The sequence below is a fragment of the Tamandua tetradactyla genome, chromosome 5 (assembly GCF_023851605.1).
Source record: "Tamandua tetradactyla isolate mTamTet1 chromosome 5, mTamTet1.pri, whole genome shotgun sequence".
Taxonomy (NCBI): Eukaryota; Metazoa; Chordata; class Mammalia; order Pilosa; family Myrmecophagidae; genus Tamandua; species Tamandua tetradactyla.
In genome coordinates, this window is record NC_135331.1 from 123,972,448 (window position 1) to 124,044,536 (window position 72,089).

Here is a 72,089-nt window from a genome sequence, read left to right on the forward strand (position 1 = left end):
GATTTGAGAGTTAGGCCGAAAGAAGACTGCCTTTTTTGTTTGCTGAGTGGTGGGGATCACATTTCATTCTTTTTCCACGTGGCTGAGCAGGGAAGTAAAGACTGGAAGCAGAGTATAAATGTCTGGTCTGGCAGAACTGAACAGAAAGAAAGCGGAGTATACAGCAGCAGAAGAAATGGTACATTCAAGACAGGGAACAGAAGGAAGTGCACTGAATGTTTGTATGGTGACTCCCTGTAGGTCCTAGGCTGAAAACTTAGCTGCATATGCGCAGGGGGACTCTAGCTGTTCAGATGCTGCTGCAGGGTTAAAAGCAAACTGTAACTAGCAAGTTCATGAAAGTCTGGGAGGAGTCGGAGTTACGTCTCAGCCATTATGAAGGCTGTCTATGAGTGACTCAGGAATGAAGTTGAGACAAAAAAGCCACATATTAGAAGAAAGGACTTCTGGAGTGAAGGCCATACCCTAAGATTAAGGAAAAGACAAACAGAACTTCCTTATCAAAGAATAAAATTAATGAGAGTGGTTTAAAAGGTACTTGGTAATTTTTTGCCTGCCAGAACAAAACAGAATAACCTTTAAAGGAAGGGAACATAATCCAAACCCTATTCAATATATCATTCAGAAAATGCAGTATATAATAAAAACTAAACATATGACAAAGCAAGAAAATGTGAACCGCTAATACATAGCGAATGCAATAGAAACATTTCTCAAGATAATCCAGAAAGGAATGATAAAATATCTGCCATGAAAGATTATCTAGATGGACTAAACTGTAAATTGGAGTCATAGAGGAATGTATTAGTAAACTTGAAGCCAGATCTACACAATATTCTTAAATGGAAAAAACTAAGTAAACAGGACTATTGCCTCAGTGAATCAAGAAAATGTGGATAATTTTTATAAAAATTTGGAGATAAACATCTACTTACAGATCCAAGAAGTTCAGGAGAACCAAAACAGATGGCCACACACAGACGCAACCAGACACCCACCTGCACACCCGGCTGCACTGAGGCACATGACGATCCAGCTGCAAAATATGAAAGGTATAAAGAAATGCTTAAAATGGCCACATGGGGCGGGAAGGACATATTACCTGCAGGGGAAAAACATATCAATTATGGCAAACTTCTCATCAGAAGCCATAAGCCCAGAAGACAAAAAAAAACTAACAAGTGGTTAAAGGCAAAAAGAAAATTCTATGTATATTGAAAATATTCTTTAAAAAACCAAGGGTGACATAGGGACATTTAAGATACATGAGACTTCAGAAAATTCACTGCCAATATCATGCAGTACAAGAAAAGGCAACAGAAGTTCTTCAGGATGAAAAAAAATGGTATCAGAAGAAAAATGTATGATATGGTAGATATAAATGATATTCAGAAGAAAAATTTTAGAAAAAACCTGGCAAAAGAAAAAGAAGAGCAACAGTTATATATGCTAAAATTCTACAAAAGACAACTTAGCGTATATGACAAAAATACTAATATTTTATTTTCAGGTTTGTAATTTATATGAGAATAAAATCAATGGCACAAGGGCAGAAAAAAATATATATGTACATGTATATGTTTGCATGTGCGTATGTGTGGAAAGAGGAAGAAAGAGAGATTGAAAGAATCCTAATCCAGTCCAGGTTCACTTATTACATTTAGTCGTCATGACTTTTTAGTTTCTATAATCTAGAATAGTTTTTCAGCCCACTCTAGTCATTCATAATCTTAGAGTCTTTGAAACTTTAGCCAATCATTTTGTAGAATGCCCCTTCTTTTCATTTTGTCTGAAGTTTTCATGATTATAACAAGGTTATCTCTTTTCAACAGGACCAACATGAAGTGCTGTATCTTTATCAGCTTATCGTATCAGGTAGTACAAGCAGTGAATTTGTCCCATTCTTTTTTTTTTTTTTCTTTCTGTCCCATTACTTTTGAAATTAACTTTGATCACTTGGCTAAGTATAATGTCTGCAGGTTTCTCCATTGCCAAGTTACTATTTTTTCCATTCTTTAATTAACAAGAACTTTGTGGGAAAAATACTTGCAGTCTATGCAGTTGCCCTATACCTCATCAAAATTTCAGCACTAGTTTTAAGCATCCATGGATGATTGTTACGTAACCAACTGTTACTACGATGTTTGCCTTATGGTGATTTTTCCAGACTTCATCATTTCTCTTCTATTCAATGTTTACCTTTCTACCATAAGGAAAAGTGTGAATTCTTTTTTAATTTTTATGTGTATCACTATAAACTAGTGCATTTTTATTTTAATCAGTGCATCATAATCTGTAACTATCATTATTTATTTTGATATGCAAATTATCTCAAATTTAACTAGTACTAACCACTTTAAGCTGTTCCTGTGTCCTTTTCTTATAAACCTATAATTCTTTGACTACCTCCTTAATTTCTTACACAATCAAATGTTCCAGGTTTCTCTTGTACATTCCTAACCATAGACTTGGAAATAGTCATTTCTTTAGGAATCTTATTCTTTTTAGTGTACAAAAACCAGGGCCTGAACCTAGTAATTCTCCTCTTCAGTGTGTGGGGGCAAAGACATGCTAGAAGGGGTCAGTCCTTAGACTGCAGGTACATACATGTGACACAAATTCCAGCGTGGTTCTCGTCATATGCACTTCAGTGACGCTAAGTTCTAGTCACACAGTCAGTCAGTTACTGAAGACCTGGTCGATTTTGTTACAGGTGAGGAAGCTGATATTTTTCAGAAGTAGAGAGAGTGTCAAATTGGAAAGGCAGAGGCTTAATGTGGCGGTCATAGCCTCTTTAAAAAACACAAGAAATTCTCATTGGATGAGGAAATTCTAAACTACTTAATTCTCTAGGAGATAAAACAAAGGGTTTTAACATTTAGCATTGTTTTTCACCACAGAAGGAGAGACTTGGTGGAAGATTTCACAAGGATCATTTTTTTCTTGCAAGGACCATAAAAAAGAAGGGATAAAAAATTATAACTGTAACATATGATCACTTGGTTGAAGCACTATAAGTTTGGAAAGCTAAGGTACAGCCAGACTATAAAAGGTCTTAAAAGCCATGACAAAACATCGACCAAGGACAGTCATGACTTTAAAAACTTGAGAGAAATAAAGAGGAATGCATCCGGGTAATATCCTTAAAATAATGACCTCAATGAGACAGCTTTCAAATACAAATTAGATTTACACAGTGTCAATGATCTTTGTCTACTTCCATTCCATGTCCATGTTGAGTCAACATTTTCTACACAATAGAAAGAAGACTAGCAGAGTGGGGAACAGCATGGCTTCAAACTTAGAAAGACCATCATAAAAGAAGAGATGACTCTATAAATCAGGGCTTCCTGGATGAGACTGTGGAAGATGGCAACCACATCTTACCCCACACAACTGCAGTAGTATAGGTTGTTATTCAATGACATCCAAAGCTGCCCGAGATAAAAAGAACTACCAGAATCAAAACTACAAATAAAGTATGTCAGTGAGATGTACTGTCACTTAACCAACAAGGCAGAGTCATCTGATATGGGTGAATTAAAAGATCAGGTACCAGGGCCTTATGGATTGCATAACTGCTAAACCACATGTATTACTTAGAATACTAGAAGAAACAAAAGACATACTGAAATCTATATCATTTAAGGGGCACTTAACAGGGAAAATATGTATCTTCAGGTGTGAATGGAGATTAGAAATTCATAAGGAATGGTAAAGAACCCACGGTTAGAAATATAATTACCATGGTAGACATAAAAGTGTCAGAAAACTGACTAGTTTTCAGAATCAGGGAAAGACTCTTGTGGAGAGGGCCTTTGAAGGAGCTGTGACTAACCTCAAGGATACATCCCTAATTTTATAGTCTTTCATCTCTCTAGTAGTTAAAGCCCCTGAGAGCAAAGGGGACCACTGAGGTATCCTTACGGAGCAAACACCTAAGGCAGAGAGACAGGTAGGTAAAGGGGATGGAGAAATTAGAATCTAACCAGCAGAGCAGATTTCATCACCCATCAGCCACACTGAAAAAACAGGAAAGCATCAGTCACTGGGTCAATGAAATCCCCATAAGTCTAGGCTTCAGAATATTACTTTCACAGATCAAGATTTCATCAATACAGTAATGGTGTTTTCTTAAATATTAATAGTAAGGAAGAACTTTTTGCTCTTTTTTTTTCCTTTTCTCATAAACAAAGTGTTCTCTAAAATTTCTGTGGTTCTCTGGCCCTCTCTGTAAATACTTATAGATATCTACTGTGGATTTATCATTTCAGCAAGGCTATCCCAAAATAGGGCAAAGATGCATGTTTTATATATATTTATATGGAAGGAAGTTGGTTATTCTTACTGTTTGCATGTTTGCTATATTTGTGATTGGAAAACAAGACAATGAGTATTCATGAATATGTGTAAGTGCTTCAAAGCATTATTCTGCATTAATATTCATAAGGATGTACCTTTATGGTATAATCTAATATCTAGCTATATGAAACAATTATTTTTATGTGCCTAAAATTTCTCTTAATGATATATTCCTATGGAGGGAAGCAAAACTATGTCTCCATATCTTTAATAACTAAAGCCAGATTTCCTACTGAGAATATTAGCAAACTGTGGAGATTAATTTTACCTTAAGATTATATATGCTATATATTTCAAATGGAATGGTAGGAGGCTTACAGTAAGATTCAATTTAATGCAAAATATGGGCATTGGAGATTAAAACAGAACAAAACCATGCAAAGTGAGCAGAGAAATAGAAATTATAAGGCACCTGAACTGCGCTTATTATACTCCGCATTTAATTATGAACTTTTGAGAAGCTAAATTTGAAATTTTAAAATGTATTCTGAATTATATAGCATTTACATTCTTACACACACACATACACAAACCAGTCTAAGGAGAAAAAAATATTTCAGACAATTTACCATATATGTTTTATTTTTGATATAATGGACATCAATGTAGACAGTGTCTTCAGCTTTAATTTTCTAAAAGAAACAGAAATATAGCTCAAATGGATAGCTATACAAAGGGCTTTGGTGAGGATTATATTAGCACATGTAAAGACATTTGACCTGTGCCAGGCACATATTGAGGATTCTGTAAATATTAGCACAGAATTATTATTGTAAAGTCTAAGAGAATAAGACCAAATAATAACTTAATGAAAACATCAATGCCTTGAGAAAATACATCTTGGTACTCTGATTTCTGGTGATATATCTTACTTAATAGTGTGATGGAATTTACTAACATAAGGAGAACAGATAGTTAAATACATCTGTTGAACTCTCTCTTTTAATTTCACCAGCCTTGAACCAACTCTTGACAGTTTTTCCATCAATTTAGATTGAAATTTTTAAAGAGGAATTTTAATGCAGAAACTCTCTGTTGTTGGTTGAATGAGCCCCATATGCTTTAAACGCTAAATGTGAGAAGGAAAAAGTAGCCATCTGACTGGAAATTATAAGAGTTGGCATTAAGTCTCATTCATAAAGAATACTAATATACTTCAGTGAAATCACAGGCAATAGGGATACCTAAAGATGCAGTTTATATTATTCACAAAATATGTTTCATTTCAATATAATGACTTTATTTTTATATATCATCATATATGGACGACATGGATCTGAACTGAGTAGAATACCAAAATCTCCAAATTAAAAAAAATTTGAGGGGGCGGACCACAGTGGCTCAGCAGGCAGAGTCCTCACCTGCCATACCAGAGACCCAGGTTCAATTCCCGGTGCCTGCCTATGCAAAAAAAAAAAGACCTGAGGGCAGCCAACGGTGGCTCAGTGGCAAGAGTTCTTACCTGCCATGCCGAAGACCCAGGTTTGATTTCGCCCATGCCAAAAAAAAAAGGCTTGATAAAGGCACTACCAATGAATGAAATAATGTGCCAATCATTGGGGATCTGAGCACTTAAAATCTTCTTGCAGAGTATGTAGGATACTCTATTTTTTCCCCTCCATAGTCACTCTTTGGAGGCTGATCTATTGGGAGTATATCCAGAGACTCCCTTTGCCCTCTGAGTTCCAGTTGGGTTTAGACAATTGGGGGCACTAGGAAAAATTCAGAGGGGAGAAGGAGAGGAAGTTCAGGGTATTAATTCCCTTGCTTCATCTTTTCTGGTTTTCAGTAGGCTGGCTGCCTCCCTCCACTGAGGGTCAGATCTATGGCCAGGCTGCTCTCTGCACATGGCTCTTCTCATTCCTGGTTAAAGTACTGCTCTCTATCTCTCCTTGATGCAGTCTCATCACAGTTGCATAAATAAACACCAGACATGCCAAAGACTGGAGTGCAAATAGAAGGAAGTTATTAGAAGATATGGTAACTTTGGCACTTCGTCATAATTAATATAAGGTTAGGGGAATATCTGGCTTTTTCCCATGGTCCTAGAAAGCTTAGACAAGGAAACGGGACACTGAAAGCTATATATATCCAACTGAGAATGTGAAAGAGCAATCAGCCTTGACAGCAGCTCTGAAAGAGTCCCCATCTCCTGTAATTGCAGTGCAGAGATAAATGCCCAGGTGACATAAGACTTACAAGGTTGCAATACCAAATAAACATTCAAAATATCTAGTCTTTTGCTAAATCGGGAACACTGAGAAAAGTATTGGGAAAAAGTCAACTGTGAATTCTTAAATCCCTTGAATTTCCCTTGTCAGAAGAGATGGATTACCCTCTTTCCTTTACTACAACACTTCTTAAGAAGGAAACTGCTTTCCTCTTCATTAAAAAAATAATAAAAGATTTCACCAGGGGCAGTTCGTACACAAGCATTTGGACCCAACCACAGTACGCATTCATTGACTCCATGTTCTTAACGAGAAGTATATCCCAACCTGTCTTTTAATAAATTATTTCCCAAAGCAAGAATCACCTATACAATCTGATTGCATCTATGTTTATCAGGAGGAATTTGGGGATCATGAACGAAAATAGGTCTAAGAGTGTCAGATCAAAGAGAATGAAATACAAATTTAATAATGTCACATTTATAGAGTAGGGTTCATTTATTCAAAATTGAAAATTGAATTTGTTCACTTGAACGTATAGGAATGGCATTAGAATTCTGCTTAGTTATCAAATCTAAGCCTGGAATCAAAAATAGCTCATATTCACGTGGTTGAAATGCTTGCATATCTCTGACATACTAGAGGAAGGAGTCAGAAAACTCAGGGACACCGTAATGCTGAAACTGATACCTTTTATGTCCTCTTCCTGGACAACCATCAAACCCTATCTCTAGGCAGAGCCCAATGACAGTGATGGGAGGTGCCACAATGACATTGAATTCCTTGATATGAATGGGGCAATGTGATCCAGGATAGGTGGATGGTGATGGTTCTGTCAGTGGCAACTACCAAAATAAGTCAAAGGCAGGCAGAATGTTTTGACCTGCATATACTGATAATTATGCCTAAGTGATTATGGGGTATTTAGAAATTGTTTTAAAAAAAAAGGATATCCTATATAGGTGATCAATTTGTTAAATTAGCAGCCAGTGATGAAAAAGTTAACAAAGCAATTATATAAACTTGCTTTGTTATAAAGTATATAAAAAATATATTTTTACCAGTAGAATTTTAGAGTATTCTTGTAATTTCATATCATATATAAAATTTATATGTTTAATATTTAGTGTTCTCAAACCAATGTGTTTTCAGGATATAGGTAGACTTGTGGATTCAGTTTTTCCGGTTTACATCTCTGTATATTTTGGGAAATGAACCAACCATATTCTTATATAGGCAGCCCTTGATTAAGAGACACATTAGTTGCTAAAAAATTATAGAAATTATGATTATGTATTTTATTATATCATAGTTATGATTATACACATATAATATATAAAATTATATATATAAATTTTATAATAACTTTTTCCCTTGTTCATATTTAGAAGCAAACCCTTAACCAGTCTTCTCATTCTAGATGGCATACTAGTATCACCTTGGGGACATACTGATGCCTAGAACTTTACCCAAGAGAATCTAATTTAATAACTCTCAGTAGGGGGTCCCTAGACATCTTTGTTTTTTAAAGCTTTCCTCTGTGTTAATATGTAGGCAGGTTTGAGAACATCTGCCTTGGAGCAGCGCTAACTATAACGTTATAAATATATTTGCCTGTGTTTTCTTATAGAGCAGTTTTTGTTTTTGAGGTCATTAATCGATCAGAAATTTGTTTTGTATGTGATGTGAGATTCAGATATAACTTTGCTTCCATTATTGATACCTAAATATTCAAACACCATTTATTGAATAATTTAGCCTTTCCAACTAACTTGAAATGACCCCTCTCTCATAAGGCCTATTTCTGAGTTCTCTATTTTGTGTCACAGATTTAATTATTATAGTTCACAGAGATCAAAACATCTTAATTACCATAGTTTCTTCATATGCCTAGATATTTTTCAGAAAAAAATTCTTTAACTCGTCATGTACATTTTGAGGTTGCTCCTAAGAAATTACCACAAATGATTTTTTTAGGATCACAATTTCTTAGGACCAGTGGTCAGATGGGGGTCAAATATCCATTTTCTAGCTGATACAAGCTGGACTGGAAAGCATGGCTTATGCCTGAAATTGAAATGTAATTATCAAAACTTCATTATCCTGAACTAAACTTGCAAACCCAGTTGTAGGTTGAGTCCCTGGAGAACTATAAATGAATTCCCTATACAGACACAGAGCCACCTTCAATAATTTCTCCAGATGGATTGCAGAAGCACATATTCACATTATGGACAGCACAACCTCCAAGAATCCAAAGACAGCTAAACAATACTTGGTCACCTCCAATATTGCCAATTGAAATAAGACACTATACTTCTACAGGAAGAGAGTAAGAGGTGGAAACACAAGTGCTAATTTCCCAATGCTTCCAGAAGTTAAAATTTCATTCCATAAGATTGGTGTGGAAACAACATTAAAGGGATATGATGATCGTTCCTACAGTTATGTATTCTTTTATACTAAAAATAAATTTATGAATTTTATTTTTTCTTGATCACATTTTAAATATTTGTCTCCTTTATTAATCTTTCAAACATTGTTGTTGAAATTACTAGGACAGTGGCTCATATAGTATCTACATGTTTTAAGAACTTGAAAAGTACTTCTTAGAATACTACATGTTCAACTTTTTTAAGTGTTCCATATTTGTTTGGAAAGAATATGATTCTCTGCTTTCGTCACATGTATGCAGATGTATTCACATGTATGCACTTATGAATAATCATAACAGTTAACATTTTCAATTCAAGTTCTCTGTATCGTCCACTTATATTTGGTCCACTGAATCTAATTTCCAACATAACCTAAATTCTGACATTTTGTTTATGGATTAATGAATTTTTGCTTGTTTTGCTGCATATAATCAAAGTTATATTTTTGAGAGTATACAGATTATAAATGTCATCTATTCTTAAGATTTTGCTTGATTTTTCTTTGTTTTAAATCAATATTCTTCCTCTTTGCCCATTTGAATAGTTTTTACATGATTTCTGTCTCCTGTAAAATGATTCTAGAGTGTCTTTAAAACCTTAGTTGATAACTGCTTCATTTTGTTATGGTGAATTATATGAATCAATTTCCTAATGTGAAAACACCCTTATATTCCTAGAATAAACACTAGTTAATCTTGATGTAACTTTTTAAAAGATAGCTAGATTTAATTTGCTAATATTCAACTGAGAATGTTTCTAACCATGTTTCAGAGGAAGAAACCTATAGAGTCTTCTATCTCCTAAAAGCATTGGCTGGTTTTAACATTCTAATTTCTAACATTACAAAATGAGTGGCAAATATTTCTCCTTTTTATATTTTCTGGAACAGTTTCCATTAAAAAATATTTTTCCTTCAGTGGCTTTTAGAACTTGATTCTAGAACTTGATTCTGAAACTGTCTGGGGCTAGTAGACTTTTGATTGATAGATATTCGATCACCAGTTTAATTATTGAAATGTATAAATACATCTCTTTATGCTTTGTTCTTGACTCTGACTAGGTATATTATAGATTTCTAAAAATCTATAGATTTTAGATTTTAATTAATAGAAATTAAAAATTCATAAAGTCTAAGTTTTCATTTTATTTTGCAAACTTAATTTTTTAATAAATTAATATTTATCATATTTAATATCTAATTAAAGTTTATATTTATTTAAATTAATTTTATTGCTCTATTATTCTAAATGATCTTTTGTATTTATCTATAATTATATCCACATTTTTCCTTATTTTTCTGAAATTTCTTCTTCTATAATTGTGCTTCCTTTATTTGATCTTGAGTTCTTTTTTCTGTTACAATTTTTAATGAATCATTTTAGGCTTTGTTAGTCTTCTCTATGATATGCTTGCTCCCTATCATTTAATTTCTCTTTATATTGTATTTCATTTTACTTCTATTTACTCTGTGAAACTCTTTTTCTAACTCTTGGCATTACTCTCACTTCACTAATTGTTCCTATTTTTCCTAAGATAAACATTTATGGCTATAATTTACATCTAACTACGGCTTCAGCTGCAGTCTAGCAAAATTGTACACACACCAGTGTCTTTCGTTTTAAGTACTTTCTAATTTCCAGGACCTTGTGTTATTTAGGAGAGTGCCCCCCGACAAACACAAGCTATATAGTATTTCTAGTAATCCTTTTATATTACAGTCTTATGTTTTTATCACATTTTGGTGAGACACAGGTTTTTGTGATATCAATGATTTAAAAGTTGTTGAGGCTTTCAATACAGGTTATCTAATACATGGTCAATTTTTATAACTACTGTATGCATGTTTATAAATGTTATATATTCCCTATAAATGTCCATTAGCTTAAACATATTAATATTATAAAAGCAAATATTCTTGCTCTTAATATTTTTCTGACCTATCAATTTCTGAGTTAGATCTGTTAAAATTTCCTCTTATTATCAAGATATATCAAGTAGTCCTTGAAACTGTGTCTAGGTTTGAAATAATATGAGTATTTAACTTACAATTATATTTTCCTCATTAGTTGCTTTTCTTTCATATCATCATTATGTAGTGGCAAATTTCCCAAATACTGTTTTATGCCTTAAGGCTATTTTTTCTAATACTACATTGTTCTACATTCCATTTAGGATAATATTATCTATTTTTCTACTTCTATTAATTCCAGTGTTTCTGTATTCTTAAAATTTGGGTATGTCCCTTGTAAAGAGCAACCATATTGATTTTGTCTCTTTATCCAGACTGGCAATCTTACACTATTGATGCAGTCCACTTGCATATATGGCGTACACTATGATATTTAGATTTCTTTCTATAATCTTCCTTAGAGTTTCTACTTCTCAGCTTTTTACTATTCCTTTTTGTTTTGTTTTATGTTTTACCTGCCTTCTATGGGTATGATTAAGATTTTTAAAATTCAATTTATTTCCAAACCATTGTGCTGATAACTATGCATTTAATACCCACTTTCTCAGTTGTAACCCTCAAATTTTAAGATGCATAATTTATATAGCATTTAATTAAGTTTGCTAGTATCTCTACTTTTCACTTATACAATAAAAAAATCTGAGAATACATTGATTCTATTTTCTATCCTTTATGCTTTGCTTACATGCTATTGTGGTCCTTACATTAATTCTCAAATGAATAATTTTATAATTATTGTTTCATGCCATCCAAATGAATACTTTTGTTTTTGTGTTATTGCTTATATTTATCTGCAAATATAACAGTTTCTTCACCAACCATTCCTTCATACATTAACTCTTTTTGTCTGAATTCATGTTCTTGGATTTACATTTTAGTAATACATGTAGCAGGGTTCTATGGTGGTAAACTCCTTAGCCTTTGCAAAAAGAAAAACACAAAACTTTATTTTTCTGTTATTTTAAATGATAGTTTAATTGGGTACAGTATTTAATGCTGAAAATTATATCCCCACAGCACCTTGAAGATAGTATTCCACTGAGATTTTACTTACATTCTTGCTAGCAATATCAGTATACATGCTATTCCTTTTTAAGACTTTTATTTGACTTTGGTAATCAGCAATTTCCCTCCCATATCTCTACATATAAAGTTCTTTCCTTCTTTCCTGTTTTCTTTCTTTCTTTCCTTCCTTATTTTTATCATGCTGATGTTCGTTATGATTTCTAGATATGAAATCAAAATACTAGAAAATTTAATATATTATTTCTCACCTAGTCTCTTCTTTCTTTCTGGAACACTTGTTAGACATATACTGAGATTTATTCAATGTTCCATGGTTCTTAACACTTCCTTCATATTTGCCAACTCCTTAACTTTCTTTTTTACTTTCTGACTCTTTCAATGTAGTTTTTAATCTGTGGTGTGACTTAACTACTAAATTGTTAATTAGCAGAATTTCTATTTAGTTCTGTTCTATGATAATATTTGTCTCCTCCCCTGCTTCTGATTCATTTTCTATGCTTCATCATTTTCAGTATATGTATTATATTAAGTCAATTTTGTTATATAAAATTCTTAGACTCAAATAATGCTGTGTGTCATGCATGTCTGCTACTCCTGGTGACATTTTCTTTTGTAATATTATATCTTACAAGATTAGAATACTAAATCATTTTAGGAATATTTTGTGGAAATCATTTGCAGCCTAGCTGAACTCCATTCTCTCCATAAAGGTTTTCATTTGTTTCTGCCAAGCATCTGAATAGTATCCCTCACCTAGGACAATGTTTGTTCTTGTTTTTGCTAATTTCTCAGATTGGATCATGAAGTTGTAAATTTTACTACGAACTCAGATGAGACAGACTCTCTTTAAAATAATAAATTTGTTTTGTTTTTGCTTTTTTTATTTGTTTGTTTTAACCATCTAGAACTAAGACCAAGAAAGAAAAAATTTCTTTGATTTCTTCCTATGTTGGTGATTTTATTTCCTTAATGCATGTCTTTTTTTTGGGGGGGGGGGTGTTGTGATCATTATCATTTTTAATATTTCCAACAGCCCTGCAAGGTCCAGATCATTGTTCTCATTACATCTGAAGAAACCAAGGAATCAAGACATGGAGGGGTCAAGCAAGTTGCCCTAGATCGGGCCGTAAGGGGCAGGACTGAACTTGGCCTCACCTGAGCCTGAACCCTCTGTCTTGCTTCACACTATGTCTGATTCATATGTTTTCCCAGGAGCTAGCACACAGTAAGTGTCCATAAATAATGTGCTCCATGACAGAGAAAGAGAGTAAAAAATGAGCACAGATGCAGTCTTTTGGAGGGTGGGCTGATGGAAGGAGAACCAGACCATAATTTCCTTCAAAATCAAAGGGAAGGGCTGGGTCCGAGGGACCCTAGGGCCTCCTTGCCTACTCACCGGAGCCAGGTGCCCCCAGTGATAAGTGGGGATGGTGGCGATCCATGCTACAGGCCTGTTGAAGGATGTCCTTTCACCCCTTCCTGAGGCTTTTGGCGTCAGCTAGACCCTGCTCTGCCACTACCTTGCTGTTTGACTTGAGGAAACGACTTCAGTTCTCTGGGCTTCTGAGTCCTCATTGAGGAAATGGGGATAAGATGTCCTACTTCTAGGGCTGTTGTGAAGATGAGCTGAGATGGCACTGTAAAGGACAGAGGTTAAGAATGGAGAGCTCTGGAATCAGACTGCCCGGCTTCCTATCCCACCTCTGCCACTGCCTGATATAACCACTTTCAGCCTCAGCCTCTGCTTCTGTAAGATGGAGATGATAACTGACCTGCCATGTTGAAGCACAGCAGGGATGAATGAGCTACTACAGGTAAGCAGTTAGGTGTGTTAGCCCCCCATTAGACTATACCACGTGCAGAGACCCCACAGTCCATTTTAAATATGGGAAAACAAGCTCCAGAGAGGGGCTGGGACTTGGCCAAGCTCACAGAGCCAGTTCACCTAATCCATATGTTTTACCAATAGTATTTCCTTTTGAGTGTTCAAGATTTAGGCAACAAAATCAGTTCTGATTATAATTCTGCAAGGGACAAGAGCTTTATCCCAGTCCCCACATGTTAATGCCTCCTGAGAATGCCTCAGCTCCAGCTCCTGTGTTTACTACTCTGGTTTTCAGTTCCATCTTTTTTTTAGGTCCCCTGTATTTCCAAAACTTTCTTGTGCATTCAACTAGGTATGAATTACAATTAGATAATATTTAAAAGGATGCAGGCTAATTTGCTTATCATTTCAAGATGTCTTGAAACAGAAAGTTATGTAGGTTATTTACTTCAACATATCACTAAAAAAGGAAGTCATCCCCTTTAACCTTTACTAAAATTAGCTTTAAAGGATTAAATGTATTACCATTCCTGAAATTAATTTCCAAGTCCCTTCCTTCTCAGACCTTAGATTTTCTGACTCTGGTTGTAAGATTTCCGTTACAACGTTACCTGCTTCCGTTACCTGTCAGACATCCTCATTCTTTACTGTTTACTCATTCAGACATTCATTTAGAGATTCTGGTAGCTTGACTGAGATAAATATTTAGGCCATGATTTCTTGATAATAAATTTTAGCCTGAATATTCTACTTTATTCTCAGATATTATGGCTTCACATACAAGGATTTCAGATTCATTCAGAGAGAAGTTATAGTGAAGGGGTCCATCTGGGTTTAGAAAATTAGTATATTTTCAAATATACTTAGAACAGGTGCTTCTAAGTAACAGAAGTAGTCACCTCACCCTCCTTGTTGTGCTGCAGGTTGCCTTCCATGCTGTCCTCTAGGACCTCATCCTTCCTGGATTCCACTATCTCCTATAGTTGATAAATAAGGAATAAGAAAATTATGGTACCTGAAACAACCGTGGAAGTTTAAACAAACAACAATAATATATCACCAATAAAGTTGAATAATATGTGGTATTTAGAAAATGATTTTTAAAACTGAAAACATAATACATGGATTATAATTAAAATGTATCTATATAACTGAATATAAGAATTTTAAAGAAATATTTCATATAAATTAATCTAATTGATAAAGCATAAAGATTCTAATTATATTAATATCCTCTTTGGATAATTATTATCCTATGGATTACACGCTGGTTGTTAAATCAGAGAAGCTAAAAAACATATACACGTACCTGAAAACAGTGTAACACACCTGCTTTTTAATAATCTGTAAAAGGTGTAACCCTTTGCAAGGTAGAAAGCTGGAAATCATACCTTTATGGATTCTTTAAACTGTTCAGATTTCCTATTACTTTAACCTATCACTACATTTTCAAGATTAAAAGTTAATATGCTGAAAAACGAAAATTTCTTCAGTACAGTAAAGTAGGTCACATTGTACCTTCTGTAGAAGGAATTTTATAGTCGACATTTTAACAACATCATAATATCTATCTATGTCAAGGGATTTAACGATAGTACCTAGGCTTCAAGAGAGGAAGAAAATTAATTTCCACAGGTATTGCATTCAATCATGTGAACTCATATGGGTCCAAGAAAATTTAGAAATTGGGGGCTTTAGAGACTTGGTTAGCTATTTGTACCATAGTTCTGTTAAGCACTTTATCATCTCTTCAATCTAAAGCTATCAATATATTATAAATCAAGAAGAAATTAATGAAAATACTAATATATTTATTTTTAAAAAATAGGGCATCAAGAAGCATTAAAAACACAACAAATTAACTAGACATCAAAATTTTTATATCATAAATGTATACAAATATTGTGATTTAAATATTATCATTTATAATACATTTCCTAAACTATAAATGTTTATGTGCAGTCATAATAGTTTGCTTTGTTTTATTTAGGTGAAAGTGTATTAACAGAATATGCCACTATCTTTGATGAACGATCTACATTATTTGAGGGTACTATTCCAACAATCACTTGATATATTTTATTCTACCTTCTACATTTGCCAGTACCCAAATTACTTACATCTGACATTCATTAGGCAAACATTTATTAAGAATAAAAAATGTGTGATTTACTGTACTAGGCACTAGAAGCATAACCACAATTGCGAGCAGCTGTTCCATTAAGAGTGTTGCAAACTAATGAAGAGACATCTTTCAAAGTAGACATAACTATCCCAAAATATTCTCAGACCATTTGGGTACCCTCAAAGCTACACTCAGGAGTAGTAATGCTATAAATATTCAAAGAACCCATAAAGAGTTATACTTTTCTTATCTGCCATATCTTAATTTAGATCTTGTTTAATTCAACATAACCAGCATGAATTACAAATTCAGATAGAGTAAACATGAAAATGACGGTCTTGGGCTTTAATTCCCCCAAAACTGAGTAACACACGCCAAGTTAGGCCGTTGGTAGCATGGATGCTGCCCCAAAGTAACTGTGCTACTAGTGGTCTGGCTTGAATATTCTACCAGATGAAAACTGAAGGCAGGTTCCTCCTTTTGAAAAAAGTTAATACTTCAGTGAGGAGCTATATGTCTCACTTTTCAAAGCAGTTTTGAAGCAAATTTTGTTTACTTTATTGTTTTATTGAATTTAAAATATTTCCCTATCTAAAAGTGCAACAAATTTACCACTTCTCTAGCTGGATTTAGATACTGAGCTATTTGGTAAAACTAGACTTTTGAGAAATAACAGTGACTATGTGGAAATATACTTGTCTTTTGCAACATTAGAGGCTTTATTTTTTAGACAGTTTTTATAAGTACATATACTTTTGAAAATGAAATGCTAAGCTACAAGTTTAATTGTATGTTTGTGGATGTAGAAGTGTAATAATGGGTTCTGATGTCAAGGAGAATTATGATTAACTTATTGATATTCAAAATGGCTCTTAAGATTCCTAATGGTTCATGTAGTTTATTTACAAACCATAAATGCATACTGCATAAAAGTTATATCATCTTAAATTTATCTTTAAAAAATCTATATTTAGAGATATAGTTGGTATGTTTTGCTGATTTTAGAGGAAAAAGGCTTGGAGGAAAGAAGTGTATATGCATTCATATGTATAGAACAGAAAATAAAATAGGATTACAAAAGTTAAAAATAGTACCTGCATATTTACCATGAGTAAAATAATCAGTTTCTCTGTAAATCAAAATTAAAACAGAGGAAACCAGGACATTTCCCTCTTAGAAATTACCTGATTTTCTTTGACTTAATGGGTGAGAACCACACTGAATTCCCACCATTTAAGTAAAAGGGTACAGGTTGAGTCTCAGTCGTTTAGAAGGCACTTAATGGCACAAGGTTATGGATCTAATTGTTTAGAACAATTAGCTTTGCATAAAGAAATCACCATCAACAACAAGAAAGCTGTCCTACCAACACAAATTATACCATTAAGCGTGGTCAGCCATCCCAGGAAAGCAAGCCAATGGTCCCAATGGGATGGGGATAACATATTTTCACTCCTGGAAGAACAATTAAATACACATTTCCAGCTGTTGGCAGGTCAGCACTGGCATCTTAATTTAGGAAGGCATATTAAAAGAGAGGTGGCTAAGGAATAAGGAGAAATAATCTGCAACAAAACAGCAGGCACGGAAGCCAAATTGAACATAACTAAAAGGTAAAAAGAATCAGAACTATCCATCACATAAGTACCTCAAAATATGTGACAGATTTGGACTTTCAGCAAATCCAAAAGTTTTGTTGAATCTCATCAGATTATGGTAATCATGAAAGCATTTGCTCAATTCAGTCCTGCTTCTATAGCAAGCATACCACCTCAGCATAACAAGAAAAGTCAGTGTATTTCTTTGTAATAAGAAGGTGAAAGAGCCTTAGTAACAATATTTCACTAGGTGTCTATATTACTCAGTGCTCTCCAGGAAAACAGAACCAGTAAGATATAGGTATTATATATATATAATAATATAATATAAATATAAATATTAAATAAATATTATGAAATTTATTATAGTAATTGGCTCATGCCAATTATTCCCTTATGGGGCTTGGCAAGTTTGAATTCTGTAGGGGAGGATGCAATTTGGGAATTCCGAAGAAGCTTTCAATGAATTCCCCAGGAGAAACTGGCTGGTTGAAGTAGAGATGGAAATTCTCTGTTCTGACTTCCAAAATCATCACTTCTCCTTTGAAAGCTTTCAACTGATTGCATAAGACTTCTCTCATCACTGAAGACAAACTCCTCACAATAACAATGAGGCCAGTGCTTGTTTGACCAAACAACTGGACATCCTAACATGACACAGGAACTTAACCAACACAATGTCTAATTTGCTTTGATGTTTGTTATCTGCCATACAGATCCATTTTCTGACTCTGCTATATACTTGTAAGCCTGATTCTGTGACACCTGCATCATGTGGGCGTGCTTTCCAATTAGCTTCCTCTTAGGGATGGCAAATGGGTGACACAGGAGATCAGAGGGCAAAAGGAAAGCCCAATTATAGCATTTCTACTCCTCTCCCTCTGTCTTCTGACCCACAAAATACGCATGAATGACAAGCAAGCTTGCCACACCCTTCAGACACTGCCTTTCCTGTCCAGCTGGATCTTCGGGGTCATATCCAGAAAATTTCTCGATTTCCATTCTGACTGAGTGTTAAGCCCATTTCTCCTGCTGGTCTTCTCTCCAAGTGTCAAGAAACATTTATTTATGTTCTCTTTTTCCCATCACTCTTGCATAATCCTCGTTGGAAAAATTATTATAACTCATATGATTTGTGAAGTTTTCTATATACCTGTAGAGCTAGATAAGTTGGTACACAGTGAATACAGACATGTAGCAGGTACCCACATCAAGAAACAGGTATTACCAACATTCCAGAAGCCTCCTTTATGTCCTCTACACCTAATAAACCCCCAAAGGTAAAGATCGTTCTGACTTCTAACACCAGAGTTTGGATTTGTTTCTTTTGAATTTATGCAAAAGGAATAGCACCGTATATCCTCTTTTGGATCTGACTTTCACTCAGCCTCATGTCTATGAAATTCATTCTTTCCATCTTTCTAAAATGGGAAGAAAATGGATTACTAAAAATCTAGTGGTCTTCATCTTTCTCTGCTGGGTGAGTCCAAGCTTACATACTCTTTCTTGTTAGATTTTACTCTGCTGAAGACTTTTCCAAAGTCTGCAGCCAGTTATTTGCACACCGATACCCATTGGGTTTTACTCCAAACACTAGCCCTAGACACCTATCTCCATTAAGCTATCAATCTTATTTGAGCCCATCTCTTATTATGGTATTTCCACAGTGTATTCAATACATGGTTCAGTCTTCTACCTGGCACAATTTTCATACCTCCAATCCTCATCCAACCCCACTTCAAAATATGGTGATGTGTTAATACCTGTTGTGGCACTTTCTTTTCTATAATGTGTCACAGCCTTTCAGTTTCCTGAGTCTCAATGTAGTGGTCTGCCTGGCTCCTCCACCATCTCTGGCATACTGCACATATGTCTTTACTCCTTTTCTAGAAACAATACAATGCTATAAAATTTGATGTCTGCATATGTGAAATCACTCTCCGTTGGTCCGTATTTTAGTTTGCTAAAGCTGCCAGAATGCAACATACCAGAGATGGATCAGCTTTTAATAACAGGATTTATTTAATTAAAAATTTATAGTTCTTCAGAGAAAAGGCAGCTACTTTCATCTGAGGTTCTATTACATGGGAAGGCACGTGGTGACATCTGTTGGCCTTCTCTCCTAGTTTCTAGGTTCCAACAGCTTTCCCCAGGGTGATCCTTTTCTACATCTCCAAAGATCTGGGCTGAGCTGTGAGTGCTGAGATGAGGTATGCTGAGCTTTCTTCCGACCTCTCTCTTTTAAACCTCCAGCTAATTAAATTAAACCTCACTCATTGTGGAAAGTACCTCCCTTAGCCAACCATAAATGTAATCAGCCACTGATAAATTTCACATACTGGCAATTTAAATCCACAGAAACAGAACAATGGGGCATCATCACCTGGCCAAGTTGATACCTGAACCTAACTATCACAGTCCCTTTCCCTGAGAGCTGCTAAAAGAAATTTGTTGTGGGATCATCATTAAAAAACTGAGATTAGAGGATAATTCTGGCTTATATTCTCAGTTATATGAATGCTATTTTTTAAAACCTGTGAATCATTTAATAAATATTATGCCCTATAAAACTGAGTGGAAATTTGAAGATCATTTCCCCTAATGTTTTACATATGCCAATCTGGAGGGCCAGTAACAAAACAACAGATGGTAAAATGAGATGAGTCACTTGAGAATTGATATGAGGAAGATCAGTATACTTTGGTGAACTATTAAAATCATCAACAAACAAAAAGAGTTGCAAACAATACACTCTTATTCAGTCGTGCTGCCAATCACACATTTGCTCTGCTCTGAATATAGGCAAAGTAAGTAATAGAATAAGGAACAGCACAAAAAAGAATTAAAATGTTATAAATAAGGTTATATAATATGTGTATTATATAATTCCTGAAGACATTTTGGTCAAGTCATGAGGAGTCATGAGGAGCAGCTTATGTAGAGTACTGGAAGGAATAAAAAGAATGAATGCAAAGAACTAGAGGCACAGCAATAAAAATAACAGTGAAGTACCTAGTGGTATTTGAAAATGTGTTTGTGCATATCTCAATGATTTATCCTCAAATACGTAGTTTGATACATGAACAATAATTTCAAAATAACAACATGAAAATATTTAGAATACGTTTTATAGGGTATTTTCAAAAAAATAACACATTTTTTATAAATATTTTTTAGATAAAGTATCCTTGTGTCTCATAGAGATAGTTTTATGTGACTTGAAAATCCAACTAATAAATTCTAGAAAATATCTGAATGTATTTCATTCTCTTTTATGTACAATTGTTCTAAAACCTATTTCCCAAAATAAATATTTTATAATTTCAAAAGTAGACATAAATAGTGTGAAAATTACTGGTGAAAACTCAAAGAATTTTGGTACTTTTTATTTGAATTTGATATTATAAAAGATGTAGCAAAAAGCAAATTCTGAGAAGACCTTTAGGTAGCAAAGTAAACAGTCATTCACAGGGTCATTTTCTTATTGACATGCAAAAACATTAAGGTATAATAGCAGAGCATACATAGGATTAAAAGTTAAGTTAAATCCTGTTAAGCAAGGAAATACAAAAATTGGTTGAAAACCTCCAATTGGACCACATTCTTACTTTCAGGAATATGCTTATATGCATGAGTGAACTAAATGTTTCACATTTTCCAAAACATTTTTTAAAACATAAGAAATTCCATCAATTTGAAGATATAAGGCACTGAGCACCAAATGAAGTTTGTTTTTTCAAAATCTGGTAAAGCAGTGATACATTTCAGGACGAGCTAGGACACTGACAAGACCAGACACTCAGGCTTTAAATGCAGTCTATATAAGAAGCAGCACTTTAGCAGTTAATATGAGGGTCACCTACATCATAGTCACTTATAAAAGAACAAGAAGAGCCATTCCACAGGACACCAAAAATCAAAACTCTAAGCCTGAGGCCAAAATGAAAGCTCATGTTCAGATATCAGTCAGATGTGGAGATTTTGCTTCAGACTAATAATTGATGAATTTTACTGCACTTTGTGGTTGGCCTAACCTGCAGGCAGCTTAATGAATTACTTGGCCTCTACCAGTGCTCAGCAAAGATAGTGACCACAGCTACAACTCAGTTTTCAGGCTAGTACTTTAATTCCCTCAAAATACTGAAAAAAGTGTCACCAACTTCCTTGAAACACTTGCTTTTATTATATCTCAGTTAATTTTGACTCTTCTAAACTTTTACCCACAATTCTCATAACCAGTTCTTTGTTTTCCTCAATTTTTATTATAAACCTTTCTACAAAAATAATTCTTCCAAATTTTATCTCAAAAAATGTAACAATAGCAGTAAATATTCTGTATTTTGCTAGCCCAATTAAAATGCATATTAAGAGGTTGACAAAGTTGGTGGCGTTAAGAGGCTCCAGGCTGCTGTTTTGCCACAGAATCTTTGAAAAACTAGCAGAAACTGGCAGAGCCATTTTCCTCAGAACCCCAGAAAACAGTTACAGGGATGCAGTAACTGGATGATTGCAGAATTAAGAGCACAGCTTTAAAAAACAGTAAGGGAGGCTCGTGGTTCCCTTGCTAACCATTCACCTCTCCACAGCATGAACCACCTTTTGTTCTTATGATGAGTTCTTCATCCTGTTCTAGGAGAAGATTAACCCCTATGTGCATGCTGGGGTGCCATCATTCAGTGTCAGTCTATCAGATGGCATCCTAGAAGAGTGAACTGAGAAACTCCCTTCTGGTTCTCCTTCCACGAAATCGCCTTGCAGTGTGAATCAGCTTGTAGACAGCCATCAGAGTTTAACAAACAATTAAGTCAGGGTAACCTGTGGAAAAGAATTACCTGCTTTAAGTCACATAATACAGTACTGTAGAAGGGGACAAACTCTATTTAATAGGGAGAAGAGTAGGCATTCAAATTCCTGCAAACAGGGTAATTTATAATGTCATAAGTATGCACAAGCCCAAGACAAGAGCCAGGCACAGAAAAGACAGAGAGGACTCTGTACTTCAAATTTAGCTCATGCTGATCTTCTTGACAGGAGGGCTTAACACTAAAGGAGAGCAACCACCAATATAAAGCAACCTCCAATGTACAGGCAATTTGCAAACACTGTGAAAGTTTAATTATGTGTGTGCGGTGTGTTTGTGTGTGTGTGTGTGCGTGCGTGTGCGTGTGTGTGTCTCAGTGTGCTTATTTTTATTAACTTCTGGAACTCAAGGAAATCCCTGCCATATAACTATCCGTATATAAACTGAAAGAATAAATAGCTCAGGGCCTAACTCACAAAGTTAAACTTTAAAATATTAAAAAGTTCAGTGTACAACAAACGATTACAGTACAAACAGGGAAATATGAAATGGCCCATCCAAAGGAACAAGATAAAAATCCAGAAACAATCAATGATGAGGAAAAGACTTTGGATATACTGGGGCCAAGAGTTTTAGAAAATTATCCTCAGCATGTTCACGGACACAAAATAAAATACAGACGAGAACCAAAAACATGAGAAAAACAATAAATGACTAATATAAGAATCTCAATAAAGAAATATTTTAAAAAGGAAACAAATGGTAATGCTGGTGTACTGGTTTAAAAGGATGTATGTCCCCTAGAAAAGCCATGTTTTAATCAAAATCCCATTTCATAAAGGTAGAATAATCCCTATTCAATACTGTATGTTTGAAACTGTAATCAGATCATCTCCCTGAATGATGTGATTTAGTCAAGGGTGGTTGTTAAATTGGATTAAGTGATGACATGTCTCCACCCATTTGGGTGGGTCTTGATTGGTTTATTGGAGTCCTATAAAAGAGGAAACATTTTGGAGAATGGGAGATTTGGAGAGAGCAGAGAATGCTGCAGCACCACGAAGCAGAGTCCACCAGTCTGTGGCCTTTGGAGATGAAGAAGGAAAACGCCTCCCAGGGAGCTTCATGAAACTGGAAGCCAGGAGAGAAAGCTCACAGATGACACCATGTTTGCCATGTGTCTTTCCAGCTGAGAGAGAAGCCCTGACTGCGTTCACCCTGTGTCTTCTCACTTGAAAGAGAAACCGTGAACTTCATCGGCCTTCTTGAACCAAGGTATCTTTCCCTGGATGGATGCCTTAGAATGGACATTTCTGTAGACTTGTTTTAACTGGGATATTTTCTCAGCCTTAGAACTGTGAACTAGCAATTCATTAAATTCCTCTTCTTAAAAACCATTCTGTTTCTGGTATATTGCATTCTGGCAGCTAGCAAACCTAGAACAGCTGGATTTAACAGAAATGTTAGATTTGAGGGTCACAATAGCTGAAATGAAAAACACCCCAGAGAGTTTCAATAGGAGACTGGAACTGTGAGGAGAATCAGTGAATTCAAACACAAGAGAATTGATATGGTCAAGACTGTGGACCGGGAAGAAAAAAGAATTATAAAAAGTGAAAATAGGGTGGTGCAAAGGTGGCTCAGTGGCAGAATTCTCATCTGTCATGCTGAAGACCCAGGTTCAATTCCCACTGCCTGCCCATGCAAAAAAAAAAGTGGAAAAAGTGAAAATACACTGAGACCATTGGTGCACCATCAAGCATACCAATATATGCTTTATGCAAGTCCCAGACAAAGAAGTAAGAAAGGGGCAGAAAGAATATTCAAAGACATAATAGCATAAAACTTCCCAAATTTAAGGAAAGATGCAAATATGCATGCAAGAAGTCCAACAAATCCCAAACACCATTAACTCTAAAGGAACCATGCCAAGACACATGAAAGTTAAACAATCGAATGTCAAAGACAAGGATAGAGTTCTGAAAGCTGCAAGAGAAAAGCAACATGTTTGGCACAAGGGAGTCCCAATATGATCATATCCCAATTTTAATTTGGAAACTATGAAGGCAGGATAGCAGTGGGACAAAATATTTAAAGTTCTGAGAGAAAAAACTGCCAAACAAGCATTTGAATCAAGCAAGACCAACTTACAAAAATGAAAAAAAGATTAAGCTAACCCATGATAAAATATAAGGGAGTGTCATGGTCAGGTTCATGTGTCAACTTGGCCAGGTGGTGGTGCCAGGTCGTCTGATTGGGCAAGCACTGGCCTGTGTGTTGTTATAAGGACATTTCATGGATTTAAATCACGCTTATGTCAGCTGTATCCACAGCTGACTAGAGCTGTAATCAGCTAAGGGGTGTGTCTACTGCAATGAGGATGGTTAATCTAATCACCATAAGGCTTTTAAGGAAGATTCAGAAAAAACAGTCACTCTTCCTTCTTCAGTTGCTGAGCCCCTCCTGTGGAGTTTGCTCAGACCCTTCCTCAGAGTTGCCAGCTTCACAGCCTGCCCCACTGATTTAGACTCTTCCATCCCCACGATTGTCCAGCCAGCCTCTCCTGAGAGTTTGTTGAGGAACTTCATTGAAGTTACCAGCTTGTGGCCCTCCCTACAGACCTTGGACTCTACATTCCCGTGGTTACATGAGACACTTTTATAAGATGTGCATCTATGCATATCTCCTGCTGATTCTGTTTCTCTAGAGAACCCCAGCTAATACAGCTTGGTATCAGGAGTGATTCTTAAGAAACAGAATCTTAAAAATGGTTTTTACTATTGGTTTTCTACTCCAACTGGACTCAAAGGCACTAAGGAGTCTGTTTTCCGTAATCAGAATGACATTGTCAATCCATGCGGTGTGTTGGCAAAGAGATAGTCAGGATATCACCACAGGATTCTTCAAATGCTTCACTTGTATGAAGTTAGGCTCTGGGGGATAATGTTTTTGACACCTTTAGGGTGTTTTGTGTAAATAGGAGGTTTAGAGATGTTGCTTGGTTGCTGTTACAAACACTGTATATGTTAATGAGGGAAAGGGATGAGCTGAAGGCTTCAAATGAGAAGCTTTTGTGCCGTGTGACTGATGAAAATGTTTCTATGAGTGACCTAAAGGAAAATCTTATTTCCTGTAGACAAGGACTTGAGATCTCCAAATATAAGACTCAGAATCTTTTTTTTTTATAGAAAAAGTTTAAATCAGTTTATTATAAAAATACTAAGCCATTAAGTTTTGCAGCTTTCAGGAAACATCCTGCACTTTGTTTATACGAAGTCTATGAAAAGAAAAAAATCAATGAACAAAAAAAGGGGAAAAAAAGCCTGTGAGAAGAAGTCAGCAGGGATCTTCTAATCTTTTTTTTTTTATTATTAATGGAAAGAAAAAAAAAAGAAATTAACACAACATTTAGAAATCATACCATTCTACATATGCACTCAGTAATTCTTAACATCATCACATAGGATGCTCAATGTCCCTGACCATTAGAGAAATGCAAATCAAAACCACAATGAGATATCATCTCACACCCACCAGAATGGCCATTATCAACAAAACAGAAAATGACAAGTGCTGGAGAGGATGCAGAGAAAGAGGCACACTTATCCACTGTTGGTGGGAATGTCAAATGGTGCAACCACTGTGGAAGGCAGTTTGGCGGTTCCTCAAAAAGCTGAATATAGAATTGCCATACGACCCAGCAATACCATTGCTAGGTATCTACTCAAAGGACTTAAGGGCAAAGACACAAACGGACATTTGCACACCAATGTTTATAACAGCGTTATTTACAATTGCAAAGACTCAGAATCTTATTGTTAGATTAGCAACTTTACAAAGTAAACTGAAATCTCAATCTTGTATGGTGTCTGCGTTAAAGTAAGGGCATTGATTAGAAAGGAGTAGAACCCTGAAAAATGGGATGGCAACATATGGGTTGATAATGATGTCAGTGGAGAGATTGAAACCCTAGGTCATGCTGAGTCTTTTATAGATAAACCTGTAATAGTCTTCCCCGAGGACATAGTCTTCCCTCCTCCAGCCTGTCTTAAGGCGTTGGCCACCGAACCTCCACTTGAAGGGATTAATCTTAGAGTGATTAATCCTGTTTCACCAGATGAAACTACAAATGAATGCCCTGAAGCAATTGACTTGGAAGATAGTTCTAATTCTTTTCATAACCCACCTGCACCATCCCTCATTTCTTCCAGGCATATAACAAAAGTCCCAACAAGCTCCGAAAGGTGAGAAACAAAGTGTCATCAATGAGAAGGTACATTATATTCCCAAAAAAAGCTGCTTGAATTTTCCAATTTCTACAGGTAGAAATCAGGGGAATATGTGTGGCGATGGATTTTAAGGGTGTGGGATAATGGTGGAAGGAATATGAAACTGGATAAGGATGAATTTATTGATATGGGCCTACTAAGCAGAGATTCTGTATCCAATGTTATAGCTCAAGGGGTTAGAAAAGGCATTAACAGCTTGTTGGATGGATGACTGAAACGTGGATCAAAAGGTGGCTGGCATTACCTGTGGTTGAAATGCCAAAACTGCCCTGGTATAATGTAGACAAAGGGATCCAATAGTTTAGACAGATTGGAATGTTAGAGTGGATTTATCATGGAAAACCTGCTCTTGCACCCAGAAATGTTCAGAGGATGCACCTTTTACCAGAACTGTGAGAAATAAATTTGTGAGACTAGCACCATCATCTCTGAAGAGCTCTGTAGTTGCCCTTCTCTATAGGTCGATATTACGGTGGGAACTGCTGTCACTGAACTGGAATCCTTAAACACAATGGGAATGATGGGATCCTGAGTTGGCAGAAGCCAGGAAGCAGCACTTAATCACCAAAGACAAGGTAGATGTGGCTATCATGATTCACCGAAGACTCAAAGCAGGAGTCAAAACAATCAGACTTGCAGAGACTTGTGACATTGGCTAGTAGATCATGGGGTACCTAGAAGTATAACAGATGGGCAGTCTACTAACTTCCTGCTTGAGCTGTATAAACAAAAGAGTTCTTGGTCAAGTGAACAGGACTCTAACTTGAAATACAAAAACAGGGAGTCATAGTCTTTAATCCATTTCCAGGCTTGAGACAATTTACAGACCCAGAGCCCCTTGAATGAGAGGGAGGCCAGGTCCCTTTGGAGGAGGACCCTGTTACATTGCCACAAATTTATACTATTAATCTTCCTCCAAGCCTTCCCCAAGGTGACTGATGGCCTTTTACCAGGGTAGCTGTGCATTGGAGAAAAGGAAATGATCATATATTTCAGGAATTATTAGACACTGATTCAGAAGTAACATTAATTCCAGGGGACCCAAAATGTCACTCCAGTCCATAAGTCAGAGTATGAGTTTATGCAGGTCAGGTGATCGATGGAGTTTTGGCTCAGGCCCATCTCAAAGTGGGTCCAGTGGGTCCCTGGACCCATTCTGTAGTTATTTTCCCAGTTGCAGAATGCATAATTTGAATAGACATACTGACAATGTGGCAGTATTCCCACATTGGCTTTTTAACTCATGGAGTGAGGACTATTATGGTAGGAAAGGCCAAGGGGAAGTCACTAAAACTGCCACTACCTAGCAAAATAGTAAATCAGAAAAAATATCAGATACTTGGAGGGATTGCAGAGATTACTGCCATTCTTAAGGACTTGAAGGACGCAGGGGTGGTATAACCACCACATGTCCATTCAACTCTCTTATCTGGCCTGTGCAAAAACAGATGGGTCTTGGATAATGACAGTGGATTAATCATAAGCTCAACCAGATGGTAACTCCAACTGCAGCTGCTATTCTGGATGTGGTATCATTGCTTGAGCAAATCAATACATCCCCTGGTACCTGATATGTAGCTCTTGATCTGGAAATGCTTTGTTCTCAATAACTGTTAGTAAGGAACACCAGAAACATTTTGTTTTCAGCTGGCAAGGTTAGCAATATACTTTCACTGCCCTACCTCAGGGGTATATCAACTCTCCAGTACTATATCATAATCTTGCCCGCAGGGACCTTGATCATTTCTCCCTCCCACAAGAGATCACACTGGCCCATTATATTGATGGCATCATGTTGATTGGACCTAGTTAGCAAGAAGTAGAAATTACTCTAGACTTATTGGTAAGGCATTTGCATGTCAGAAGTTGGGAGATAAATCCAACAAAAATACAGGGGCCTTCCACCTCAGTGAAATTTCTAGGTGTCCAGTGGTGTGGAGCATGTCAAAATATTCCTTCTAAGGTGAGGAGTAAGTTGTGGCATCTGGCCCCACATATGACCTAAAGAGAGGTACAATGCCTGGTTGGTTTCCTTGGATTTTGGTGATAATATATTTCTCCTTTGGGTGTACTATTCCAGCCCATTTATTGAGTGACCAAAAAAGCAGCTAATTTTGAGTAGGGACCTGAACAAGAAGAGGCTTTTTGACAGGTCCACGCTGCTGTAGAAGCTGCTCTGCCACTTGGACCATATGATATAGCAGATCTAATGGTGCTGGAGGTGTCAGTGGCAAATAGAGATGCTGTTTGGAGCCTACAGGAGAATCACAATGCAGACCCTTAGGATTTTGAAGCAAAGACTTACCATCTGCTAAAGATAACTTCTACTTGTGAGAAACAGCTTTTGGCCTGCTAACTGGGCCTTAGTGGAGACTGAATGCTTAACCATAGGCCACCAAGTTACCATGAGAACTGAGTTTCCTATCATGAGCTAGGTGTTATATGACTCACCAAGCCATAAAGTTGGGTATGCACAGCAACACTCCATCATAAAATGGAAATGTTATATATAGGGAGATAGGGCCAGAGCAGGTCCTGAAGGCACAAGTAAGTTAATGAGGAAGTGACCCAAATGCCAATGGTCTTCACTCCTGCCACATACCTTCTCTCTTCCAGACCAGACTCTTGGGGAGTTCCTTATAATGAACTGACTGCAGAACAGAAAACTCAAGTCTGGTTTACACTGTTTCTGAACAATATGCAGGAACCACCCAAAAGTGGACAGCTACAGCACTACAACCTCTTTCTGGGATGTCCTTCAAGGACAATGACGAGGGGTATTCCTCCCAGTGGGCAGAACTTCAAGCAGTGCACCTAGTTGTTCATTTTGCTTGGAAGGAAAACTGGCCAGAGATGCGTTTGTATACTGACTCATGGGCTGTTGCAAACAGTTTGGCTGGATGGTCAGGGACTTGGAAAGAGCATGATTAGATATCTGGTGACAAAGATCTGGGGAAGAGGTACGTAGATAGAGCTTTCTGAGTGGGCTAAAAACATGAAGATATTTGTGTCCCATACGAATGTTAACCAGAGGGTGACTCCAGCAGAGGAAGGTTTTAATTATCAAATGGATAAGATGACCCGTTCTGTGGATACCAGTCAGCCTCTTTCCTCAGAAACTCCTGTCATTGCCCAATGGGCTCATGAACAAAGTAGTCATGGTGATAGGGATGGAGGTTATGCATGAGCTTAGCAATATGGACTTCCACTCACCAAGGCTGACCAGGCTACAGCCACTGCTGAGTCCCCAAACTGCCAGCAACAGAGACCCACACTCAGCCTCTGATATGGCACCATTCCCTGAGGGGATCAACTGGCTACATGGTGGCAGGTTGATTACATTGGACCACTCCCATCATGGAAAGGGCAGCAATTTGTTCTAACTTGAATAGACACATACTCTGGATACAGGTTTGCTTTCCCCACACACAATGCTTCTTCCAAAACTACCATCCGTGGACTTACAGAATGCCTTATCCATCATCATGTATTCCACAAAGCATTGCTTCTGATCAGGGGACACAGCAAATGAAGTACAGAAATGGCCACATGATCATGGAATTCTCTGGTCTTACCATGTTCTCCATCATTCAGAGGCAGCTGGATTGATAGAATGGTGGGATAGCCTTTTGAAAACTCAAATTATGGTGTAAACTAGGTGCCAATACCTTGCAGGGCTGGGGAGTTGTTCTCCAGGAGGCTGCCCCTTAGTCAGCCCCTAAGAATCTAAGACTGCCACCTAGTCACTTTGGGATACTTATGCCCCTGGATCAACAAGCCAAGAAGGGGATTATTTTTCTGGCTAAGGTGATTGACCCTGACTATCAGGGAGAAATAGGACTGCAACTACACAATGGAGGTAAAGAAGAGTTTTCCTGAAATATAGGAGATACCCTAGGGCATGTTTTAGTACTACCGTGCCCTGTGATTAAAATCAATGGTAAACTGCAACAGCCCAATATAGGCAGGGCTACCAACGGCTCTGAATCTTCAAGAATGAAGGTTTGAGTCACCCAATCAGGAAAATAACCAGGACCAGGTGAACTGCTTGCTGAGGGTAAAGGGAATATAGAATGGGCAGTGGAAGAAGGTACTGATAGAACTACAACCATGTGATCAGTTACAGAAACAAGGACTGTAATGCTGTCTTGTTCACGATGTAGTATTTAAGTTGTAAGATATCACATTTAAGAGTAAATATTACCCAAAGACTTGCACCTTATTCTGGGGAGGTTTAATGCATTTCTGGTTGTACACGGGACAGTTGAGTATTGTTAGGAGAGGAAAAAAATGTCTGTTATTGTTTTGTATTTAGAGATTAAGTATGGTTTAAGATGATGTGTATAGTTGCCAAGTTAACAAGGGGTGGACTGTCATGGTCAGGTTCATGTGTCAACTTGGCCAGGTGGTGGTACTGGGTCATCTGGTCAGGCAAGTGCTGGCCTGTCTATTGCTATGAGGACATTTCATTGACTTAAATCATGATTACATTGGCTATACTCACAGCCAACTGATCACAGCATTTGTAATCAGCTAAGGGGAGTGTCTTCTGCAACGAATGATGGTTAATCTAATCACCATAAGGCATTTAAGGGAGATTCGGAAAAGACAGTCACTCTTCCTGATTCAGACAATGAGCCTCTCCTGTGCAGTTTGCTCAGACCCTTCATCAGTGTCACCAGCTTCACAGCCTGTCCCATGGATTTGGACTCTTTCACCCCCACGGTTGTCCAGTCAGCCTCTCCTAAGAGTTCACTGAGGAACTTCATTGGAGTTACCAGCTTACAGCCTGCCCTACAGTCCTCACACCCTAATATTACCAAGTTGGCCATCCAGCCTCTCCTCAGAGTTCATTGAAAACATTCATTGGAGTTATCAGCTTGTGGCCTGCCCTACAGACATTGGACTCTACATTCCCACAGTTATGTGAGACACTTTTATAAACTGTATATCTACAGATATCTTCTGCTGATTCTGTCTCTCTAGAGAATCCTAGCGAAAACACGGAGTTCATCACCACTAGACCTGCTCTTCAGACAAGGCTAAAGGGAGTTCTTCAGAATGAAAGGAAAGCACATGAAACAGTGGTTCAAAGTAGCATGAAGAAATAAAGACCTCTGGTAAAAGTAACATTTTTGGAAATTACAAATGTCAGTACTATTGTATTGTTATTTTTTGGTATGTAATACAATGTTTTACTTCTTACGGGTTCTAAAATGTAAATGCATAAAATGTAATAGTCAATAGTAAAACACAATGTTTTACTTCTTACAGGTTCTAAAATGTAAATGCATAAAATGTAATAGTCAATGCATGGTTTGCAACATAAAATATACAAAGATATAATTGGTAGCAAGTACAACAAAGAGGTGGAGGGGCAGAGGAATACAGGAACAGTGCATGTATAAACTATTGAAATTAAATTGCCATCAAAGCAAAAGTGAGTGTTGTAGATTTAGAAAGCTACATGTAAGCCCAAATGCAAACACAAAGAAAATATATGAAAAATATAAACATAATTAAATAAGAAGGGACTCCAAATGGTTCAATACAAAAATTCAAAAAAATATGAAAGTAAGCATTAACAAAATAATTGAGGAACAATATGATATAAATGTTACAAAGTCCAAAGAGCAAAATTATAGAAGAGTGCCCAGCAATATCAGAAGTTACTCTAAATGTAAATGGGTTAAACTCTCCAGTCAAAAGGCAGAGATTTGCAGAATGGATAAAAAAGTATAACAAAACTATAGGTTGTTTACAAGTAGTTCATCTTAAATTCAAATACACAAATAAGTTTAAAGGAAACAAATAGAAATATTGACATACCATGCAAATAGGAACCAAAAGAGAACTGGGTTAGACATACTGCTCTCATATAAAACAGACTAAGTCAAAAACTTACAAGGGACAAAGAAGGTCTATATATATATAGATAGATAAAGGGGTCAATTCAACAAGAAGACATAACTCTTATAAATATATACATACCAAATAGCAGAGTTCCAAAATATATGTGGTAGTTAGATTCAGTTGTCAACTTGGCCAGGTGAATGTGTTTAGTTCTGTTGCTGTGGACATGGGCCAATGGTATGCAAACACAAAGAAAATATATGAAAAATATAAACCTAATCTGTTGCTGATTATATCCGCAGTTGGCTAGGAGGCATGCCTGCTGCAATGAATGACGTTTGAGTAAATTGGCTGGTGCTTAAATGAGAGAGGTCAATGTAGCACAGCCCAAGCAGATCAGCATACCTCATCTCAGCACTTGCAGCTCATCCCAGGCCTTTGGAGATGCAGAGAGAAGTCACCTGGGGAAAGTTGTTGGAACCCAGAGGCCTGGGGAGAAGGCCAGAAGAGACCATTCTGTGCCTTACCATGTAAGAAAGAACCTCAGTTGAAAGTTGGCTGCCTTTCCTCTGAAGAACTAACAAAATAAATCCCCTTATATTAAAAGCCAATCTGTCTCTGGTGTGTTGCATTCCAGCAGTTAGAAAACTAAAACAATATATGAACCAAATACTGACATATTTGAAGGGAGAAATAGATGGTTCTACATTAATATTAAGAGACTTCAGTAAACTACTTTCAGTAATGGAGAGAACATCTGGACAAAAGATCAATAAAGAAATAGAGGACTTCACAATATGAAAATAAAACTGGACCCAAGAGACATACATGGATGACCAAACAACAAATGGACATGCATTTTCTCTAATGCGAAAAGATCATTTTCCAGTATAAATAACACAATAAATCCCAATAAATTCAAAAATGGTGAAATCACACAATGTATCTTTTCTGACCACAATGGAATGAAGCTAAAATCAATAACAGAGGAAAAACTGGGAAAAAAACACGAACATTTAAAAATTAAACAACATATTCCTAATCAATGAATGTGACAAATAAAAAATCACTAGAAAAATTAGGAAGTCCTTCAGGTAAATGGAAATAAAAACACAACATATAAAATTAATGGCATGCAGCAAATACAGTGCTCAGTAGACTATTTAAAGCCCTATGTGACTGTGTTAAAATGGAAGAAAGATCACAAATCAGGGTCTTAAACTTACAACTGGAGGATTGAGAAAAAAAGAAAGAGCAAACTAAACCCAAAGCAAGCAGAAGGAAGGAAATAAGTCTTAGCCTGGAGATAAATGAAATAGAATCAATGGAACCAAAAGTTGATTCTTTGAAAACATCAATAAAGTCAATAAACATCAATAAAATTAACAAATCCATAGCTAATTTAACTAAGAAAAGAGAGGGAAACAAATAACTAAAATTAGATAAGCAATGGGCCCATTACTAATGAATCCATAGGATTAAAAGAGAATATTATTAACAGCTGTACACCAACAAATTACATAACCTCAATGAAATAGACAAATTCCCAGAAACACACTGTGGTAGTTTAAAGCTGTTATATACCCCAGAAAAGGACATGCTATTTTTAATCCGTTCCTCTGAGTGAAAACCTATTGTAGGTAGGACCTTTTGATTAGGTTATTTCAATTGAGATGTGACCCTCCTCATTCAGGGTGGGTCTTAATACTCTTACTAGTGTCCTCTATAAGAGGATGAAAGACACATGGAAACAGACCAGAGAGCTCAAAGAAGTCCCAGAGAAGCTAAGAGATAAAATCCAGAGATGCTCACAGAAAAAAAACAGAGAAGCTAATACAAGACCCACAGAAGCTGAAAGAGAAAGCCACTGACACTAGAGGCTGAAAGACTGAATGTCGTCAGCCTTCTTGAATCATGGTATCTTTTCCTGGTCCCTTAGATTGGACCTTTCTATAGTATTGCTTTAATCTGAACATTTTCACAGTCTTAGAACTATAAAATCCAGAAGAAAAAGACCAGCAGATGCCAGCCATGTTTCCCATATGACAGAGGTGCCCAGATACAGGCATCTTGTTTTCAGGGTCCAGGAATTACCCTGTTGATGCCTGGTGTTGGACATTTTTCAGAGCCTAAGAACTAAATTTTAAGTACATAAATCCTCATTGGAAAAGTCAACCATTTTCTGGTATATTGCATACTGGCAGCTTTAGCAAACCAACACAGAATGTGGTACCAGAAGAGCGGGATGCTGAGAAGCAAATACCAAAAATGCAAGAAGATTCTGAAAGAGTTATAAGATGCTTGGTAGAAAAGGTCTAGACTGGTTTGAAGAAGCTTTTGGTAGAAACAGAGATGCTAGACGTACTTTTGATGAGGTCATAGACAGAAATGACAGATGTGTCATTGTAAATGGCAACAGTGATTCTTGTTTTAAAGTGGCAGTGAATTTGGCAAAATTGAGTCCTGAAGTCAGATGGAAGGCAGAATATGAAAGTGATAAACTTGGACTTCCGGAGAAGATGGCGGCTTAGTAAGACGCGCGGGTCTTAGTTCCTCCTCCAGAAAAGCAACTAAAGAAACAGAAACAATACAAAACAGCTCCCGGAGTCACGACAGAGACCAAAAAGACAGTGTACCCCATTCTGGAACGGCTGAACGGGCAGGGAGAATCCGCTGCGGTGAGATACCCAAGGGGTGCACGTTTTCCCGGCCGGGGCGGCTGGCGACTGTGGTCCCCTCAATGCACGTGGCTCCCCGGTCTGACTGGGAACATTGGATAGCGGGGCCCTCCCGTCATGCTTGGCATCTCGGGCCAGCTGGGCAATTTGGACCGGCACTCCCACAAGCCGTGGCCAGTGACCCCCGCCTCCATGCACAGTTTCCCGGGCCGACTGCCCCGCAGACAAACGACTGCCATGAGCGCCACCTACTGGGCAGGAAAAGAAAAATAGGGTCCAGAGATTCCACAGAAAAACCTTTCAACCAGCTGGGTCCCACACCCAGGGAAATCTGATCAAATGCCCAGACACCAGCAGAAAATAATGGATGATGCTCGGAAAATTGAAGATATGGCCCAGTCAAAGGAACAAACCAATAGTTCAAATGAGATACAGGAGCTGAGACAACTAATGCTGAATATACGAACAGAAATGGAAAAACTCTTCAAAAACCAAATCAATAAATTGAGGGAGGACATGAAGAAGACATGGGCTGAACAAAAAGAAGAAATAGAAAATCTGAAAAAACAAATCACAGAACTTGTGGGAGTGAAGGACAAAGAAGAAAAAATGGAAAAAACAATGGATACCTACAATGGTAGATCTAAAGAGACAGAAGCTACAATTAGTGAACTGGAGGATGGAACATCTGAATTCCAAAAAGAAACAGAAACTATAGGGAAAAGAATGGAAAAACTTGAGCAGGGAATCAGGGAACTGAATGACAATATGAAGCGCACAAATATACGTGTTGTGGGTGTCCCAGAAGGAGAAGAGAAGGGAAAAGGAGGAGAAAAACTAATGGAAGAAATTATCACTGAAAATTTCCCAACTCTTATGAAAGACCTAAAATTACAGATCCAAGAAGTGCAGCGCACCCCAAAGAGATTAGACCCAAATAGGCATTCTCCAAGACACTTACTAGTTAGAATGTCAGAGGTCAAAGAGAAAGAGAGGATCTTGAAAGCAGCAAGAGAAAAACAATCTGTCACATACAAGGGAAACCCAATAAGACTATGTGTAGATTTCTCAGCAGAAACCATGGAAGCTAGAAGACAGTGGGATGATATATTTAAATTACTAAAAGAGAAAAACTGCCAACCAAGACTGCTATATCCAGCAAAATTGTCCTTCAAAAATGAAGGAGAAATTAAAACATTTATAAACAAAAAGTCACTGAGAGAATTTGTGACCAAGAGACCAGCTCTGCAAGAAATACTAGAGGAAGCACTAGAGTCAGATACGAAAAGACAGAAGAGAGAGGTATGGAGTAAAGTGTAGAAAGAAGGAAAATCAGATATGATATATATAATACAAAAGGCAAAATGGTAGAGGAAAATATTATCCAAACAGTAATAACACTAAAAGTTAATGGACTGAATTTCCCAATCAAAAGACATAGAATGGCAGAATGGATTACGACCCAGCAATACCACTGCTAGGTATCTACTCAAAGGACTTAAGGGCAAAGACACAGACGGACATTTGCACACCAGTGTTTATAGCAGCATTATCTACAATTGCAAAGAGATGGAAACAGCCAAAATGTCCATCAACAGACGAGTGGCTAAACAAACTGTGGCGTATACCTACAATGGAATATTATGCAGCTTTAAGACAGACTAAACTTATGAAGCATGTAATAACATGGATGGACCTAGAGAACATTATGCTGAGTGAGTCTAGCCCAAAACTAAAGGACAAATACTGTATGGTCCCACTGATGTGAACCGACATTCGAGAATCAGCTTGGAATATATCATTGGTAACAGAGACCAGCAGGAGTTAGAAACAGGGTAAGATAATGGGTAATTGGAGCTGAAGGGATACAGACTGTGCAACAGGACTAGATACAAAAACTCAAAAATGGACAGCACAATAATACCTAAGTGTAATGTAACTAGGTTGGAACACTGAATGAAGCTGCACCTGAAATATGGTTTTTTGTTTGTTTGTTTGTGTGTTTGTATCTTTTGTTTTTGTTTTTTTTCCTTTATATATATATATATATTTTATTAGTATTATTATTTTAATTCTCTTCTCTATATTAACATTCTATATCTTTTTCTGCTGTTTTGCTAGTTCTTTTCCTAAATCGATGCAAATGTACTAAGAAATGATGATCATACATCTATGTGATGATACTAAGAATTACTGAGTGCATGTGTAGAATGGAATGATTTCTAAATGTTGTGTTAATTTCTTTTCTTGTTTTTGATTAATAAAAAAATTTAAAAAAATAATAATAAAAAAAATAAAAGAAAAGAAAAAAAAAAGAAAGTGATAAACTTGGATACTTAGCTAAAGAGATTTCCAAATTAAATGTGGAAAGTAAAACCTGGCTTCTCCTTGTAGCTTATAATATAAAATGTGAGAGGACAGGGATAAGTTGAGAACTGAAATATTGAGTACAAAGAAACTAGAAATTGATGTAGAAAATCCTGAGTTAATAGAAGGCAAGTCCCCAAGAACAGAGCCCCATGTGAGAATTCAATTGAACATGGATCTAGTCAGCCATCAATCACAATGTGTACCAGTTTGAATTTGTGGTGTATCCCAGAAAAGCATGTCCTTTAATCCTCATTCAATATCACTGGCTGGGAGCTTTTCAATTATCCATGGAGCTATGACTCACCCAATTGTGAGTAGTAACTTTTGATGAGTTGTTTTCCAGTAGATATGTCTCCAACCATTCAAGGTAGGTTTGCTTACTGGAAGTCTTTAAGAAGGAAAAATTTTGGAAAAAGCTTTAGAGCCACAAGAGCCCAAGCAGCTACAGAGCTTTGGAGATGAAGAAGGAAAATGCCCCCAAGCATTTCACTCATGAAAGAAGACTGGAGTGAAAGCTAGCAGATGTTGCCATGTTCACGATGTGTCTTTCCAGTTGAGAGAGAAACCCTGAATGTCATCAGCCTTCTTGAACCAAGGTGTCTTTCCCTGGATGCCTTAGATTGGACACTTCCATAGCCTTGCTTTCATCTGGAGCTTTTCACAGCCTTAGAACTGTAAACTTGCAACTTATTAGAGTTCCCTTTCTAAAAGCCATTCCATTTCTGTTATATTGCATTCCAGCACCTTTCAAATTAGAATACAGTGAGTCAGGATTTGAAATGCCATTATCCAGGAAGGATTTTGTCTGATGATTTGGGCCCCTCTGTGGTGTATGCAAAACTGACGAAATTTTTGCAAGATCTTTATGAACAGAACCACTGCCAGCCTGGACTAAAAGAGACAGGTTGAAGGAAAATGTCTTCAAAGGCAGAACTGTGGAAACTGAGGTATGGTGCAAAGATTCCTCATCCTTTTCCACATACCTGGAAAGGATGAGTGTGCCCTGGAATCTATAAAGGGCAGGCCTTCTGCCTCCTTTTTCAGGAAGACTGCTGCCGTCCTGGTCTTCAGAAAGGTGTAGTACAGTCCCAAGGGAATGGGGAGAGTTCTGGCCACCTCCCCACTGTTATGAGGGGGTTGAGCCTGTGTCCTGGAAATGGGAGAGAGTCCAGCTGGCACCCCAATGCTTGCAGGTGGGGCCTGGAGTATGGCCATCTTCCCCTATGTTTGGAGATGTTAGAGCCCTCACCCAGAGTTTGGAGAGAGTTTGCATAATCACTGGAAAGACTGGGGCTGCTGTTCTATCAAAGACCAAGGACAAAACATCATTCTACAGATGACTTCCAGACCTGGAAATCTAATGAATTATACCCTGCAGGTTTTCAGTTCTGTTTGGATCTGGTTTTCCTTCCCAATTTCTCCCTAGGTAAACAGGAAGACTCACTCTCTGATGGTCCCTCCTTTGCATATTGGAGGCAGATAATTTGTTCTAAGTTTAACAGGTCCACAGTCAGAGAAAAATTTTTCCCAGGACAGACCACACCGGTAACTGATTTTCATGAGACTTTGTATTTAATAATGCTGCTAAATGATTTAAGCCTTTTGTGATATTGTGATGATATGAATGTACTTTGCATATGAAAGGAACAGGTTTTTTGTAGCCCTGAGAGTGGAATGTGGTAATGTGAAGCTATTCTGATGCCCTAGGCCACACAGAGGGTGGAGCCCATTGTTCTAAAGGGGTTGTGCATGTGCCCTGGAGACTGCAGAGACTCCCGGGCCACCCAGATGCTTGAGGAGGTTGGGATCAAGAAAAAGATGGACTCCCCAGTGTTCCCCAATGTTGCAACCCTCATCACAGTGCTTAGAAATATCAGAACTGCTGTGGAGGCCCTTGAAAAGGGTGGAAGTGCTGCTGTCCAAAGCCCAAGTATGTATGACTCTCAGCCTTTGAAATCTAATGGGGTTTGCCCTGCAGGTTCTCAGAATTGTTTAGAGCTGGTGACCTCTGTTTTCTTTCCAATTTCTCCCTATGGCAATGGGAATTGTTTATCCTATAACTGTTCTTCTTTGTATATTAGAAGCAGGTAGCACTCTAAATTCATCGGTCCACAGCTACAGGAGAATTTTGCCTTAAGACAGACCATGCCTATAATTGACTTTGTGGAGATTTTGTCCTTCTTTGAATTGGTACTGTATTTGTATTGCTACTGAAATTGTTTAAGGCTTTGTGGTAATGTGATGATGTGTATGGAAATATTTAGTGTGCTATATGCAAGACTGATGAGCATTGTTAGGTAAAAAAAAGTCTGTTATTGTTTTATCTTTAGAGATTGTGAAAAATATATCTGTTATTGTTTTCTATTTAGAGATTAAGTATGATTTAAGGTAATATATATAGTTTTCAGGTTGACAAGGGATGGACAACTTGGCCAGGTGGTGGTGCTTAGTTGTTCTGTTGCTGTGGACTTAAATCATCAGCATGTAAAATTCATCTATGGCTGATTAAACCTACACCAGCTAAGGTGAGTGCCTTCCTCAATGAGTGATGTTTCATTTAATTAGCTGAAGACTTAAAAGGAGAAGTCAGAAGAGAGGGAAGTAGCTCAGCACAGCCCAACACAGATCTCAGAGCCAACACAGCAGACATTTGGTGATGTACAAGGGAAACACCCTGAAGAAAGCAGTTTAAACCTAGAAGCCAGGAGAGAAGGCCAGCAAATGTTGCTGTGTGCCTTCCCATGTGAAAGAGAAATCCAGAAAATCCAGCTGCCTTTCATCCAAGGAACTGTAAATTTGGAACTAAATAAATCACCTTTATAAGTCTATCCAACTCTGGTATATTGCATTCTGGCAACCTTAGCAAACTAAAACAATTATCTTTAATTTGTGTCAGATCTGCTATTTTTCTGTGCAATCTTTCAAATTCTTCTTTAGGCTCTTCTCCTAGTATCTAATTAATAGCCTTTATCTCTTTAACCATCTCACTGAAATCTGGGAGATTGTTTTGACCATCTTTGATTAGGTGTTCCAAATTCTGTACTTTGACTTTTTAATTTGGAGTGAAGTTCTGAAACATGCAAAAACATGGGTGAACTGTGAGGACATGATGTTGAGTGAAATAAGTTGGACACAAATGGACAAAAATTGTTTGACCTCACTAATAAGAACTAGTTATAATACACAAACTCAAAGACCTGAAATCTAGATTATAGGTTACCAGCAGATGAGTTTAGAGAATGGGGATTGGTTGCTTAATATGTGCTGAATGTTTAGCTAGGTTGAACTTAAATGTCAGGAAACAAATAAAGGTGATGGCAGCATGTTATTGTGAATATCATTAATAGTGCTGAATTGTGAGTGATGAGGCTGAAAGGGGTAGTTTAAAGTCATGTATGGCAACAGAAGGAAAACTACAGGTGGAAACATGGGAATGTATAACATAGTGAATCTTCTGTGGATGGTGACTGTGACTAATAGTAAAAATATTAAAAAGTTATCTTATGAACTAGAACAATGTATGACACTATTACAAAGTCTTAATCAGAGGTGTATTGAGGGAGAAATTTTGCATTTGTGTACCCCAGAAAAGCCATGTCCTTTAATCTTCATTCAGTATTGCTGGGTGGAAACTTTCTGATTGTGTCCATGGAGAGGTGGCTCACCCAATTGTGGGTGGGAATTCTGATTTAGGTAGTTTCCATGGAGATATCTATCCACCAATTCAAGATGAGTTGCTTACAGGAACCCTTTAAAGTGGAACCATCTTGGAAGGAGCCACAAAAACCCATGCAGCAAGAGACCTTTGGAGATGAAGAAGGAAAATGCCCCCTAGGGGAGCTTCATGAAGCAAGAAGCCTGGAGAGAAAGCCAGCAGATGTCACCATATCTGTCTTGTACTTTCTGGATGAGAGAGGAGCCCTGAACTTCATCGGCCTTTCTTGAGTGAAGGTAACCTCTGGTGTGTTAATTTGGACATTTTCATAGCCTTGTCTTAATTTGGACATTTTCACAACCATAGAACTATAAACTTGCAACTTAATAAATTCCCCTTTTAAAAACCCATTCTGTTTCTGGCACATTGCATTCTGGCAGTTTGCAAACTACAACAGACACTACTACAAAGACTTAATCAGAGGTGTATTTGGGGGAAAAAATGTGCCTTTTGTATATTATCGACTATAATTAACAATAATATCTTAATATTTTCTCATCAACAGTAACAAATGTACCACATCAATACTAAGGGTCAACAATGGGGGAGGATAAGTAGTATGGGTTATTTCAGTTTTTTATATCTTTATTTTATTTTATTTTTTTGAGTAACAAAAATGTTCTAAAATTGATTTTGGTGATGACTGCACAACTGTGATAACACTGAAAACTACTGATAGTCTGCTTTGGATGGATTGTATGGTGTGTGAAAATACCTCAATAAAATTGCATTTAAAAGGGGGTTTCCCACAGGAAAACAGCCCAAATAAGATATAGCAGCTCAGACAGTCAATCAGAATGAATTCCTCCATTGTTTATGCATTTGCCCAATATAAGTTTCCTGTTTCTTCTTCCTCAATGGAGCTCCTCACCATTTTAGGTTTGGTACTACATGATTTGAGAACCATTTGTTGCCTAAATAAACTGGCAAACTTATTTTAAAATCATATGTGAAACACATTTTTTAACAATGATATAAAATAGTTGTAATCAAAGTACCAAATGGAGGGCTTTGTAATGATTATTATCCAGGGTCATTCAAAAGTTCTGTTAAAAAACATAAGAAAGATTCTAATTGTTAAAATTAATTTAGATCCTAGTTATTCCAAATGGATTTTATATCTCTCTGGGCCAACAGACCAAAGAAAACAAACATCAAAAAAACTTTGAACATTCAAATTGTGTTAATTTTACATGAATATTAGAGAAAATGAGAAAGCTGTTAAAAATTTTATATGCTTTATAAAGAATTTGTGGAGATATTAAATTCAAATTTCTGTGGATTTTTAAGGTATATCACTTTGAAATAAATTTTGAGGAGATTTTAATTTCCAGTGTTTATTCAATCATATCAAAAGCATGCAGCTCACCAATCAAATTATGTGTTCTTGAATACCTTGTAGCCTCCTATAATTCTGGGTATGTAAAAAGCAACAATTCCACAAGATGGTGGAATAGAATAGTTCATCCTATACCGTGGAACAATTAGAGAAAAGACAGAAAATGACCAGGGCAGCAGTTCCATGGTACAAGTGAACAGAGAGGGTCTTCTACATTATATATGGAGGACCTGGATGAATAAGCAGAGAAATTATGATTGAAAGGACACGATGCTTTTACTCAATCATGACTATACCTAGGACTATACAGGCCAGAGTGGATGCTGAAGGTGTAGCAGGTTCCAGCACTTCCACTTCTGCAGCCAGCTAGGAATATCCTCTCTCACAGCTCTGCACCCAGGAGCTCCCATGTGGGAACCCAAGAGCCACAAAATCTAGTTTACCACATACACAAGAGACCTTGCTGCAGTACACAGTGCCCACCCCCATCCCTAAGGCAGAAGAACAGATCTTCAGTTAAGTTTGCATCTCCTGCATGAAGACCGTGGTTTGGTTTAACAGGGAATTACTGACAAACCAAGGGTAAAAGGAGACCTTCAACACAAACCCAAGCAACTATGAAATCTTGGACAAGCAAGAAAAATCAACCTTCAAAGTAATCTTATCAAGATAATCATATCCCTAGAAAGCAATAAAAAATTCACTAAGCATGTGAAGATTCAAGAAGATATGGCCTAGCCAAATGACCAAATTAAAAGTTGAAGGAGACACAGAATTTGGAATAACTAATCAAAGATGTCCATACAAATCTCCTAAATAACTTCAATGAGTTGCCAGAAAGACATAAAGGATATCAAGAAGACACTAGTGTGGTGCAGGGGTGGTTCAGTAGTTGAATGCTCACCTGCCATGAAGGAGACCCAGGTTCGATTTCCAGCCCATGCATCACCACCACCACCACTACCACAAAAAAAAAAAGACACTAGAAAATCATACAGAAGAATTTGGAAGAAAAAATTTAAAAACAGATCTATGGAAATGAAAGAGACTATATATCAAGTTAAAAATATACTAGAGACACACAACAGCAAATTTGAAGAGGCACAAGAAAGAATAAGTGAACTAGAGTACAGGGCAACTGAATTTGAACACACAAAAGAACAAACACTGAAAAAGATGAAACATTTTCAATTGGATTTCAGAGAAATGATGGACAGCATGAAGTGCATGGATATAAGTACTGGTATTCCAGAAGGAGAAAAGAAGAATAAAGGGCTAGGACATTTATTTAGGAGATATGTGGGGAAAATTTCCCAACCCTAATAAAAGACAGAAATATACAAATCAAAGAAGCCCAAAGAACTCCAAATAGAATGAATCCAAGTAGACTCATTCCAAGACACATACTAATCAGACTGTCAAATACTGAAGAGAAGGAGAAAGTTCTGAAAGCATCAAGAGAAAATTAATTCATCACATACAAAGGAAACCACATACGAATAAGTTCTGACTACTCAATGGGTACCATGAAGGTGAGAAAGCAGTGGTATTATATATTTAAGTTTCTGAAGGAGAAAACTGCCAGCAAATAATTCTTTAACAGGTAAAGTTGCCCTTCAAAAGTAAGAGAGAGTTTAAAATGTTCACGGAAAAACAATGCCAAGAGAATTTAACAAGAGGTCTGTCCTGCAAGAAGCACTGAAGAGAATACTGTCAAGTGAAAATAAAGACCGGAGAGGAAGGTTTGGAGGAGGGCTCAGAATTGAAGGTATTAGTAAGCATAATTTGATGGATAAAAAGAGAAAGAGAAAGTAAAGAATAGATCTTACAGATAAAAACCAAAGGATAAGATGGTAGATTCAAGTGCTGCCTTTACAGTAATAACTTTGAATGTTAATGGACTTAACTCCCCAATAAAAATACATAGAATGGCAGGATGTACTAAAAAATATGATCCAACTATATACTGTTTACAAGATACTCATCTTAGACCCAAGGATACAAGTAGATTGAAAGTGAAAGGGTGGAAAAAGATATTCCAGGCAAGCTGTAACCAAAAGAAAACAGAAGTAGCTATACTAATATCAGAGAAAATACGCTTTAAATGAAAAGATGTCATAACAGACAAAGAAGAACACTACATATTTATAAAAGGGGCGATTCACCAAGAAGAAATAATAATCACAAATATTTATGCACCCAATCAAGGAGTTCCAAAGTACATGAGGTAAACACCGACAAAACTGAAGGAAGCAGTAGATGTTTCTACAATTATTATGGGAGACTTTAATACACCACTCTCTTCTATAGATAGAACAACCGGACAGAGGATCAATAAGGAAATAGAGAACCTAAACAATGTGATAAATGAATTAGACCTAACAGACATATATAGATCATTATACCCAAAAACAACAGGCTATACATTCTTCTGTAGCACTCATGGAACATTCTCCAGGATAGATCATATACTGGGGCACAAAACAGGTCTTAAATTTTAAAAGATTGAAATCATTCAAAGCACTTTCTCTGATCTCAATGGAACGAAGGTGGAAAGCAATAACCACCAAAGAACCAGAACTTTCACAAATATATGGAGTGTAAATAACACATTTATGAACAATCAGTGGGTCAAAGAAGAAATTGCAAGAGAAATCAGTAAATATCTAGAGACAAATAAAAACAAGAATACATCCTTACAAAACTTAATGGACTGCAGTAAAAGCAGTGCTGAGAAGGAAATTATTCCCCTAAATGTCTATATTAAAAAAGAAGAAAGAGCAAAATCAAGGACTTAACTGCTCACCTAGAGGAAATAGAGAAAAAACAGTAAAATAACCCTAAAGCAAATAGAATAAGAGAAATAGCAAAGATGAAGCCAGAAATAAACGAATTGGAAAAAAAAAAACAATAGAGAGAATCAATAAAACCAAAAGTTTGTTCTTTGAGACAATCAGTAAAATCAATGGATCCTCAGCTAGGCTGATTTAAGAAAAACAAAAAAAGAGAGAGAATGAAATTGAAATCAGAAATGAAAGGAAGGATCATTACCATGGACCTTGAAAAACTAAAAAAAAAAATCATAAGAGGATACTATGAACTGTATGCCAACAAAATAGACAAATTAGAAGAAATGGACAATTTTCTAAAAACACCCAAATAACTATACTGGCTTGAGAGAAAAGTAGAAGACTTCAACAAACCAATAAGAAGTAAAGAGATTCAATCTGTCACCAAAAACCTTCCTACAATGAAAGCCCTAGTGCTTTCAGATGGCTTCAGAAGGGAATTTTACCAAACATTTCAAAAAGAAATAACACCACTCATGCTCAAATCCTTCCAAAAAACCAAAGAAAAAGGAACACTTCCTAACTCATGTTTATGAAGCGCACATCACTCTAATACCAAAACCAGATAAAGATATTACAAGAAAGGAAAACTATATGCCAATCTCCCTAAGGAATATAGACACAAATTTTCTCAACAAAACATTTGAAAATTATATCCAATCGCATATTAAAAGAATTATACACCATGACCTAGTACACTTTATTACAGGCATGGATAAACAACACAAGAAAATCAATATGTAATACAACACATTAACAAATCAAAAGGGAAAATCACATGATCATCTCAACTGCTGCAAAAAAGCATTTGACAATCAGCATCCTTTTCTGATAAAAACACTTCAAAAGGTAGGAATCAAAGGAAACTTCCTCGATATGATAAAGGGCATATGTGAATAATCAACAGCCAGCATCATACTCAATGGTGCCAGACTGAAAGCCTTCCCCCTAATATAAGAACAAGACAAGGATGCCCACTGTCACCACTATTATTTAACATTGTGCTAAAAGTTCTAGTTAAAGCAATTAGAGAAGAAAAATAAATAAAAGGCATACAAATCCGAAATGAAGAAAAAAACTCTCATTATTTGCAGATGACAGGACCCTATATTTGGAAAATCCTGAGGTATCTACAACAAACCTACTTGAGCTAATAAACAATTCTATCAAAATGGTGAGAAACTAGGTTAATGTACAAAAATCAGTAATATTTCTGTACATCAGTAATGATCTATCCAAGGAAGGAATTAAGGGAAAAAAAAAAAACTCCATTCACAATAGCAACTAAAAGAATCAAGTTTCTAGAAATAAACTTAACCAAGGATGTAAAAGATCTGTGCAAAGAAAACTACAAGACATTGGTAAAAGAAATCAAACAAGACCTAAATAGGTGAAAAGACATTCTATGTTGATGGAGAGGAAGACTAAATGTCATTAAGACATCAATTCTACCCAAATTAATCTTCAGATTCAATACAATATCAATCAAAATTCCAATAACCTATTTGGTTTGGAAGAATTTGGAAAAGGTAGTTATCAAATTTATTTGGAAATATCCTTAAAAAGAAGAATAAGTGGGAGGACTTACCCTTCCTGACTTGAATGCTTATTATAAATCTACAGTGGTCAAAACAGCATGGTACTGGCACAAAGACAGACACACAGTTCAATGGAATCAAATTAAGAGTTCAGAAATAGACCCCCAAATCTACGGTCAATTGATTTTTGACAAGGCTCCCAAATCCTCCAAACTCATACAGAATAGTCCCGTCTATAAATGGAGCTGGGAGAAATGGATATTCTTACCCAAAGGAATGAAAGCTACCTCACACCCTATACAAAAATTAACTCAAAGTGGATGAAAGAGCTAAATATAAGAGCCAGTACCATAAAACTCCTAGAAAAAAATATAAGGAAACATCTTCAAGACCTAATCATAGGAGCTATTACACCTAAAATACAAGCAATGAAAGAATAGATAAACAGGAGCTCCTCAAGACTGAACACTTATGTGCTTCAAAGAAACTTTGTCAAAAAAGTAAAGTGACAGCCAGCTCAATGGGAGAAAATATTTGGAAACTGTATTTGATATCTAGTATATATAAAGAAATCATACAACTGAACAACAAAAGAACAAACAACCAATTATAAAATAGGCAAAAGATATCAATAGACATTTCTCCAAAGGGGAAATACAAAAGGCTAAAAAGCACATGAAAAGATGTTCACCTTCATTAGCTATTAGGGAAACGCAAATCAAAACCACAGTGAGACGTCTACTCAAACCTGTAAGAATGGCTATTTAACAATGAGAAAACCACAATGTTAGAGAGGACATGGAGAAAATGGAACCCTTATTCACTTCTGGTAGGAACATAAAATTGCATAGCTGCTGTGAGAGATGGTTTGGCTATTCCTCAGAAAACTAAATATCACGTTTCCCTATGGCCCACAATTCCACTGTCGGCATATATCCGGAGAGCTGAAAGCAGTGACATGAAAAGACACTGGCATACCAATGTTTATAGTGGTTATTCTCTATTGCCAAAAATGGAAACAATCCAAGTGTCTACAACAGACAGAGTGGATAAAGAAAATGTGGTATATACATATGATGGAATATTATGCAACAGTAAGAAGGAATGAGATCCTGAAGCATGCAACAACATGGATGAAACTTGAAGACATAATGCTGAGTGAAATAAACCAAACACAGAAAGATTGATATTAATTTCATTAATATGAACCACCTAGACTATGTAAACTCGGAGCCTTAAAATGTAGAATACTGGGGTCCTAGAGACCGAAGCTAGAGAAGAGGGAGCAGTCACCTAATAAGTGCAGATTTATTAATCTTGAGCTTAAATATTTGGGAACATATAGAAGTGATAAAGAAGATGAAACTGCAAGTAACTTTCGAGAGAGAGTGGTGCCACTGGTGATAAAACACAGTGGGTGCAGGAAAAGTGGACAGATATGAGATAACAAGAGGGAGCTGGGGCCAGATGATGGAAGGCTGTGTTTTTACCCTTTCAAGGTCTATATCTGCTCTTGCCATTGTTAGCCATCATTTCAGATCATAAAAAATTTATGAAAATGTAGTATGTACCCATACCTCTCATTAAATGTAGTTTTTACTACAAAAATCTAAAAAATATTTACAATTTTGATTTAGACATTACTTTGTTTTGAATAATACATTTAATTTATAATTGGGTATTTTTTTAATCAAATTATCCTGCAAACTTGGACAATTCCTAAGAAGTGAGAAAAATCTCACAATTGTTTTCAAGTATAATATAATTTTGCGATTATTAAATTTAACCATCACAAATTTGACACAGCATCATGTTTTTCACATTTGATAAAACATTTATTAATTTCAAAAATTTGGTAGTTTTCTCTTTGTATTTTTTGAGAATTTTCTTCTCTCCCAGATTGAAGAGGCCTCAGATTCACTGCCAATATTTCACCTAGGAGAGACCGAGGCATGGGTATTAAGAAGGAAGTTATTTTGATATTTTCAGATTTAAGAACCTGAACTTAGATAAGGTCAATAAGAATATAAAGAAAAGGATAAATTAAAGAGTTATTTTGAAAGAAGAATCAATAAAACTCGATGATTGATAGATTCAATTTGGTGAAGGTGATTTCAAAGCTGACATCAAATGTAGTTGTAATACTGAAAAAGACCTCTAAAAGAAATGGAGAATTTGTTTCGGTGTGTATGAGCATTCTGAGGTCCATCTAACAGGTATGGGGGAGGCAAATGAAAAATACTTTTAATGGGCTCTTCGAGAATTTCTACTAATGTAAACATTTTCCACAATTTTCTTTTGTACTGGTTTAAACTTCTCCAAAAATACATAAATGGAAATATCAATGAATGGATGATTGAATATATAAATATATAGCAACATTTCCATTTTACTAATAGGCTTCCTATGATACATCAAGTGAATGTAACCATAATTTGGGAAATGCTAGCCTAATGCAACATAAATATATTTTAAAGATATATTTATGTATCTAGCATGCAAGCTGCTACCTGAAAGCAAATTAGGTACTTGTAGAAGTTGCATCAAAACAATAATTTAAGGCCCTGGGAGTAATGTACTGCTTCTAATACCAAATGCATTCTTGCGTTCTGTAAGAACTGATTCAGTTTTCAAAAGCAGCTGACACTTTGGAAATGGTTTACTTACTGCAAAAAATCAGATTCTAGGTATTTCTCCATGCTTTTAACCTTCTATTCAAGACTCCCAACGTCTTGATATTCTTATTAGCATGAGTTTAGAAATCAGAAATACATGGAGAAAACTGCATAATCTTGATCTTTTCATGTTGAAACACACAGATACTGAAATAACATCATTAAGTTATAACTTTTAGGGGAAGACTAAATGAAATAATTGCATATAGGTGCTCAAATAGATTTTCCCATAATATATGATGCCATATAATTATCTGGTTTTAGAATCATTCAACACAAATGAATTTATTATATGTTTGGTGTCTCCACTGAGCTGCATTAATTGACTTGCATCCAATGAATAGAGTATGAAAAGGGAAAAATACTACACAGTGGAGAGACATGGTAAACACTATCTAAACCGACTGATCAAGGTAAGTTACATTAGTATCTTAGTCTATGACTTGATAAAAAATCTCTTCACCTTTGTGGCATTCATTCATAAAATCCATTCTCTCTGTTTAATCATGAGAATGCATTCAAAAAAGCCAAGTTGAAGTATGTTCTACAAAATATTGATAAATACTCTTAAAAAGGTCATAAGAAATAAGGAAAAAGCTGAAAAATTGTCACATGCTGGAAAAAACTTAAGTCAAGATGACTAAATTGAATTGGATTCTGGAACAGAAAAAGGATATTAGTAGAAAGTCTTGTGAAATATGAATAAAGTCTCTAGCTGAGTTAATAGTATTTTACCAATGTTAAATTCTTAGTTTTGATAAATATGTGATGATTACAGAAGATAACATTAGAGGAAGCTGGGTGAAGGATATATGGAACACTCTGCACTATCTTTACAGTCCCTGTCAATAGAAAATTCTTTCAAATAAGAAGTTTTTAAAAATAGCAAAATAATTTGAAATTATTTTCACATCCTATTTATGCCAGAAGATGAATGAAACAGTAGTCATATCTGCATGTTTAGCCTTTTCAATCCACTTTCCATTTTCTAATATGAGTAATTACTTCCTTGTGGGCAGAGATCTATATAATTAATCCACATAAGTGTTTTAACTATACGCTGCTCTTTTGGGTCAGAACATTTTCTTTTACATTCTTTTGTTGATTTTAGCAGGTAATAAAATGATCATTCACAAAGACACAAAGAATTTTTAATCTGGAAGAGACGATGGAGATAAAAATATTTAAATTTCCATTGAGAAGTAAAGGAACTATGGGGGAAGAATTTAGCACCTTTTCAAAGTCATAGTTAATAGGTGCTAGATCTAGGATCCAACTTTCCTGGTCCCCATAATGGCATTCTCTTTTCAGCCCCCCAATAATTAAGTATTTCTCCTATGTGTTTGCATTTTGCTGGCACATGGTCTGGTTTTTTGAAAATTTCCTAAGCTTTAAAATTTTAACTGTATATGCAGTGCTTCTCAAACTACAATCCACAGACCCATAAAGTATACAAACTTATTACTGACGTCTGCCAGTATTTGATTTTTTTTTAAGTTGTTTAAAGTATACCTTATGGTAGAATTTATAAACCTAGCTTTGCCATTTTTAATTGTGTCTCTTTATACCCCATTTACCAATGGACTCATCACCTTGTATGAAGTTGGTAATGAATGAGTTCAAGTGCAACAAAGGTCTGACAGATCTCTGGAAGTTTCAACCAACACACGCACAGTGATTAGTTTACATTATATTTCTAGCAAATATTCTCAAAAAAAATAGCACTTTCTGGAAACAGAAATGAAGAGCCACTATTTTTAATGTTTGATACATACTGCAAGAAAGTTAGTATAACCTAAGATATCTTACATTAATTAGTAAAAATAATGAACTATAATTTTAGGATACTTCTTAATGCAGAGTACAGCATTCTCCTGACTGAATGCCAGTCCAATAGCCACCCCCTGCCCCTTTTCTAGCATGTAACTCAGGGTAGTATGACACCTTCCCAATCTCCCTGAGGAAATCCTAATTGGTTCACACTAGCTGTTGGTAGCTGCATTTTTCACAAAGTAATATCAAGTTCAATGGGACACTCGAAAATTTAGAATAGGAAGTGGAAGATTAAGGGCAGCAATTTAAGAATGTTCATGAGGCAATAATAGTTTGCCACCCTCTGGAATAGGAGGAAAGAGATCTACCAGAGTACTTAGGGGAAATTGTCCTCCTTCCTATGAAGATACCAGGGGAGATGTTTACTTTTTCTCTTTCTGGACAATGCCATGCGTGGATGTGCTGCTTAGGATTTTTGTAGCCATCTTGCCATCTGCCAAGTGTAGAAGAGCCAGATAACAGCACGACCCTAGAGATTAAAAACCAACATCAATCAGTGTTTACTGTTACTTACAACCAAAGGCATCTTAACTGAAATATTTAGCTCAGTCACACAAAAATTAGCTATCAAACACACTGCTTACTCGCTGCTTATTTATGGTAAGGTGGATACTTTATTACAGAAAAACTAATAAGTAAATACAAGAATCAAGGAATTATTTAGCCTTAAATCCTTAACAAAATGAAAGGAGAATGGAAACAATGACCTAGATGTATTTTTTTTTTCATGAAATGATCCAAATAATTGTGTCAAAGGATGACTTTGCTGTAAAACAGAGGTCTGCCAAAGCCTTCAGTCTTTCCCCTGAGGATGAAATTAAGTGCAAAATACTCAGCACACTGCTTGGCACATATTATTTGTGATGCAGCTTATATCCACCCATTCTTTGAATATTGAAACTATTATCAGTCCTCCTCATCTCATTTTCTCTAGAAAGAATACTCACAAGAGATAAACTTCAAACTATTATCAGGAAGTGTTTAATTACACGGTTCCTGATGACGTTACGCTTACCAGTGAAACAAATGTATTATATATTTTATATATTATAGCAGCAACCTAAGGGTAAAGACATTAATGAAAGTTACAAGTAAACACTCTGATGCACCAAAGTAAATATTTAGAAAATGATAAAATTTATATTTCTGAGGAAAGGAACTATTAGCACAGCCATTAATATTATTGATGGAAGTTGTAAACTGACTTTTTGTTCAGAATTTCTGAAAATAAATTCTACGTGCTGTATCTGATAAGCTAATAGTACCAACTCTACCTTGAAAAGCTTCTCTTTTGGCAGTAAGAAAATGTAATTGAGTGAAGAACATAAGAAAAACAAGTCTTTTTCTTAACTTTATCAGTATGTGCACATATGCAGATGTTATATGTGAATAAGCCATTGTTTTTTCAATGGCTTTTATTCTTAATTGTTTAAAATGCACATGCTGATCATTCTTCTATTGGCAAGAAAACATTACTGGATTATAAATCAAATACTTCATGGAAGAACCAATAAATAGCAAAATATCCATATGTACATACTTAAATCGTCCACTTGGTCATTTCTTTTTAGTTTTCTGTGGCAAGATTGATATTTAGAATATCAACCTTTAGAATTCTTTTTTGTTTTCTTTTAATAAACAGTCACCAGCTAACAGGTAAACTAGTTACATATTGTAAGTTTATGATGAGTTCTTAGAATCAATGCAAAAATTTGGAGAAAACAGATAAAAGTCAAGAATCAGAGTCTACCCATATACCTACAAAGTAGAAACTACAGAATTGATGAATGTGGCCAATAGTTTTACCAAGACTAGCATTACTCAATAAATAGACTCCTTTATTTTCTTCCTTTAATGTTACATTCTGAGAAGGTAAAATAAACATGGGGAGGGGCATATATTCACAATCCTGAGGGCAAATAACTGCCATCAGGTAAGCACTGTGAGGCATACAGAGAATTAGAAGGCATACTCCTTGTTCTCAAAGAGGTTACAGTCTAGTGAAGTAGGTAGGAGAAAAAAAAGAAACAGCTCATGAAGGGTTTAACATCAACAATTCACATGTAATGAATAGCAGCAGAGGTTACTAACCCATAACCTGGGACCAGCTTGCCTTTTTAAATTTACTACCTAAAGCAAACCCCCTAGCGCTACTCCTTATCCAACCCAGCTTGTCCTTTCTTATTTCTATACTTTTATTCCCTGGTGGAAATTTCCTCTCCCCCTCCTTTAAATTTACCAAGTGTATTCCTTCTGCTAAACAAGCTGCTAGCCTTGCTCCTCATGCACCCCTGCTCCCTCCCCACCCCCCCATATTGACTACCTTGAAAATAAGCTTGAACCTGTGGGATTGCAGAGAGAAAACAACTCAGACTGGTGGGGATGGTGGGAGTCAACTTCAAACTCTTAATTATCCTAAATATCAATCTTGCCCCAGACCTCTCAACCGCCCTTCCCCTCATCTTGACTATCCAGGACCGAGAGAATCTCCTAACTAGGCAGTTCCTTCTCTACTGCTTCATCTCCCAACCCTTACAGACTCCAGGTGGTCTAATTACAGCAGAGGTAAACAGTCTGAACCAAGTGGTCCACAATCTCAGTAAATCCCTCACCCATTTCAGTGGAACCAAACCATCCTAATTACAACCTGAGTAAATTATTCACTCACCCCGGTGATCAACTCCCCTATCTTCCAGGGCTTTTCTTCCAACCTATTCTCAGCCCTTAGAAAGCTGGCTGTCCTTTCTTCTGAGTTTTACTTCCTCTGCCCTGCTACAGCATCCACCGAATAAATACATCCTTGACCATTTAACATGGCCCGGTAGGTTTTCATTTTTGTTTTTAACATATTAAAGCTCTATTTAACCATTCCCACCAACTATACTGATTAAGGAATCTGGTCCAAATAGCTTAAGGGAACTCTTCCTGTCAGGAATAGGCCTAACCCGTAAATGCACATGCCCTTCTTTTGGCACTGACGCTGCACTGCCCTGAACTATAATTATTCATTCTCTGTGTGTCTGCATATACATTTTTCTCAATCAGATTGCACTCTTTGGGAGAACTGAGTCATTCTAAATTTTTTTCTTTTACTATCTGTCTTAGCTTGTCAGGCTGTAGAGGTAAATACAATATGATGGGTTTTAGGTAATAACGGGAATTATTGACTCACGGTTTTGAGGCTAGAAGAAATGAAAACCCAAGTTTTGACTTTAACCCAAAGCCTGCAGTGTTCCTGTGCTGGTTGCCAGCAATCTGGGCCTTCCTTGGCCTTGCATCGCTGCCTCCTGTCACATGGCGATTTTTTGCTCCTTGTGTCTGTTCTTCCGGTTCCACGGACTTCCGACTTTTGGATCCTGCATGTGATTTTCGCTGACTTTTGGCTTCCGGTTTATCCATCAGAAATAAGGCTAAAACACACACATTTAAGCAATAAAATATTGATGCATATTTAAGATAGTCAACCTGTATAAGCCCTCCAGTAATTGGAATTAAGATCTACCTTCATTCAGTTGGGCCACGTCTTAACTAAAAAGTAACATCTTAAAGAGGTTCTGTTTACAATGGGGTCACAATCATGGGAATGCAAATTTAGATGAGTATAAGAGCATGTCTATTATGAGGTACATCATTTAATCTACCACATCATCTTCCACCCCAATCCCTCACTGCTATCACCGTGGCACCTATGGTCCCAGCCCACTGATCCACTACGGGTACTACAAAGTTTTGTCACATCCACTAAGCTTTAGGTAAGTATATAACTTGGTACATGGTTATTAGTCTTCATAAGGATGGAGTCCACTCAGACATTGGTCTCCACTGCCATAAAATAGAACTATGTCAAGATTTGTTTTCCTCAGTTTTTTGTTTTTCTGTTTTTTTTTTTTTTTTTTGGTGGGAGGGGTGTTTTTTGTTTTTGCTTTTTTTTTTGACAACACCTCTCAAGAATGACATGATAATGGAGAAATGGTCTCAAAACTGTATCCATCTGTTTTAACATGATCCAGCATTGTATAATCGAAATATCATTAACCATTCTTACCCTGTAACATTTCCTTTAATAACATTTTCTCTACCTTATAAATGCCCAATTAACTTTCTGGTTTGTATCTCCCAGTGTGCTTTTGTTCTGTAAGTAATATCTTCATACATTCCATGAGTAATATCATAATGTAAGTAATGCGTTATTCTTTATTTTATTGGTGTAGTCTTTAGAATACCTCACGAAACAGGCATAATGAGTTTGAATGTGTCAGCCTAGCAAATCTGTATGTTTAGGCAATTTGCTTTATACCTTTTTCTTTCCCCTCAGCTAATATTTAATAATGAGAAACCACAGTGTCAGTTTGTTTCCAGTGGCCTGCAGATCTAGCTTCTATAAAAGACTGTTTTCATTACTAAAAATTCCTTTAATATATTATTTTTACTTATACCATTTCATTAAAATAATCTCCCAGACAGTCAATATAATAAAAATTTCAATTCTTCTTTGGTCTTTGGATACAGGTTGAATATCTCAAATATGTATCAATATCTTATTGCTTAAATGTGTATGTTTTAGCCTTATTTCTGATGGATTTCTGAGAAGAAATATAGATAATCATTAAACTTTTAAGAAAGCCTAAATCTTTTTATATAAGAAGTTTTTTTTTAGCATGTCAAATATCCTTCAAAATAAGCATATTATTTCTTTTTTCTCTATTTTCTCAATGAGATACAAAGCGGTTTACTTGTTTGCATTCATATGTATATGAACTATTAACTGCACTTATTGAACGCATGTATTTCTACAGGAGCATATATTTGCTCAGAATCATTGTATACTTTGGATTTCTTTCTTCTCTATTTTGTGTTTGACTTCTTTGTAAGTGTATATTCACAGAGAAAATGCTTACATACAAATTGGAATGCACTCAACAAGGTTCTACATACATATATTCTTGCAAATTAAATCTCAAAGGGGACATCTGAAGAGAATGTGAACATATTCATGTAAAAATATAGCTTAGCTCTATCTTTTTCATCTTCAGCTAATCTCCTTTTTATACACAAATCATATGAAACTTGGAAAGGATGTTTCATTTTTATACATATTTTTAGTAAACAGATGCAGACTTTCTCATTGCCCTTTCTCTGTAAAAAATGTTAGTATGTTTACAATATATCAATTCTATCCTTTTTCTTTAGGTAAGAAGACATAGGCCCAAACAGTAGTTCATACATTAAAAAAAAAGTTAGGGATGATATACAGATCTAATTTATAAGCTCCTGCAAATATAACAGAAAGAAAATATTTGAATAAAGGAAATGGAAAGTTAGAAAATGTCTCCTGAGGTCATTTAAATTCTCTGATAGCAAAGCTGTGATTTCTTTTCATGGCATTCATTTTCCATTGCTTTCAAGGGTTCGAAAGTAATTTGATAAACTATAGTTAGTGAAATACTCCCTTTTTAATATCCTGATATTTTAATTTAGTCAAGAAATACATTATAAATGTAAAAAAGTCATCATATAAATGTCTCACTGTCTATTCAAAATAAAAAGAAATGAACAATAAAATAGATACTACAGACTTCCAGGCAGCAAGATTTGAAATTCTAATTGAATATGCTATTTTATGTCTCAGGTCATATTGTTTTGAAAAATATATACCTGCAAACAGGGTTGAACTAAAGAATTTGCATTTCCTTTATGGGATTCTAGCTTAACACTGGTGACCGACATTGGAAAACAATCTGTCAATGAATATAATAATAAAGTCTTTTGTGATAGACAAGATATTAACCTGATTTTTGAAAGAAATTTTCTAAAATAACCCTGCTCAATATTGTTATAATTTAATATATTTTATTATATTTACTTTAAAACATCAAATATAAATATATCTTATTACATTTTTTATAAAAGCATAATTTTATATATATTTTAGTTCCATGTTTTAAATAAATATGGAAAATATTAATACACAAAAAATAAATAATCAGAGAGAAAAATGGGTCAGGACTTTTGGAATAAATAAGTGGCATCTGCATTTATTAATTGTTCCTTATATAACCTTATTAAAATGAAAAATATCCTACATAAGTAAGAATAATTTCATAGCCATTCCAGAAAGCCTTTCTTTGCAAATTAAAGGAACAATTATCAAATTAAATTGTGAGGAATTTTTAGAAGATGTGATCAGATTTTGGGTGAAATGAAATAAAGCTAAATAATCCACAATCTCATTTAACAAAGAGAAGACACTCCAAAATGTGAGTCTTCTTGGAAAAATAAACTTTTTTCTTCTTATAAACATGTTCTAAAGGAGACCATCCCATTGTTGTTCTTTTGTTTCTGGCTTATTTTACCCCACCAAATGTCCCACACATTCATTCATATTGTTGCATGCCTCACAACATCGTTCCTTTTTGTAGCAGCACAACAGTCGTTCATAAGTAGACACCATCATTTGCCAATCTGCTTCTCAGTCAACGCATCCTTCAGTCACCCGCATTCATCAGGCATCATGTATGGTACCCAAAGTCTGCTGTCCATCAACAGTCTCAATTTTAGATAATTTCATTGTTTCCAAGAGAAAAAAAACCAATAAACATACCCTTGCCGAATAAGAAGTCTAAACCTCTTCTTGACTCTTGTCCTTTCCCCCATTTTTACCTCTGCTGTTCCTGTGGTAGTGTTGATGTTTTCCTTTTAAACATAGGCCATACTATGCAATAGCAGTTTTCCCCTGTACCCTTTTTAATAAGCTGCATTAGGTTCTCCAGGGAAAGAGAACCAACAGGAGACAGACAGACACACACACACATATAGATAAATATTATAAGATTTATTATAGAAATTGACTCATATGACCATGGGGATCAAAACATCCAAATAGGCATATTAGGAACTCTTAAGGTTTCAATTAATTTCCCCGGAGAAATTTTTCTGATTGCTGAAACACTCAGTTTTCCCTTTAAGACCTTCAACTGATTGGATGACACTTTTTAATTGCCAAAGGCAATCTCCTCTGATGACTGTTGAAGTAATCAGTCATAGATGCAATTGACTGATTAATGATTTAAATCTGCAAACTATCCTCACACTAACAACCAAGACAGCTCTTGCCCAATCAAACAACTAGACACCATAACCTAGTCAAATTGACACATGAACTTAACCATTATATAAGCCAAAGGTTCTAGATATTAGTGGGTGGAGAAGGTCTACAGCAGGTGACAGGTAATTAAAACATTATTTAAAGGGTTACAGAACACAGATACTGAATCTGGCATTGATCTCCAGGATAAAACTACAAATAAATCTTTATGCCAAAACTGCATCAATTTCACATCACCTAGAACTGAGTCTAATGTGAAAAGAAAAAATCTAGAATTTACTCAACTCTCCTTTGATCCAGGGTACCTGAAATTAGAAGTCCTACCACCTGTGGATATTTCTACAGTAGCTACAGGAAGAAAAAGTTAACAACCGAAGTCCAGCAAAATGAAAAGCAATTCAGCATCAGCAGCCAGCATTTAGATTAATTATATTTAGGGGAGGCACCCTGAGAGATAAGCCATGAATTCAAATAAATTAATTTAAATTAGGATTTAGAAACAAAAAAAATCTATTTAAAACCATAGAGACTGGGTGGGCGTGAGTTCTCACCTGCCATGCCAGAGACCCAGGTTTGATTCCCGGTGCCAGTCCATGCAAAAAAAACATATAAACTGAATTACCTTCCCCTTCATGTCTCTGGAAAGAGAAAATGGAGAAGTGTTCTCCAGGGAGATATTATCTACTATTGAAAATAATGACACTTTTTAAAGTATTTTTAGTGGACACTCCTGGTGCCCTGCTTTACCCAACTGGTGCACCCATCACCCAAACACTGTGAGTGTTGGCTGTTAGCAACCCAAAGCTCATGCCCTTTCTAGAGAACTTCCCTCAACCAACATGGAGCCACCCCACCAAGAAGGCTACACCCCAATCACCAACTCCTGGGAGCAGCCAACAGCTGATTATAGGTTGCTGCAACTTCCCAAAGGAGAGTCCCTTTATTCCATGTAAGACTAAATGTGTCATGCAGTTTCTGTACCAGAGTTCTCCATAAGGTCAGCTGAACCTGGAATCTAGCTGAGATGACAACCATGCTTAGCTTCTTTCCAGTTCTATCCTACTTGCATCACTGCCCCTCTTCTGAGAGTACTCTTTCAATAAATCACGTAGACACACATCTCTTTTTTTGAGCCCTGTTTTAGGGGACCCAAACTAGGAAACTATCTGAGCCTGTGTGTTTCATTTTGTTCCCTACAATTGTAATAAGTAAATGTTTTCAGAGATCAGGGATGTAGCAACCTATGTGGACTTGATATAAAATTGTGTATAGGATACAGTTTTAGACCAATAATTCAAATATTCATTCACAGATCACAGGAGTTATAATCTATAGTGAGAAGTACAGTGAGGGCTGTCTTAGTCTGCCAGGCTGCTATCAAAAATACCACAAAATGGGTTGGTATAAACAATGGAATTTATGGTCTCACAGCTTTGAAGGCTAGAAGTAAAAAATATAAGCCTCAAAAATCATGCTTTCTCCTGGAGTTTGTAGCATTCTGGTGCTGGCTAGCCTCTCTGCCTCTGTTACATGGCAAGCTGCTTCATTTCCTGACTTCTGACTCCTGGCTCCTACTGATGACTATGTCAGAATTTTCTCTGTTTTAAGAGACTCTAGTCCCAGGATTAAGAGCCACAATGATTCAGTTTGGCCTCTTCTAAAGATGATCTTCAAAAATCCTATTTTCAAATAGGTTTACAACTTGACTAAGAATAACATCTTCAAAGGTCCTCTTTACAAATGAATTTACACCCACCGAATGCAGATTAAGACTTGAACTTGTTTTTATGAATATTATTCAACCCCCAACAAGGGTTTTGGTAAAGAAAGAAATTCTTCTAATTCCATCCATATACCCAACTATCCTTATTAATTCTCTAATTTCAAACATAAATAATGCCCCATACAATATTTTAAGTGAACAAAATTATAACTAAAATCTTTATGAACCTGCATGGAGTCCAAAATAGAATAGGCGAATCAGTGCCTGATGTGACATTACTATTTCCATTCTGAAATGCTTTTGCCCTAGCACTATTAACACACTATATGGAGAACTAACATTCACATTAAAAATTCAGTTAAGTGTGAGCTCACATAGGAATAAAGAGAAGGGAGACAAGACATTTCTCCTCTGTATTAATGGGCAATTAATGTGTTTTCCTGCACAGCAGCCTATAAGAAAATATTTTGAGACATTCTAGCTAAAACAGAACATGTATTTTGTTTGAAACTCTCTGGATATACTAACTTCAGATATGTTGACTATCTCCCTGCTCTATGTCTTTAAAAAATAGGAAGTTCTTGGGTCATTCAAATATTAAAATGCAATTGTTAAAAGGGGGTAACTCACAAGATATGATGTTCCTTGAGCTAATTTTAAATTAACAATAGGTGTGTGTTTTGGTTTGCTAAAAGTTCCAGAATGTAATATACCAGAAATGGGTTGACTTTTTCAAAGGGGATTAATTAGGTTACAAATATATAGTTCTGAGGTCATAAAAATGTCCAAATTAAGGCATCAAAAAGAGGATACCGTCACTGAAGAAAAGCCTATGGCATTTGAGGCTCTTCTGTTACATGGTTAGACACATGGCAATGACTGCTGTTCCGTCTCTCCTGGGTTGGCTTCAAAATGGCTCTCTCTGTTCCATGGGTCCTTCTGGCTTCTCCTGGGATGCTTTTCTTCCTCTCTTAACTTCTCTCAGTTCTGTGATCTCTCCAAAATGTCCCTCCTTAAAGGAATCCAGCAAGCGGATTAAGCCCCACCTTGAATGGGTAGATCACATATCCACAAAAACAACCTAATCAAAAGGTCCCACCCAGCAATAGGTCTGCCCCTATAAGGCTGGATTAAAAGAATATGGCCTTTCTAGGGTACTTGGTTTCAAAAAGAGCACATTCTACCCTCTGGACCCCCAAAAGACAAGTTCTTTCCGTATACAAAATACATTCATTCTATCACAAAAGTTTTATATCATTTCAGTAACAATACAAATAATATACCCAGTCAAAAACAGTACAAAGTCACCACAAAATCAGCTACAAGCATGTCCTAAGGTAAAACTGTCCTCTGGCTATGAACCTGTGATGATAAGAACAAGTTATCTGCCTCCAAAGGAGGTAGAGTTATAGGATAAATGGTTCCAAAGGAAGAAATTGAAAGGAAAACAGGGGTTACCTGTTTGGTTTGGTTGCCCAAATCATTCCAAAACCCTTCTCAGAATACTACATTAGATTTTAAAGTCTGAGTTATCTGTAGAACAGCATTTTACCCTCAGGGCTTGAGAGAGCAGAAGTACCACCCTCTCCAAGGGCTTATGCAGTGACCCTGCCCTCTCCAAACATTGACGTGAGGGTTTTAAAATATCCAAGCATTGGGGATAGCACCTTGTTCTTGGCTCCACACTCTCCGATATTTGGGGTGGCACTTGGACTCTCTGCTATCTCTGGGACTCATATTCAACCCGTTCTGAACAATGAGTATAGTGACCAGGCTCTCTCCAATTTCCGGGGAATCTGCTGTATTCTCTCTGCGGCCTGCAGTACCAAGACTCTTCCTGAACATCAAGGCACAAGGCCCGTCCACTGCCTCCAGAGCAAACTTATCCTTCTCACGTGCGTGGGTAGGTCTCCTTTCCTGGTCTGAGATTTCTTGGCTTCAGACATTAGCTCCCATGATTCTGCCTTTGAAGCAATTTTTCCTTCAATTTATCCTTTCTGTCCTTTTTCATCCAGACTGGCCATGGTTCCATTCATACAGATCTTGCAAAAACAATTGTTGACTTGGCATGCAGCATACAGGGATCACAACCAACAGGCAATAGGCCTTTCCATAAATCCTTCCTGGATAATCGCATTTCCAATACTGGCTTTTTCTGAAATGGCTGACTGGCTTCATGTTTGGTTGAATCCTCGTGTGGGGTACTATTCTCTGGGGTCTCACTTTCCAAAACTCAGAATTTTCCAAAGTATCCATTTCTGGTCTCTTTGTATCCAAGAGTTCAGTTCTCAACTTATCCCTATCCTCTTACATTTTATTATAAGCTATGAGGAGAAAGTAGGCTGCATTTTCCATTTTTAGTTTTAATTTTCCTCAGCTAGCTATCCCAGCTCATCACTTTCAAATTCTCCCTTTCATTCAATACCAGTACTCAATTTTGTCAAATTCTTTGCCATTTTAAAACAAGAGTCACCTTCCTTCCAGTTTGCAGTGACACATTCATCATTTCTGTCTAAGTCCTCATCAGAAGTAACTTGAGTGCCCATACTTCTACCAACAGTCTCTTCAAAACAATCTAGTCCTGTTCTACCAGTGGGGCTTGAGAAATTGTTTGTTATAAATAATCTGCTAAGATAGCCACGTTAAGTGCTTCCAGATCTGAAGTTCCAGAGAGTATGATACAGCATAGCTTATGTAGCCATAACATGGCTCCTTGTTATGTAGCCACTGGTGTAATATGTATCCAAATCATATATACCATGAATGATGTCACCTGTTGGTAGAATGCCACTTTTGTGTAGTTCACCATATAAGGAACTACTGCCCTATAAGCATCTGAGCAGGGGGAGGCAATAAAGGATGACCACTCTGCCAGTGGCTCCTTGTGCTTTCTTTCAATTCACCACTGGAACAGTGTGGCCACTCTTGGAGGTGGGACCTGACACTATCAAGCACCTCACAGTTTTTCCAGAATCTTCCCCTTATTCATTAGAAAAGCCATTCCAACATGTTTGGTATTTGCAAACTCAGCAGCACCCTACTTCTCTGGTACCAAAATCTGTTTCAGTTTGCTAAAGCTTCCAGAGTGCAATGTACCAGAAATGGGTTGGCTTTTTCAAAGGGAATTTATTAGGTGACAAATTTACAATTCTAAGGCCATTCAAATGTTCAGACTAAGGCATCAACTAGAGGATATGTCACTGAAGAAAGGCCAATCACATCTGGGACTCCTATGTCACATGGCAAGGCATATAGCGATGTCTGCTGGCCCTTCTTCCTAGGCTGGTTTCAAAATGGCTCTCTCAGCTCCTGTGGATCCTTGTGACTTCTTTGGGCATTATTCTTTCTCCCTTAGCTTCTCTTCAACTTTGAGCTCTCTCCAAAACATCTCTGCCTTAAAGGACTCCAGCAAGCAGGTTAAGACCTTACCTTGAATAGGCAGGTTCACATCTTCAGAGAAACAATGTAATCAAAAAGTCCCACCCAACAATACATCTTCCCTGACAAGAATGGATTAAAACAACATGGTTTTGTGATGCCAGGGACCTGGGTTCGATTCCCAGAGCCTGCCCATGCCCCCCCCCCCAAAAAAAAACAAACAAAAAAGCATGGCTTTTCTAGGGTACGTAACAGTTTTCCCCCAACATGCTGTGCCGGAATTGAATGTTAAAAAGGTTAAAAAGCAGTTTTAAATTGGGAAACCTGGTAAAATCAAGAAGAAGAAAACCACACATTCTATATAGAGAGGGCCCACTGTTGGAAGACATACATATAAAACTGATCAAAGGAAACCAACAGTTGACATGCCTAAGCATTCAGAAGTACAAACTAATTAGACATAGAAAATGTGGTGAACTAATGGAGTCAGAGAAGATATCTTTGGGAAATCAATATCACAACATTTAAACTAATATCCATACTGTTAGATGGGGAGAAATCTTAAGTTACTATTTTTAATTATGCCAAGTCTTTCTTGCCATTTCTTACTTTAAAATATAAATTGTCATATTCTCGTACATGATTTCTTATGGGTTTTTTTGTTTAAATATAGACCAGGTGTGACTTATGATTTTGAGAGCTGTTATTTGAGTTTTGGTAAAGGGAGATAGTATTCATCAATAATTGCAAAAATTATTTTATGTCAAGTATTATTAAGCAAAAATAATAGCATTCACCTTGATATTTTAATGCTTCTGGTCTCAAACTCATACGTACATATTTGTATATTAGTAATAACCCTTATTAGTGATGTTAGCAATGCTTTCTAATGTGCTCCCTCCCCTTCTAGCAGAAATATTACTTTTATTAAAGAATAGCAATGCTATGTGTACATTCATTAACTTACTGACCTTAGAGAGCAGGTTAACAAAGTTACAATTAGTTATATTGCTTTTGAAATCAATGGTTATTTTTGTAAAAAGACAATATTTGGCTAGAGTACAAATAATTTAAAAGTCCAATAAAAGAACAACCATGAAAATAGAGAAAATTATTACTGAGAGGGCACTTGAAACAAGAATTTAAATAAATCAATTGCCCAGTGTTCTGAATTAAGTTGGATTTTAAATTTGGGTCCAGGTGGAAGTAAGGAGTGATACAAGGGGAAACAGAGCCCATAATGCATGAGACAAGATAGTTTGTTAAGAGGGGTGCCCTGAGAGGTGGATGGGAAGCTCCGTCTGCTCTGCTGAGGAGGCTCATCAACCAAGTGGGGAGCATGCAAGCAGAGTGAGAGAAGCCTGTGGATTTGTACCTTTACTGTGGCACAGGGGTGGAGGTTAGTAGATTTCCAGCCAGAGTCAAGGATTGGTTAAAGTAAATGCATGCAAAAAGAGAAAGGGACTTGGGTTCTCTTTCATGTGGCAACAGCTTTGGGTTTTGGGTGAGGTGTAGGGGTGGTTTGGGTTATGGCTGCAAAAGTGAGTTTAGGCTCTAAAGGACTTTATGTCCCCAGCCTGCAAAGCTGCTCACTATCTAGGTCAAAAGTCAACATTAAGGCTGTGGCTTAGCAAAAGTAAGATGGATGCTGGGGCAGAAAACAAAAATTTTAGTAGTTATAACAACCACGTAAGTTGATTGTTATTCACATTAGAAAATGGAAAGAAAGAAATGGGCTAGACTGAACTAGAAAGGTAGGAGATATAGCCCCAAACTGAAGAAAAAAAACTAGGTACTTCCAACAGAAAAAAATCTGAAATCAATTGCTTGTACTGTCAGATCAACGAAAGATAGTGCCAATACAAAAGGCACATTGCACCATAGCTTTTCAACAATGGGTTCTGTAACATGACACCTGCAGCTGAAGTGAAAAGCCATTGTACCAGTATGGAGTAAACAAATAAAAATAACTTTAAGACTATCATTTTGAGAATCAATGAATAGAATTATGGTGGGGAAGCATGGTAAATATGACCTGAACGGTATGTAAATGAGGTCACAAAATTAGAGTGCCTTTTAAGAACACTTTTATGGATAAAAATGACAGCAAATATCTATGCATTACTCTGACAATTAAGATCAGTGGGAGTGCTTCTACTAACAGTCCTCTTAGATCAGAGCATTGGAAAGAAGATAGGTATGTTTATCAGATGACACTAGCATCAGGAGACATTATGTCTTTTTGGCTGAGCTGCAGTTTTTCTCCTTTTAGTGTATATTGTAAGGTGCATCTCATTTGTTATGCATGTTCTAAAGTCTTTACTATATTTACATTACTATAAAAATATGATTACTGGTGTCCTGGCCCACAGTAGCCTGTCCAGCTGAAAACACTAGGCACAGACTGAGACATGAATTTTATTGGGGGACTTACATACAGGAGAAGAAATTAAGCAGCTCCAGAGGCAGCCATCTGGAGATTGAAAGTAGAGTCCCGCATTGATTAGAGGGGAAAGCAGGGTTTTATAGTGGGCCTGGGCAAAGGAGGCACAGAGCCAAGAGAGTGCATGCACATGTGGCTAACAAAGTTAACTGTTTCTTAGTGTTTGTCTCTCTGGGCACAACTTCCCACGGAGTTAACCTTGGGGAAAGATAAGAAAGGCACAGAGCTGGCAGGAATGTGCATAATTGCTGACAGAGCTGAAAGAGGTGGGGGATACTGGGAAATGCAGAAACATTATGTTATACAACTGGGTTTGATCGTTTAGGTATGTTTTGCCTTCTACAATCATTTTAATCTAATGTCTTAAAGAAAATGATCGATTCTTATATGTAATGAAATGAAATTATAAACATGCATAACTGCTTTTCTTACAATTTTCTTCAATGCATGTTCCTTTAAGTGAACCCACATATTCATGTAACTAACTATTTTCATTATGTTCTTAACTATAATCTGTGTCTCTCCATTAACAATTACGTGTATGTGAATGAGAGAATAAGCGCAAAGGTATATGCATAGTTTACCTCAAAACAAAAGATTTCTGTAATCGTTTTTTAAAAATCTACATATGAGTTTGAGGTCTTGCAGCAAATATGCCATAAAATTATATTTTGTATGAATTCATATTTATAGTTTAAACTTTCCAAAACACTTTAGAATGGTTCAGAAATACAGAAAGTAGTGGGACTTCATTAGGAATTTAAAACCTGTTGTTCTACAAACATCTGCCCGTGTATAACAATGCCTGCACCTCAAGAAGTATCAGCCAAACTTCCTTTATCACCTGCATGTTTTAGCTGATTTTTTTCTTCTAATTTGAAGGTCCCCAAAATGGTAAAGGCAAACAGTCACTGCACAAATCCTAGACATGTAATTATAGCCACAGCAATCAGGTAAGGATTATAAATAATTGGTCACTAAAACTTGGATAACATACTGTATCCAGGGGATAAACTGAGATTATAATGCATCAGATGCTTTTGTACTTATCCTCCCACAACTGAAGTCGAACCACATCATGCTTCTCTCCATTTTGTCTTTGGGTTCCCTAAAGACCTGGAGAGGAAAATTGACTCTTTATAAGATCCTTGAAATTGGCTCAGAGTTTGAAATCCGGCTGCCTGTAAATTCCAAGAGACTAGGGTTGTTCATTAAATAATTGGAATACTTCACTGCTTTTACACATTTGTTTTTAGTAAATTGATTCATTCAACAAAAGATTTATTATTAGCTACTTTGTCCAGGCTTTATTAAAGATATTGGGGATACCATGAGAACTACAAAAAGATGCCTACTATTACAGAACCCAAAATTCTAGCAGGAGGAAGTAGAGTTTAACATATTAATATAGCATAGAATTTCAGAGAGTGATAAATGATGAGTAAAATTAAACAGGAATAAGTAAAACGGGGAGAGACTAATTCCAATTAGCTTGTGGGGAAGGCTTTTCTGAGGAGGGGGCTCCAGACAAAACCTGGGGGAACTAGCCATATGAAGTAATATGACAATGTAGCCAGCCGGAGTCAAGGGCAAAGACCCTAATGCAAAAATGAAGTCAGAGTGCTCTTGTGAAACAGGAAAGAGGCCAACATGGAGCATTGTGGGGAACTAATGGCGCAGCGGTACCAAATAAAGAGAGAAGAACAAAGACAAGAGTGTTTCACAATCTCAAAATCATGTTCTTTAAAAGCACTTGAAAATACCTATTAGCTGCCCTAGCAGATGCTGTGCAAGAATTATCTCATCAGCATATGCTTTATAACCTATATCCCTGTGACCTTCGTAACAGCTTAATATCAGATGCACTATGTCATTTTTTTTAACTTTTTTTTTTTTTAATGCATGGGCAGGCACCGGGAATTGAATCCAGGTCTCAGGCATGGCAGGCGAGAACTCTGCCTGCTGAGCCACCCTGGCCCGCCTGCACTATGTCATTTTTAAAGAGTCTTTTCTTCCTTCTTCCTTACATAAAACAAACATGTCATGTCCTATCAAGAGTCTCTTCCTTTCAACAGCCTAAGTTCCACATTGACTAAGGACATGATACCACAATTAGGCAGGGTGAAGAGGGGGACAGAATCCCTAAATGATCACAGCACATAGATTTAAAAATTATCAAGATGAGTAAACTGTTTATAATCCTTATGATTTTTGGAAACACTTCTCAAAGTTGTATGTCTCTCACATTTAGAATACATATTCTTCAAAACACATTATATAAACTTGAGAGATATAACCATATAGTAAATATAGATATGTATTTTCCTCTTGAGTTACAGAATGGATAACATTTTCTATCTACTGAATAGATGTTAAAATTCGTAAACTTAATTAGAAACATATACATATTCTGTAAATTACATGAGTTCATCCATGCCTTAACTTTTTTAATAATCTGAAGGAGTTTTATTTATTGTAATCCTATATTTAATATTTTGCTTTAATTTTATGTTGACTCAAAATACTTGAACAAATGCCATAATGAGGGAATTGATATACACTCAAGAGAGCTAGTGGTACATTTTTAAGCATATGCACAGTTCTTGATATCGTAGAATTTCTAGTAGATTTCTAAAGAATGAAATCAAATGCGGCAACAGTGGCTCAGTGGTGAGCTCTCGCCTGTCATGCTGGTGACCAGGGTTCAATTCCAGGTGCCTGCCCATGCCACCCCCTCCAAAAATAATCAGATGAAGCTGTAATAACTGGATGTTATTGGGGCAAATGCACGGTGGCTCTTAGGAGAAACTTTAGTGTATTTTTCCGGAAGACGAAAAGAAGTAATTTAAAACCATTGGAAACCCTACCTAGTGACCTGGTATCCTGGGTATTCACTGGAATTACTTTATTGAATGAATAAATCCAAAAAAGAAGTTAAAATTGCAAGTTTAACAGTTTACTACAAAGCAACAAAATATGTGCTATTAGGTAGTGCAACCTATAGAATACTTATGCTAAATAGGCTACTTTAACAAGGGAATAATAACTTCTATTTTGAAAACAATTTTTCATGTTTCATATGGATAACTGAAGGAATTTATATTTTTCTGAAATCTTCCATATTTCATATAAATTGGACATATTAATCAAGAACAGACAATCAGGAAACAGCTTAATGTAAGTTAGACAAAATGTTGGTCATCAGGTGATTTCCAACTTATGATACACAGATTTCTTCATTCTAGGGACCATTAAAAATGCCAATTTTGGAAGATTCGTGTGACATGAAAAGAGTGATTTGAAAGCAAAGCATGCTAGAAATATATTTTAGAACACACATTAAGGTTGTACCTAATTTGATTTAGAAAAATATGTTAAGGTAAAGGTTATACATATGAGTATAGTTGAATATGGCTCTATGAGATCCCATATTTTCCAGATAATGTATATATCTTCCTTAATAGATTGCACAGCTCTCCTGTCTTGTTTACTCTAGACCATTTGTTTTCAAAAAGAGTACATACTATTGTTTTTTCACAATGGACAGCAAACCAATTCCTTTTTTTTTGAGAAAGAGACAGAGAACGTGCAAGTGAATTGACATTGTGCTCTATTTAAAAAAAAATTACTTGCTTGCATTTTTCTTTATATATATAGAATTCCATAAAGCCATCCCACATTTGAATGTAATTTATAACTTGACTTAAAATGCATATCAAATTGCCAATGGCATTTTGAACCCAGCACCATTAAACTATGAAAAATGGATATTATAATAGAAGTGATCTAATTTTTATTATAGCTCTTGTAGTATTATACTATTATCCTAAGATGAAATTTTGTAGATCTTAGCCCTTATGTGTAGGGTCTAAGAATAAGCTAATGTCCTAAAATAATCTTTTAGCAGTTCTTTTGCCATTAAGTTCAAGTTAACAGCTACTAAAACCTTTAAAGTTATTTTAAGTTCATTATAATAACACCCACCAATGGGTAGTATCCTTACACAAATTAGATAAGAATTAAGAAAACAATGAATCTTAGCCAGACTTGAAAAAACATTTTTTTAATAAAAATAAATAATAATTAGTGCTTAACACTTGCACATATAATTTATTTTCCAACAAAATTATAGTTTACGAATTATTAGTATTAAAAAAAGCCACCTTTAAGCAATTCCAGAAAATATCTGGGACATGGCTTTAAGTGACTTCTTATTTCTAGAGGCCCTAATGGTATATTTTCTCCTCATATATTACTATAATTAATAACACTTGAAGTCTTTATACAACATTTCTTCAGGGAAATTCAAAACGTTAGTATTTTTCATTTCGACCTCATGAAACATAAATTGCTCTTTAATAATTTAAAAAATTAATCATACACAACATATCCTTTATTCAAGGGCACTAAGGTGAATCAGTGTTACAAAATAGTATTATAAAAAATATTTACCATGAAGAAGCTGTTCACAGTACGCAAACTATAGCACATTTTCCCCCATGAACCCCACAAATGGATGTAGAGAGTCCCTTGAATGGCATTCTTATTTTGTGTGCTTAAAAGCATTCTTTTATCCTATTGGAAAAGGTCAGTAAAATCGAACTTCTATCACACATAATTCTGAAATATTGAAGTAAAATTAATTTCAATACTAAGTGTATTTGTTGAAAATGTTTTAACTTGTTGATTAGTCAACAACAACACCCATACGTTTTGAGTTAGAATCAGCGTCAGGCAAGAGGGACCGGGAGCTATCACTTTCTCTCCATATGCTCTATTTTCTCTCCATATGCTCACAGACAATTCAGATAACAGCAAAGAATATGAAAAATGTATTCAGAGATAGTATCCCCTATTACCTTTATTACAGGAATAAACACTGGAGATAAATTCATGAGAAGGTGAAGGAAATGTTGGCTCTCAACTTGTTACAGGAACTCTAAATGGACCTTCAGGCCTTGGGTTACAAAACAGCTCTAACACAAGGTCAACACCCCAGGTGATGCAAACCCCACCTCAAGAACGTCCGGCTGGGAGAGTGAGACTTCCAGAAAATACGGGGAAAAGAAGCCTAAACTCTGACCAATCAGTTTCGAACAGGTTTTCTTTTGCCTCCATGTTCCATTAAGCCGCTAGATCAAACTTGCCTGACAACTATTTCTCCTCTTTTTTTTTTTTGGATTATAAATTCCCAATGACCCCCAAACGCTCTGGGACACAGGAGCTTACTTGGTATTGCCCGATTCATGAATTGCTAAACTGTTAATAAAGCTCCCTTCTTTCTATTTGCAGTTGCAGTGTTTTTGACCAGTCATTCCCAGATTAAAAACTCCTAAAGGCTAGATCCCCACTTTTAGGTTCCTAAATCCACACTGAGACGCAATTAATTGTTTACAGACTACCAATCATGATCATCAATATAATATAAAAATAGTATAGTCCAATAGTTTTATATCTTTTTGTCTTTAACAACTTGTGAGTGGCGCAATATAAAAATTCTTCATCAACATTTCTCAAGATATTGGATTATACAGCCTAGAGTATAAAAAAATAAGTAATCAGATTTATTCAGTAAACTAAGGTATATTACCAGTAGTATAATTACTAATTATTACTACCATAACTACTAATTAGTTATTATTAATCTTTTTATATTACTACTATTATAAGGGTTACAGCATCAAAAAATCCAAGTTCTAGATACAGAAAGTAAAAATGGTCTCAATTGAAATGACTCTATATTAACTTACGTGAAAACAATATATAAGTAATATGATGGAGAAAATTAAAAGTACAGAATGGCTACTGAATCAAAGGAATTGTTCCTTTCACAGTGCTGGCAGAAGTATAATTCTCGGAAGTGAATTTTACAATTAAAAACTCAAGGGGATAATTATACTCTTATATTTATACTCTTATATTCACCCTTATCTGCCGGAGTTTAGACAAAATAAATTTAGTGAAAGAACACCACATGAAAAATTAAGTA

The 72,089-nt window shown here is 36.2% G+C and overlaps 1 protein-coding gene across 2 annotated transcripts; it reads right to left on the minus strand.

Annotated features, from left to right (window-relative positions):
- Positions 1-22,084: 22,084 nt before the first annotated feature.
- On the minus strand, positions 22,085-55,015 carry LOC143682722 (uncharacterized). 2 transcript variants are annotated; one of them, XM_077159246.1, is made up of 4 exons: positions 54,954-55,015; positions 54,624-54,861; positions 51,818-51,920; positions 22,085-22,326 (listed from the first exon to the last, which is right to left on the minus strand). In XM_077159246.1, the coding sequence occupies exons 2-4, from the start codon at positions 54,848-54,850 to the stop codon at positions 22,312-22,314; spliced, it is 345 nt and encodes a 114-aa protein (XP_077015361.1). In that variant the 5' UTR covers positions 54,851-54,861; positions 54,954-55,015; the 3' UTR covers positions 22,085-22,311. The 2 variants fall into 2 exon arrangements, with proteins under 2 accessions (XP_077015361.1, XP_077015360.1); XM_077159245.1 differs by lacking the exon at positions 22,085-22,326 and adding an exon at positions 48,792-48,878.
- Positions 55,016-72,089: the final 17,074 nt, after the last annotated feature.

Excerpts from the sequence above, each read along its gene's own strand:
- LOC143682722 (XM_077159245.1), bottom strand. The coding sequence starts at position 54,850 with ATGGATAAACCGGAAGCCAAAAGTCAGCGAAAATCACATGCAGGATCC. Across the intron at positions 51,921-54,623 it reads TTTCTTCTAGCCTCAAAACC|GGTCGTGCTGTTATCTGGCT; the intron begins GTGAGTCAATAA and ends TTTAATCTCTAG.